General features: G+C 35.3%; 1 protein-coding gene across 1 annotated transcript; it reads right to left on the bottom strand.

The window, feature by feature from the left end:
• Window positions 1-17,745: 17,745 nt before the first annotated feature.
• Window positions 17,746-67,163, bottom strand: LOC148940031 (homeobox protein aristaless-like). The gene is made up of 6 exons (XM_089105718.1): window positions 67,048-67,163; window positions 56,187-56,360; window positions 51,511-51,679; window positions 49,750-49,962; window positions 45,875-45,920; window positions 17,746-18,638 (listed from the first exon to the last, which is right to left on the bottom strand). Exons 2-6 carry the CDS (start codon window positions 56,287-56,289, stop codon window positions 17,889-17,891), a joined length of 1,281 nt encoding a protein of 426 aa, XP_088961844.1. The 5' UTR covers window positions 56,290-56,360; window positions 67,048-67,163; the 3' UTR covers window positions 17,746-17,888.
• Between the last annotated feature and the right edge of the window lie 4,926 nt (window positions 67,164-72,089).

The following is a 72,089-nucleotide window of genomic DNA, read 5'->3' as shown; positions in this document are numbered from 1 at the left end:
TTAAGTAGTACAACATTTTCCATCTAGAGGCGCTGAGGTACGCGGGATCACTTTTGGAGAGTTTTGACTGTACTTGTTCAGTAGATGATTATACTTTGCTGTAAATAAAAACCAAAAGCCTACTACGTCATTGGCGCTTAACTGAAAACAAATTATATTACAAATATTTTCTTTTCCAGTTCTTACAGCATTGAAAACAAAAATACAAGTACAGTGAGATAAATGCTTAAACTGATAGATCTTTCAACAATTAATATCACTATGCATCAAATATTCAGTTTGATGTTGTTTATACTTTCCAAGACTGTTAGACCCATAGGCTATCGTTTTCAGTAAAGCGCCAATGACGCAGTAGGTTCTAGACTTTTACAGTGAGAGAAGGAGGCCTGATCCAAACTCTTATTTGTAGTGATTTTTGTTCGTTTCAAGCTTGATTTGCATATGCAATTTAAGTTTCACTCGTTTTAAGATTTATTTATTAATTTACATTAATGTCTATTTTATGTTTGTTTGCATTGATTGTTTATTTAATTTCTGTTCGTTTTAATTTTCATTTATGCTTCTAATAAGAAAATAATTTTTTTCGTTTTAAGCTTGATTTTCATATTTAATCTAAGTATTACTCGCTGTAAGATCTATTTATTCATTTATATTATTACTTGTTGTATGTTTTTGCTATGATTGTTTATTTAGTTTCTGTTCGTTTTGGGTTTCATTTATTCTTTAATAGTAATTTCTGGACGTTTTGAGTTTTAATTTTAACATATATTTTTATATGCTGAGCTTAAGTTTAAAATGGCCTATACTTTTCTTTGAAAAACTTATTTTTCGGAAAGTTTTTTTTTCAATTAATTTTTGTCCGTTTTTGATTGAAAAAAATTTTAAGTTTTTAAAAATTCCTTATTTCAAAATCAAACTTAAAAAAGAAAGAAATCAACTATTCATCAAAGTATTAAAACTGGTATCAAAGTAACAATATCAAAGTGAAAAATGGGTTTGTGTCAACCTCGGAGTTTTTATTATCTGATGTTTGAACTATTTTTAATAAAATTGCTATCTCAAAATTTGATGGGATGGGTTTGGGGAAAAAGGTCGTGTCGGGACTAATTAAGCTTCGGTCTCTTTTGACCCTTTAAATTGAACTAGAACTTTCTATTTTCAATCAAATGTGTCCTCTCTGAAGTTTATACGAGTATCCCTTCTATAAGAACCATATATATCCTCAGAGTATAACTTACAACGCCTGTCTCTGGGCCCTTGGGGGTTGTGTCGACCCTGGAGTTTTAATATCTGATAGTTGAACTATTTTTAACAAAATTGTCACCTCAAATTTTTATCGGATATGTTTATCCATCCGTCTGAAATGAAATAAGGTTTGGCGTGAATGTTTTTCATTGACTACTTTTTCAGTATTTTCATAACAGATTGTCATAGGTCAATGCTCTACATTTGTATTGATTCATTGATTTTAAATAACTTATTTTTTTCAAATGATTAATTAGTTATGAAATGAATTATATTACACATATTATGTTTGTACAACATGTGTCGACCCCGGAGTTTTTGTTATCTGATCCTTGATTTTTTTTTTTACAAAATGGCTACCTCAAAATTTTTTATCTGATGTATTTTGGGGGGAGAAAGGTGCGAGGGAAAGGCTAGTGGCCCTTCGATCATTTTTGACTCTTAAAAACTGAACTAGAACTTTCAATTTTCAATCAAATGAGCCCTCTCTGAAGTTTATACGAGAATTCCTTCCAAAACAGCTATATATGCCCCCCAGGTATAACTTACGATTAATTAGTATATATAATTATTATAACTAATGATTAATTAGTTATAAAACGAATTATATTACAAATATTATGTTTGTACAACATATGTCGACCCCGGAGTTTTCGCTATCTGACCTTTGAAATTTTTTTTTATCAAAATGGCTACCTCAAAATTTTTATATGATGTATTTTGTGGAAAAAGGGCGTGGGGGGGCTTGTCGCCCTTTGATCACTTTTGACTCTTAAAAGCTGGACTTGAACTTCCAATTTCCAATCAAATGAACCCTCTCTCCTGCCCTCGGGCCCTGGGGTGTTTTGTAGACAGTGGAGTTTTGTTTTTTAACCTTTCAACTATTTTTAACAAGATGATTTTTTTAACCCTTGCATATAAAGCACGACTGGGGGAAAATAATAAAAAAAAGTATTGAAGCTATATAAGATTGATTCATTCATTCATGTTTGCACCGGTTATCTTTGTGTTTGTAAGATAGCTAATTTTAATTTCTGTTCGTTCGGGGTCTAGTTTATTTTTTAACAGTAATTTCTGGTCTTTTTGACTTTTAACTATAATAGGAATTAATTTCTGTTGGTCCTGAGTTCAATATGGCTCTTTACTTTTCTTAGGAAACTTATTTTTATGCAAGGTTTTTTTAATTAACAATAAGAAAAGAATAAAACTATATGATCTTTGCTATAGACAACTTAATTACATCCCTCTGATAAATCAAACGTGATTTTTTCCCGCAACAATGAATGGATCGAAAAAATACTTTCAAACGACAGTAGTTAGGCTATTTCATTTATTGATGCAGAAAGAACATGATCGTTTTGATTAGACAATTTTTCGGATTTTTTGTGCCACAATAATTTAGCATTTACCGCAAAGTATGTATTTTGACCTTATTTTAAGTATGGCTGCAATTTCAATTATTTTAGCATTTTCAGTTTGAGAGAATTTCTGGGAGTCATTGGATAGAAAATTCTTTATCTAGTTCTTATTAGTGTATTTTGATGTGTCTTAACGTCTCTTCGAAATTTCTTAAAACTTTTAACTTTCTTCCCATACAAAACTTTACCGTATTAAAGTCTTTAGGGTAAAGGCAGCGTAGTTGGCATAAAGGAGAAAACGTTAGCGTAGACAGTAGGAGTGGGGGGAGGGTGAGGTCTTTGAAATATTAAAAAAAAATCTATCTCAAAGTTCTTATCAGATGGGTTTGAGGAAAAAAAGGCGTGGAAGGGGGGGGGGGCTAGGTACCCTCGAATTTCGGTTGACTCTTAAAAACTGAACTAGAACTTTCAATTTTTGAATCAAATGATCCCTCTTTGAAGTTGATACGAGCATCCTTTCCAAAAGACCCATATATGCCCCCAGAGCATAACATACAACGCCTTCCCCCGGGCCATGGTGGGTTGTGTCACCACCAGAATTTTTGTTATATGATCTTTGAACTATTTTTAACAAAATAGCTATCTTAAACTTTTTATTGGATGCATGTGGGAAAAAAAAGGTTGGGGGGGGGGAGCTGGTTACCCTCCAATATCTTTTGTCGCTTAAAAAGTTAACTAGAACTTTCAATTTCAAATCAAATTAGCCCACTCTGAAGTTTATACGCGCATACCTTCCATACGAACCATATATGCCCCTAGGGCATAACTTATAACCCTTGCCCCTGAAGATTGTAGGGGGAGTGCCTTGCTCAAACAAATATTCTTTAGAATTTTCAATTTTGTTGAACAAAATTGCTATATAAAAATTTTGATTGGATGTGTTTGGGGAAATGTGAGCGTCGAAGGGGTGTCAGTTGCCTTAGAACCAATTTCGACTATTAAAAAGGGAACTAGTCATTTAAATTTCTAATCAAATGAGCCCTTTCAGAAGTTTCTATGACAAAATTTTCTATACAAAACCTTATATGCCCCCAGGGCATAACTTACAACCCTTACCCTGAGGGCTGCGGGGGAGTTGTCATCCTCAAAGACCTAATTTCCAGAACTTAAAACTCCGTTTAATAAAATGACTGTCTCAAAATTTTGATTGGATGTGTTTGGGGAAAAGGTGGCCGTGAGAGGGGGGCTATTTGCCCTCAACTCACTTTCGACTTAAACTTCGGAGGAGGTTCATTTGATCGTAAATTAGAAGTACCAATGCCATTTTTAAGAGTCAAAGTGATCGGAGGGCAGACATTAACCCCCCCCCCCACGTCGGAGTTCCCCCAAATGCATCCGTTAGAAATCTTTAGATGGCGCTTTGTTGTAGTAAATCATTTCTTCAAACAAGTCCAATCAAAATCTTGAGCCATTTTCCTCCACGTAGTTGAAAGGTCTGAAAATTATGTCTTTGAGAATGACAACTCCCCCACCCCCACAGCCCTAAGTACAAGGATTATAAGTCATACCCCGAGGGCATATAAAGTTTTTACGGAAAGGATGGTCGTATAAAATTTGGAGGGGACTCGTTGGATTGGAAATCAGAAATTCCACTGCCTTTTTTAAGAATCAAAGTGATTGGAGGGTAGCATCCCCCCCCCCCCCCGCCACGTCGTATTTCCCCAAAAACATCCAATAGAAATTTTGAGACAGCCATTTGTTCAAAAATAGTCAAATGATCATATAACAAGGCCTTTGGGGTTGACAGAATACTCCTGTGTCTAGGGGCTAGAGGTGTAAGTTATGCTCCAGGGGCACATAAGGTCTTTACGGAAGGAGTGGTCTTGTGAACTTTAGAAGAGTCTCATTTGATTGGAAACGTATGGTTCTAGTTCTCTTTTAAGAGTCAAAAGTGATGGAGAGCAACTATCCCTCCCCCCCTCCCACTCCCTGACATCCTCTTTTCCCAAAACGCATTCAGCTGAAATAGTAAAATAGTCATTTTGTTACTTAGTTCAAAAATTATATAACAATGTCTATATGGTGGACACAAACCCCCAGAGCGCAGGGGCAAGGGTCGTAAGTTGTGACGTTGGGCATATAAGGTTGTTATGGAAAGGGGGTTGCATAAGCTTCGGATCGTATGGATCTCATTTGATTCGAAGTGACAAGTTTAGTGCCCTTTTTGACTGTCAACAGTGAATGGAGGGCAATCAGCCCCCCCCAAACCTATCACTTCTCAGAACAAATCTGATCAAAATTTTAAGAGAGTTATTTTGTTCAGTATTGTTGAAAGGTCCAGTAATTATGTCTTAGGCAGTGTCAACCTCCCCACAGTCCTTAAGGCAAGGGCTGTAAGCTAGGCAACTCGTTCATTGTTTACATAACCTATACTATATGTTATTGAGATTTGCATGCTTGTTTGAACTTTACTTCCCAAGAAGACGATGGGCATTCAGATGAGCCTATCGTAGAATGTTGAGCAAAGGCGGACTGGGAGCGAAAAGCTAAGGGAGCATCAGGGCTAGGCGGCCCTACCTATGACCCTCCTTATATAAGGATTTTTTTTTATCGTCTAATCAGAAAGGGCCTTAAAAAATGAGTAGAAATTCCGTACCGCGTCATTCACGCCGAAATCTCTGCCGCCAGGCGGCAAATTAGAGAGTAGACTTACAATAGGAAGAGGACAGATACCACTAATCATTTTTTTTATGTCAAATCTCCCTAGGGCTCGGTTGCACTCGGTGTTGCTCAGGTTTGCACACAAAGGGAGATCGGCGTCCTATTTTCAGCTGTACAAAATTTTCAGCTTTCGTCCTGCATCATGGAAATACGGGTCAAAGAACATTCACGGTATTTGTCCTCTTCAGAAGGATGTTTAACACCACTGAGAGTTTTTCGACTTTCCATAAGAACACAAAATATATATTTTGATTAGGTACAAAACGAAATAACTGGACTAAAAGACGAAAAAACTACTGCACTGACAAAAGCAATGTTAAAGTCTTCCAATCTCTTTTCACATCAGAGGCAACGCTATAGAAATGCCAATAGTAAAGGCCATACGGCTCCAATGTTTTATTATTATTTATTATTTTTTTTTTCGAAGAGGTACTTCTTACGGAAGGGGTCGTCGTATAGACTTCAAAGGGGGCGCATTCGATTTGAAATTGAGAGTTCTAGTGCCCTTTTTAAGGGTCAAAAGAAGGCAACAAATACCCCTCCACGCCTACCATTTCTCCAAACACATCCAATCAAAATTTTGAGATAGCCATTTTGTTCTACGTAGTTGATTTCCAGATAGAAATTATATTGTTGAGGACGACCCTCCCCCCTTCCCACAGCCCTCAGGGCAAGGGTTGGAAGTTATGCCCTGGGAGAAAATAAGGTTTCTTAGAGAAAGCTTTGTCGTAGAAACTTCAAAAAGGGCTCATTCGATTGGAAATTCAAAGGGCTATTGACCTTTTTAATAGTCGAAAGTGATTGGAGAACGACTAACCCCCCTCCCACACCCACCAGTTCCCCAAACAGGTCCAATCAAAATTCTGAGATACTCCTTTTGTTCAACGTTGTTAAAAATTCTGGAAATTAGGTCTTTGAGGATGAAAACCCCCCACAGTCCTCAGAGCAAGGGTTGTAAGTTATACCCTCGGGGCATGTAAGTTTTTATAGAAAGTATTGTCTTAGAAACTTCAAATGGGGCTCATTCGATTGGAAATTTAAATGGCTAGTGGAAATTTAAATGGCCCTTTTATAATAGTCAAAAGTGATTGGAAGGCGAATAACACCCCTTCCACCCCCACCATTACCTCAAACACCTCCAATCAAAATTTTGAGATAGCCATTTTGTTAAACGTAGTTGAAAGTTCTGGAAATTATGTCTTTGAGCAGGACACTCACCCCACAGTCTTCAGGGCAAGGGTTATAAGTTATGCCCTGGGGGAATATATGGCTCTTATGGAAGGAATGCTCGTATAAACTCCAGAGAGGGCTCATTTGATTGGAAAGTGAATGTTCTAGTTCAATTTTTAAGCATCAAGAGATATCGGAGAGTAACCGGCCCCCATGCCCTTTTTTCCCAAATACATCCGATAAAAATTTTGAGATTTCTATTTTGTTAAAAATAGTTCTAAGATCAAATAACAAAAACTCAGTGTGTCGACACACCGCCAAGGGCCCGGAGACAGGGGTTGTAAGTTATGCCCTTGGGGCATATATGTTTCTTATGGAAAGGATGCTCGTATAAACTTCAAAGAGGGCTCATTTGATTGGAAATTGAAAGTTATAGCTCACTTTTTTAAGAGTCCAAAGAGATTTGAGGGCACCTAGCTCCTCCCTAAACACACTTTTTCCTCAAACCCATCCGATAAGAACTTTGAGATAGCCATTTTCTTTAAAAATTGTACAAAGACCATATAACGAAAACTCCAGGGTTTACACAGCCCCCCCAGGGCCCGAGGGCAGGCGTTGTAAGTTATGCCCTGGGGAAACATATGGTTCTTATGGAGGGGATGCTCGTAAAAACTTCAGAGAGGGCTCATTTGATTGGAAATTGAAAGTTCTAGTTTAGTTTTTGAGACTCAAAAGAGATTGGAGGGCAACTAGCCCTCCCACGTCCTTTTCCCCAAATGCATGCGATAAAAATTTTGAGATAGCCATTAAGTTAAAAATTGTTCAAAAGTCAGATAACAAAAACTGAGGTGTCGACACCCCCCCACCCAGGGCCAGGGGGCAGGTGTTTTAAGTTATGCCCTGGGGCATATTTGGTTCTTATGAAAGGGATGCTCGTATAAACTTCAGAGAGGGCTTATTTGGTTTGAAATTGAAAGTTCGAGTTCACTTTTTAATAGTCAAAAGAGATCTGAGGGCAAGTAGCCCCCCCCACGCCTTCTTTTTCGAAACCCAGCTGATGAAAATTCTGAGATAGACCTTTTGTTAAAAATAGTTCAAAGGTCAGATAAGAAAAACTCCGGTGTCAATATAAACCCCCAGGGCCCAAGGGAAGGCGTTCTAAGTTATGCCCTAAAACCATGTATGGTTCTTATGAAAGAGATGCTCGTATAAACATCGTAGAGGGCTCATTTGATTGGAAATTGAAAGTTCTAGTTTACTTTTTAAGAGTCAAGAGATTTAAGGGCAACTAGCCCTCCCCCACGCCCTTTTATTCCCCAAACCCATCCGCTACGAATTTTGAAATAGCCATTTTTTTGAAAATTGTTCAAAAATTAGACAGCAAAAACTCGGGTGTCAACACAACCCCCCAGGGCCCGGGGGGAAGGCGTTTTAAGTGTTGTCCTGGGAGCGTATATGGTTCGTATGAAAGGGATTCTCGTATAAATTTCTGAGAGGGCTAATTTGAACGGAAATTGAATGTTCTAGTTCACATTTTAAGCGTCAAGAGATATTGGAGGGTAACCAGCCCCCCCCCCCTACGCCCTTTTTTCCGAAATACATCCGATAAAAATTTTGAGATTTCTATTTTGTTAAAAATAGTTCTAAGATCAAATAACAAAAATTTCGGGTGTCGACACAACCCCCAGGACCCGGGGGCAGGGGTTGTAAGTTATGCCCTTGGGGCATATATGTTTCTTATGGAAGGGATGCTCGTATAAACTTCAAAATTGTTCAAAGACCATATAACGAAAACTTCGGGGTTGACAGAGTCCCCCCAGGGCCCGAGGAGGATTGGAGGGCAACTTGACCCCCCCCCCCCTTCACGCCCTAAATGTGTCAGATAAAAATTTTAACATAGAAATTTTGTTAAAAATAGTTCAAAGATCATATAACAAAAACTCCTTTACGTATGGCCGTTTTGTTAGAAATAGTTCAAAGGTCAGATAAGAAAAACTCCTTTGTTGACACAATCCCCCAGGGCCCGAGAATGGCGTTGTAAGCATTGCTCTGGGGGCATATATTGTTCGTATGGAAGGTATGCTCGTATAAAGTTCGGAGAGGGCTGATTTGATTGGAAATTGAAAGTTCTGGTTCACTTTTAAAGAGTCAAAAGATATCGGAGGGCAACTAGCCCCCCCCCCTCCATGCGCTTTCTTTCTCAGACCGATCCGATAAGAACTTTGAGATAGCCATTTTTTTTGTAATAGTTCAAAGATCATACAATGAAAACTCTTGGGTTGACACAACCCCCTAGGGCCCGGAGGCAGGCGTTGTAATTAATGCTTTGGGGGCATATATAGTTCTTATGGAAGGGATGCTCGTATAAAATTCGGAGAGGGCTCGTATAATTGGAAATTGAAAGTTCTCATTCACTTTTTAGGAGTCAAAAGAGATCTGAGGGCAATCCCCCCTCTCCTCGTCCTATTTTCCTCAAACCCATCCGATAAGAACTTTGAAAGAGCCATTTTTTCCCCCACGCCCCTTTTCCCCAAAATATATCCGATAACAATTTTGAGATAGCCATTTTGTTAAAAATAGTTTAAAGGTCGGATAAAAAAACTCCAATGACACAACCACCTGGGGCAGGCGTTGCAAGTTATGCCGTGGGGGCATATATGGTTCTTATGGAAGGAATGCTCGTATAAAATTCAGAGAAGGCTGATTTGAAAGTTCTAGTTCAATTTTTAAGAGTCAAAAGAGATCGGAGGGCCCCTAGACCCCCCCCCCCCGCGCCGTTTTTCCCCAGACCCATCCGATACAAATTTTAAGATAGCCATTTTTTTAAATAGTTCAAAGGTCGGTTAACAAAAACTTCGGTGCCAACTCAACCCCCCAGGGCCCAGATTGCATTGTAAGCTATGTCCTGGGGCCGTATCTGGTTCTTATGAAAGGATGCTCGTATAAACTTCAGAGAGGGCTCATTTGAATGGAAATTAAAAGTTTTAGTTCATGTTCTCAGAGTAAAAAAAGATTAGAGGGCAAATAGCCCTTCCACCCTCCACGCCTTTGGGTTTATCAGATGGATTAACCCATCCGATAAAAATTTGAGGTGACAATTTTGTTAAAAATAGTTCAAACATCAGATATTAAAACTTCGGGGTCGAAACAACCCCCCATGGCCCAAGGACAGGCCTTGCAAGTTATACTCTGGGGTAATATATGGTTCTTATAGAAGTGATGCTCGTATAAACGTCAGAGAGGGCTCATTTGATTAAAAATAGAAAGTTCTAGTTCACTTTTAAAGAGTCAAAAGAGACCCAAGGGCAATTAGCCCCCCACCCCCTTTTTTATTGAAATCCATCCGATAAAAATTTTGAGATAGCCATTTTGTTAAAAAAAGCTAAAACATCAGATAATGAAAACTCCGAGGTTGACACAAACCCTTTTTTCACTTTGATACCAGTTTTAATACTTTGATGAACATTTGATTTTTGAAAAAGGTTTGATTTCGAAATAAGGAATTTTTAAAAACTTGAAACTTTTTGCAATCCAAAACGAACAAAAATTAATTAAAAAAAAATTTCCTAAAAATAAGTTTTTCAAATAAAATTAGGCCTAAAGGCCATTTTAAACTTATGCTAAGCAGATACAAATACCTGTTAAAATTCAAACTCAAAACGACCAGAATTACTATTAAAGAATAAATGAAACCCAAACTGAACAGAAATTAAGTAAACAATCATAGCAAAGAATATACAACAAGTAATAATATAAATGAATAAATAGATCTTTAAACGAGTAATGCTTAGATTGAATATGAAAATCAAGCATAAAACGAAAAAAAAATATTTTGCTATTGAAGTATAAATGAAACTTAAAACGAAGAGAGTTAAATAAACAACCAATGCAAACAAACATGCAATGGATATTAATGTGAATGAAAAATAAAATCTTAAAACGAGTGAAACTTAAATTGAATATGCAAATCAAGCTTCAAACAAACAAAAATCACTACAAACAAGAGTTTGGGTATCGCCTCCTTCGCTCACTGTGAAAGTCTAAAACCTACTACGTCATTGGCGCTTTACTGATAACCAATTTTATTACAAATATTTTCTTCTGTACTTAATATTGAAAATAAACATTAAAAGTATAGTAAAATTTTTTACTGATGAACTTTCAACAATTATTATCTTTATGCATCAAATATTCAGTTTAATTTATTAATTACTTTCTAAAGTTGTGCAAAACGAATATAGTTTCACTACAAACAAGAGTTTGGATACTGTCCCCTTCCTTAACTGTAAATAAAAACCAAAAGCCTACTGTGTCATTGGTGCTTAACTGAATACGCATTATGTTACTAATATTTTCTTTTCCAGTTCTTAGAGCATTGAAAATAAAAATAAAATTACAGTGAAATAAATTCTTGAACTGATGGATCTTTCAACAATTAATGTCATTATACATCAAATATTCAATTTGATGTTGTTTATACTTTCCAAGACTGCTCAAGACGCATATAGTTTTCAGTAAAGCGCCAATGACGTAGTAGGTTTTAGACTTTTACAGTGAGAGAAGGAGGCAATAACCAAACTCTTGTTTGTAGGGGTTTTTGCTCGTTTCAAGCTTGATTTGCACATTCAATTTAAGTTTCCCTCGTTTTAAGATTTATTTATTTATTTACATTAATATCTATTGTATGTTTGTTTGCATTGATTGTTTATTTAATATCCGTTCATTTTAAGTTTCATTTATACTTCAATAACAAAATATTTTTTTTTCGTTTTAAGCTTGATTTTCATATTCAACATAAGCATTACTCGCTTTAAGATCTATTTATTCATTTATATTATTACTTGTTGTATGTTTTTTGCTATGATTGTTTATTTTTTTATTTTTTGGGCTTCATTTATTCTTTAACCTTTCAAAACCCAAGTTAAAATATTAATAGTTATTTCTGGTCATTTTGAAATTGAATTTTAACAGGTATTTGTATCTGCTGAGCCTAAGTTTAAAATTGCCTTTACTTTCCTTTGAAAAACTTATTTTTCGGAAAGTTGTTTTTTGAATTAATCTTCTAAAACATCTTTAGAAAGCTTCTCCCACTCACATGACATCAAAATGAATGCTTCCAAGAGATCATCTGATACTGTAGTTCTTAATCTTGTCTTAATGAGCTTCTTTTTGCTGAAGTATCTTTCACAGTTGACTTGAAAAAAAACAATTCGTCAATGAATACTCGTAGGCCAGAAAAACTGAAGTGTAAGCTGATGATCATAGACTGAGCCTTAATAGCAGCCGATACGCGTGAATTGTGCACTTGTTGCACGAACTGCAGGAACTTGAATTTGGCACACAGCCCCTACACATTCAGCTCCATCCTCATATCCTGCACCAGGTCTATCCCAGCTATTTTTACGACCCGTGCTAATAATTTCGTCGTAAACTGAGGCGAAGCTTTTCAGCTCTGACCTCAGATCATCATGAAAAATTTTCACCGTCTTTGCAACGTTTAGAAGGGCCAACTCTGGCATTTTGCCGGGACGTACAAGGCTGGACGTTGTGGGCTGAAGGAAATATACGTCAAAAATAAGCTGTCTGTTGTCTGAAAATATTTCTTTCAGGCTGATTGCTAGTTGGTTAATTACTAACCTGAACACTTCGACCCGAAATCGCTGTTCGGGATTTTCAGGTCGAAAATCTTTTGCCGTTTCTCTCGGCATGCAGTTTTTCTTGGCAATGTGACAAGCTGGTAGCTCTGAGTTAATTTCAAGGTCCAATGAAAGGGTATCTAGAGGGCTCTGGATATTTAAAACGAACTTGGAGGCGTTTTCCTTGATGTTTTTGAAGTAAATACTCTTTAGATCCTGTCTTGCTTTATCAATCATTTTCCAGGCCTTCAAAAAGTCCAATCCTTTTGTCTGGAGATACCTTGAAATACGGCCAATGACTTCCAATACAGCAAGGAACAAGTGAGCGGTTAGGATTGTTTTTACTCAATAAGCTTACTTAGCAGCCAGTCGGCTTCAGATAAAGTTTTTGAGTCGAAAAAACTGTTGTTTTCCGTTGAGGTCAAAACTCGTCACTGCATCTAAATACAGGCAATCGTCACCGGGGATCATCCAAATAAGCGACTTCTCCTTTGCCCACCAGCGAGTTCCACTGATTTTCTGTAATCTTTCTGTAATCTTTTCAACTTTAAATGTCCCTCTTTTATGTTCTCTGCTTGTTGTCGACACAGGCCCATTCGTTTGTGTGACTCAGAAAAGAAAAATGAAATTCTATTCATAGTGCATAAGAGACTCCTCGCCTCTATTACAGTGCAACAATCAACGACTCTAAGGTTTAGAACGTGACTGTAGCACCAGATATAAACCAAACCTGGAACGTGGTTCTTAATGCGATAGCAAAGTCCATTAAACTCGCCCCTCATGTTAGTAGCACCGTCAAACGATTCCCAGGCTATGTTTTCGTAGTCCATTCTCTTCGATCTTGGCTGGAAGTTCGTTTATATCCTTGCCGCTGAAATCTTGAACAGGTACGTCAGCAAAGAGCCATTCTTGAATTTCTTTGTCTTTCACTTATATTAACATAATAGAAGCCTGGTCTATAAGCCCCACGTCCTGAGTTGTTTCCATTTGGATGCTATACCTTTTTTCACCGATTTCGTTCGTTATAGCTCTCTGCATGTGTTTCAAAATTCCCCTTATCTCTTTTTGGAACGTTATCTTAGAAAGAAAAGTAACGAGTGAGCCATAACCCCTAGCTGCGTCTCCATATTTTCCTCCCTCATCCATGTTCAATTTCCTTTTTCTGTCATCCCCTATTACTTTTTCTAGATATTCCTTAATAGGGACGTCATATTTCCAGAGCAAAAGTGTGACCTCAAGGATGTTTCCACGATTTATTCCTGGCTTTGTTAGAAGCTCAAGCCTCTTTTGGTCGCCGTGTGCTAAAAAAAGGTAATCGTTGTCTCCCCTACAGCTTCACAGTATCGAAAACACGATTCATTACATAAATGTTTTGCAAGATGTATTCGTTCTGTTTACTGGCCAAAGCTCTGTTTATTCAATGTCGCCATCCAATGTCTCGGCAGTTTTTAGCTTGAGTATATGCTCTAGTAGAGCTAACTGACCTTTTGACTTTTGATGTGCCTGGATTTTCCCATGGGCATGTCTAAAATTGGTGAACGTAAAAATAAACCGTGACTTTCCGTCAGAAAACGCGATGGTTATGCTGCAAAGAAATGATTTTACTGTCATTTCTCAAGTATAAAGAGTAATCCAGGATCGTGAGACGGAACCAGTGGTAAATTTCTGGTAGTAAATTGAAGCTAAGTGAAAGCTGGGCTTTTCTATTTGAGATGGTGTCGGCTGGAAGGGATGTAACCTCATGGAATTTAATTTCCAAGCTAGTGCCAAATTCGGTGGTAATGATTAGGAAATAGACATGCTTATTGTCAAAGGTGGTTCACCATCAGCTAGCTTCACTTCTGAGTCACCTCTTTCTGTTTCGGATACGGTGTAAATTCCTCTGCTACTGGCTCCACTGGGTCGGAAGGTGTCACAGTTTTTCACGATGTTGGCTCACCCTCTGTTGAAATTGGGTCAATGCTATGGACTACTTCGATGTGGTTAAAAAAATGAAAAATAAGCATAAAAAAACCTGGCACACAAGCAGCCGAGGTAGGGTAAAGTTCTCAAGACTTCTGCAAAATGTCGCAAGCATTGAAAAGCGAAATCTGAAAAAATGGCCGAACAAAAAAAATCTGCCTTTTTAGGCGTCGTGTGGCCAGGCCTAATCTCCCGAGACTGAAAAAAAAAAAAACGTAAAAACACAAAATTTGAACCGAGGCAACAATAACTCATAGGATCGACCCAAAAGACCTTGAATGGGCGGGGCTCTGTCAAAGCTCTGGTCACCTAAGCACCTAATCTGATCAATAATCGTGCCAATAGAAATTGTATAACGGATGCAGCCTCAATAGACTGACAGACTTTTTAATATCAAGATCTGCACATAAGTAATCAACAGTGACATTCATGCGAAAAAAATACTTAGAATTTAAGACCAACCTAGAGAATAACTTTGAATCCTAGCCCACGAGTTGAAAAAAGCAGCAAAACGTTTTACTGACCTGTCATCCGTATTAATGATAACTTTCTCTGCTTTGGGTTTTTTCTAGCCTCGGAAATTTATTTTCTTAGCTTTAGTATCAGTTTTTCCACACCTCCCTTAACTTTTCCATTAGTCATCTCGTCCATCTGCTCAGAAGTTTAAAGCTGATGAATGTGATAGCCAAAATGTTACACTTTTGTCTAAGCTAATGTCCTTTAACTTAAGAAAACGATACAACTTTATCATTTAACACTTTTCAGCAAAACACTTCGACGCTTAAGTATGTTCTGACTCTCCTACTAGCTTGTAACGGAACCGGGCACACAATGACACACGAAAATCCAGCCCCTGAGCCAAGTGACAACCTCTGGGTTTTATTTACCGGATTTCGACCCACGAACGAACCGTATTGACAACAACGTCCGTCCCTTCGTAGGGCAGCGTTTTGGTATCTACGCTAAATCTGTGCGTAGGCCTATAGAAACACAGCCGAAAAATTGACAAGAGCAATTTTTTTTTTTGAACATTATGTCGACTGCACTGTAGTACGTAAAAAAAAAAAAAACGACCGGCCCGAAGCGGCCAAAAACCGACTGGACCAGGGAGCCACTGCCCCCATCCCCCCAGCCCAGTCCGCTTCTGATGTTGAGGGGAATGCTGAATTAAATCAAAAGACGTTATATGTATCAGGATTGTCAAAAGGGCGTAACTAAGGAATAAATGTGTATATTAATCCGGAAAATTCAGGAAATGGTAAGGGAGATGATCAAAAAGGCAATGATTGCATGCTACCAATACTACTACAACTACCACCAATACTACTACCCCAATACTCCATTTACAATATTGAGGGGATATTCAAACTAAATCAAAATACGCTATCTGCATACACATTATCAAAAGAGAATTTCAGAGAATTCTTAAAGGGGGAGTTCATCTGACCAACATGCAATATGTGCACACTACTGATAGTACTACTGTTACTATACATTTACTACTACTGCGACTACAATATTCTAACTATTTGTAAGGTTAAGAGCATTGAAAGGAAAATTGTAAGAAGTATATGAACATACAGGTTATCAAAAGGACACATCAGCAATGTCATAGCAATGGCTAATTGTATTAAGTTTTAACTTCCAGGACAAAATGAGAGGGATGTTCTACTGACCAACAGTCAAAATGGTAACATTTCTGCTGCTATCAGTACTATCGCTATTACTACTAACACTATGGCTAGTAATATTAATACTATTACTCTGACAACTATTACAACTAAGCCTAAGAATATGAAGGTGAAATTTTCAAGGAATTTTGAGGGGGCAGGTGAACTGAATCATAACACGCCGTCTGTGTGCAGGTTGTCAAAAGGGTGTAACATCAATACCTTAATAACAGTTTGGTGTGTGAAGTTGAAACTAATAGGGCTTGTTGTGAGGGATGTTAAACTAACCAAAGAAAGTATTTGCATCTTAATGCTACTGCTTCTACTCATGATACTACTGCTGTTACTATTATTACTACTGTATGAATTTGTATGAATTGTTTATGTAAGTTTTTTTTCGGTAGACAGTTTCACCCTTCTGCTTATTATAGATTATACTTGTTGTTGTTTTGTTTGTGTTTTTTTTTCTTCTATTTTTTTCTGCCTTGTTAGTAGCACACCCTTGCAAGCGACGCTTTTGGTGTGCTATCGATCGATTTTGTCTCTGCTACTACTGCTGCTATTACTACTAATGCCACTAAAGCTTAGGCTAATACTATTAATTCCACTGGTACTACTACCACTGCTATTAAACCTAAGGGTATTAGGGTGAATAATTTGGGATATACAGAAACTATATGGAACTAAATTGAAACATGCTATGCCCACACAGGTTGTCAAGCGGACGTATCAGATATGCTTTAGGAACGGTACATGGTATCAAGCTGAAACTTTCAGCGTGTGTTGAAGGGTATGTTGAAGAAACCAAAGATGGTATGCGCTACTGGTACTGCTACGGTGCTATACTGCTACTAATGCTGCTACAGCTATTACTATTACTTTGAATACTACTACTACAGTTACTGCAACTAGTGACGCTAAGGGTATTAAGCTGAAACTCTTAGGGAACGTTTAGGGGGAGTTTCAATTAAACAAAAAAACTATGCATGCAGGTTTTCAAAAGGGCACATAAGCAATATCATAAATGAAACTAAGAGAGGAAACAAAATAACAAAATGAAAAATAAAATCAAAAAAGGTGAAAAAACGAGGATTTTGTCAGCCAGTGGCGGAACATGAAGAAGAAGAAATAATCAAATATTTCGACAAGGACCTCCGCCAAATCGTCCTCAGTACTAAACAAAAAAAAAAAAAAAAGAAAGAAAAGAAAAACAAACCAACGAAAATCGAACCTTTCGAAGTTTACCTCACAACAACAGAACAAAAACTTGAGTTTTTGGCTCGATACGGTCACCCTGTGTAAAAAAAAAAAAACAACAACAAGTAAACACGCATCCGTGATCTTTCTTCTGGCAAAAATACAAAATTTAACATTTTTGTAGATAGGATCTTGAAACTTCTATACAGTTGGGTTTTCTGATACGCTGAATCAAATAGTGTGATTTTCATGAAAATTCTTTGACTTTTATGAGGTGTTTGACTTTTATTGAATTGAATTCTTCTTTTTCATTTTTTCCTTTTTTCTTTATTATTGAACCAGGGTTGAAAAAACAGACTAATGTTTTATGCTTCACGCTAGAAAAAACGTAAGTTTTTCATAAATGCCCCGTTTGTAAATAGTAAACATTCTTTTTCTGTTTGCGAATATAGAAACGTAAACATAGTATTTACAAACAGAACTTTTTAACCTTTTAAAATGAAAATTTGGTTATTGAATAGTATATCCGTTCGGGATTTTCCTCCTAAAAAAAAAAATAATAAATTGTCTGTTATTCAATTATCTACTTTGAAATTACCTTCTTTTTCCACCACTCTTAAAATAAGAAGCTCCCGAATTAAGCTCCTCGGGATGTACCTGTGACCTAATAAGCTATAAGATTTTAGTCTATAGAGATCTCAAGTTTCAAAGAAAAAAAAAATGTATATAAATGTTACGTTATTCTTGTAGTTTTGCCACGTATCATGATACTTTCATCAATAAATCCTACGGTGCCATATCTTTGGAATTAGTGTTTATTTTAAAAAATCAAGACAAGTTCTAAGCTTGAACCGAAAAAAAGCTACACGGATTGCTTATAATAATTACAATGTCATCTAAAATCACAACCATTTCTTTTATATACAAAATCATTCGGCAACTTGCTTTCGTATCATTTCAAGTCGTAATTCATGCTCCCTCGCTTTTAACCGTAGAGCAGCTATGCTTGAAGATCTTCGATCGATCTCATCTGGGCTGACAGAGGGGACTGGAGATTGAGTTTCCGTCCGGTTTGGTGGAGAAGGCATCATGTTTGGAACCCCTGCAGGAATTGAAGGGGTTGTTATGCTTGAATAAGGGTTGATAGGAGTTCCTGGTAACATGTTTTGTGGAAATGGCAAACCATTCAATGTCGATAGGGTCGACATTAGTGCACGGTAATCATTTTCACTTGCCTTGCTAGGGTTTGTTGAAATATTAGCAAGAAAAGACTGGAATGATGCAGGATTTGTATACAAGCTAGTCATGAGCAAAGGATTTCGATATGCTGCAGGAATGTCTCTCAAGGCTGTTAAGCCAGGAGTAAGAAAAGGAGGTAAAAAAGTTGACGCCAAATAATTGGAAGATGTTTGAAAACCAGCACTTCCTGGAAGCCGTAAAAGAGGGGAACTCTCAACTAATTTTCTTTGAAGGAACGGGCTGACGGGTGTTTGAAGCGCAGAGAAGGGATTTCCACCAGTAAGAGAAACAGGTACATGCGGGTTTGATGCAGCGCCACTACTTGAAGGAAAAGAATTGAGTCCAAGAGGGGTACCGCTCTGATATGGATTGTAAGGATGACCTTGTGGCCCAACTTTCTCTTGCTTTCGCCACTTCGCTCGACGGTTTTGGAACCACACCTGAAATATTCAATTTATTAGACAATTTTAGCTGGGCTTTCTATACATAAATTTAATTACTTTCGTCAAAAATAAAAATATAGTATTTAGAGGGAATAGGAGGGATTTGGATTAATCACTCAAGTTCTGCTTATGTTTTTTCCAAGTCACAAGAGGTTAAATTTAGAGTGTAAAAAATTTGCTGATGTTAGAAATAAAGATAATAGATTTGGCAGTAGAGAAAATTTTCGCTGCTAAATAAATTTCAGTAGGGTTGTCGATACTTGTCGGTTAATGGAAACATACCCAATAAGTGATAGGTTAATTCTAATGAAAAATAACAAAAAAAAATAATACAATAATACTTAAGAAAAATAATTATGGAAACCCAACCTAGCTTAACCGAACACAACCCAACCCAGCCTAACCGAACCCAACCCACCGTAACCTAACCTAACCCACACCTCCACCCCTAATGTACAAATATACAGCCTGAAAAGTCCAGTGCATTCTGTCTAAGTCCAATGCATTGTATTATTCATCACTTGTCTTTGTAGCTACGAAACTGGTTTTCTGATATGTAACCTAAGCGTAATTTTTGAATGTGTTTCTAATAACCGACAAGTACCGGTTGTCTATCAATTTATTATTTTGTGAATCCGTTGGCGTTAATTTATTTCAAGGGAGGATACTTGATCAAAACAGCAAAAACCAGGGAAATTTACTGAAAAATACTTGAAAATGTTAGACTAATTTTGGAATTGCTAATTGTTGAGAGGGAGGCTAGAGCCCTTATTCTTCAACTATGTACACGTACGACTAATTTGACAATCTAGCAGCCCATCAGAACTATTTATAAGACAATACTGATTAACATAGCCAGTACTTGTTAATGAATATTGTGGAGCATGTGGGAGGTTGAATGGGAAACTTAACGTGAATAAAAGTTCGAATAGGGATAAATCCTTTCATTAGTCTGTGATAATTCACAAAAATACTGGATATTTCAGTCACATGTACAGTGACCGTCATCAGCAGAAATACTCTGTGTCTTCCGAGTGATAATGAATTATCACTGTCTAATAAGAAGAATTTATCCCTATTCGAACTTTTATTTATCATTATGGAAAGGTATTATGGTCTTTCAAATTACCTACGTAATATATGTGGGGATAATTTGGCCAAAGAAGTTTATAAATATACAAACACCCTTAAGAAACATGCAAATAATATATACCAACAGGATTTTCTTCTACAGTTTAAGATGAGAACTGTGCCACCATCTTTAAAATTCAATCTACATTTAGGCACTGTTAAGAATTATCACTGTCTGATAAAAGGATTTATCCCTATTCGAACTTTTATTTTATCGTCATGGAAAGGCAATGTGGTCTTCAAAATTACCTACATTCTAAACGTTCTTGTAGTTTGAGTCGTTATATGTTCTTAACTTCAGGAACTTAATCTGCGTTCAAGGACACAATCTGCGTTCAAGGACTGCGTTCAAGGACGCCCTCATGCTGTTATGCGTAAAAAGCAATCAGTTCAAGAGACGACTAATTCATTTTCTCTTATATTCGGTATTTTTACGAAGGACATGTATTTAAAAATTTGAAGAATACGTACAGATATATTAATAACATCTCAACTACTCTTTAAAGTATACGGCGTGATCGGATATTACAGACCAAGCCTGTCATTAAATAAATTCAAAAGCATTTTGGCGTAGCACGTTTGAGACTCCAGATTACTGTCATTGATGACACCACTGCCTTTATGTTTATGCTATAGACGCATTAGGATGCCGCAGAGGTGTGGATAACTGAAGATTCTCCTTTATCATTAAATCATGACGCGAAATTAAAAGACTTGTAATCAAATCAAAAGGAAATTCGCTTTATTGCGTAATTGCTAGTTGTGCACCGGGATATCTATAAAAGCCTCACCTTGTGGTGGTGAATGCACGCCAAAATTGGCGTGGCGAGAAAGACACGGACCTCTGTAAGCAACTTAAATTATATAGTACATAAATACAGTTAAAGTTCTATAAAGTCTGGCAAAATACACCACCAACGCCCACCAGATACTTGCTATTTTGCTTATAGCGAATCTGATAAATTTATAATAGACCTATTTCAAAACTTAAATTGAAATACTGTTCACTCTGTTTGAAAACTGCATATGCTAATGCCACAGTGGTCATTCTCTGGATGACAGACGCAAACGATTTTAACCACCAACATGGAGACTTCAGTAAAGTCACAGCAAAATTATAGGAAAGACAGTAAAATTCCGGTTTTTGGCAATACAATTTTACGGACTCGATTATGTTTATCGGCTGGGCGGATAAAAGTCCCCCTCCCATTGATATTATTCTGGCTTCTATATAGTCGATCAAATTCGAGGAAAGGTCGTCTCAGGAATAGGTAGGAAGCTAAAAAGGAAGCTAAAAAGGACGTAGATTCCTCAGGGATTTCTAGGGAGGTGGATGAGCCTAAGCTTTTAACAGGCACAGGCGACTTATAGCTATGTATCCGGAAATAAGTGTTCACATGTGTTTGTCTAGGCCAGTGGCGGATCCAGGGGGGCGAGGGCCCCGCTAACGTAGTCTAAAATAGTGTAATTTACTTAATTAACGCAATTTTGCGTTAATTTAACTTACTCCTAACGCAAATTTAACGGATCAACCTATTTTGCACCCCCCCCTAAAAGTCCTGGATCTGCCCTTGGTCTAGGCGGGGGTGTAGCTGCAGCATTTTTATTGGGGGGGGGGCAAAAGGGGTCGACATTGGGAGAGTCAAGGGGCATCGGGCATATAATATTTTTTCTTCAAAATTGTTGGGGGGGGGGGCAAATCCCCCCCAACAAACGACGCCACTGTCTAGTGCAGATAGTTTTACCAACCGTTAACATCTTCTTGGTAAAGCTTGTATCATGCCATGCAAAAGGAAAGTCGTTTTTATTTTCTCCCTCCTGCCTTGATATATATTTATATCAAGAATTATGAAATCTATATTTTTTTCTTTTGGTATAAATCTAAGCCTTTTGCGCAAATATAAATAGGATTAGGCTACTTTCAAAGGCAATGTAGGAACCAAAAGTTTTCTTTTCTATGTCTCATGGAAATCAGTTAAAACCTTTGACACAATCTTTAAATAATAAGGTATTGTTTTTGTTTTTTTTTTTTGTGTGCAGTCAATGACGCTTTTGGTTCCCCATTTACGAACTGCAGTTATACCTTTGACTGGTTCATCTATTACTTTCCTGTTCATCAATTTCAAGAGTTGTCATAATCAAATTAACTATGGATTCCTCATAATGGAATAACTACACTTGAAACTAATATTCTGTCAGTTGGTACTGTAGTAATCCGATTTATGAACTAAAGGTGAAAAGGTTTTACACCCGTCTTCTGTTCACGAACGAACGAAATAAGATTGGTGAATTAGATTTGGTAAACAATTTGTTTGTCATCAAATATGCTTTTGTTTAAAAGGTAGGCCTATGTCTAGCTCGATGATTTTAATACTATTTTCAGTAGCCTAGGGGAACTAAAATTAATTTTAGTGCATGTCTAAGAGCAACAATTTCAATAATGCCGTATATGTCCATATTTTGACTCCTAACCGAAATTGAATTTGTGGACCTAATTTGCAAATATTTAGAAATGACAATGTCCAAAGTCCAAAATGTACACTAGTCGCTGAACTCTAAGACCATATCATGGGTGAGACATAATTAAAAAGGTTATAGAATATTCTCAGCCTAAAAGAGGTGATCCAGAATGCTTCTTATGACAGCTGGCTAGATTTAGGTTTATAGTAAGAGGGAGGGAGCCATCGCCTCCCTGCCATCAAAATATCGGTTTAACAACTGGGAATGTTTGGGTAAAGGCTTTGTAGACGTGAGCTGTTTGGTTGAATGTAAGTCCTCAGCTAGATGTAAGTATTTTATTTGGCCCACCATTCAACAGAAATTAATCTTCAGGATTAAACTAATTAGGTATTAATTTTCTTAAAAGAGACAGACTGAAACACTTTAAGGGCACACTAGCTTATGTTTTTTTTTTTTACATTTTAGGAATTGAGAATTTCTGTCTGTTTTTTATTTTACATTTTAACATAGGAAGGGAAGGGGTTAATTAGTAAAAATATAAAACCAGCAAATTATATGAAAAATAATAGATAAGGGAAAAAAATAATTAAAGACGAATCGTAAAAATCTTTGGTGCTGGTGCGTTATATGGTCGCTTTTATATACAAATGAGAGACGAAACCCGCCAGACTGGTTATTTCTCAATAGCGGTCTCTTGAAATTGAATGCAAAGGATAGTTTTCATTGCGTTTACGATATTTAAACTGTTGTTTTTTTGGGTTTAGGGGGGGGGGGGGTACCTCGGTTAGGTTAGGCTAGGTTACGTATTTAATATATGGTATGTTTCACCCCCCCCCCCTAATGTCCAAATATAAAGCCCGAATTTGTTTCTAAACTATTATATGTTCATCCTATTTTATTTTATTTCATTAGCATTAACCAAATTTGACTTTTTAGGAGTGACCATATAATGCACAAGTCCCAAATCTTTAGATTCTTACGTAAAGTCATCCATGTTTGGACCAACATATGAATAAGTGAGTAAATTAGAGAGATCAAGTCGGTTCAAGATTCAAACAGGAAATGCTGAAAAGCTGTTTTGAAGAACTTGAACCTGTAATACTCTTGGATTTGGTACTTTCAGATTTAAATCTCGCTATCTAGGGCTATAATGACAGAAAGCTTAAGAAGACTAGAACACGTTCTGAAGATGAAGGATTACAGTGGGTTGATAGTAGTTGCAGTAGTAGCAGTAGTAGTAAATTTTCGCCAGTGTTTCAATAGATTAGTGAAAACAGGACCAAATCCTCATTCATGATCCATCTTACTTTCGTTTTTATTATTCCAGGGTAAACATTATACGTTCATAAAGTGTTTTTTTTTCTAATAACTAACGTCACTAACTAAATTGTTTAGTTATTCAGTTTGAACTTCACGTAATTCAAAAATTCGAGTAAGGTAAGAATTTTTTTCCGGTAAAAGGCTATCACAAGCCGGGATGGGCAAGATTCGTACTTCTGAGTCATTAAAAACATCGAAAAAACAAAAACAATCAACAAAAATTAGAAACAGAAAAAACAACAACAAACAAGTATAATAAGGTGGGGAAAAAATCAACATGTTAAAAAGGTTAAAAAAAACAAAAAAACATTAAAACTCGCAGAATTTATAGAAATATTAAACCAAATAAAACCGCAAAGACAGAATAGTCTTGTGACTAAAAAGTACAAAACATAATTTAGTAAATATAAAGTGTTCAAAATTTGTATGATAAACATTTTAAAAGTTAAAAAAAAGATTAGGGAGGGGGATGTTTAATGTTTAACACATCAGAAATATCAAGAAAAAACTTCTTTTACATCCATCCCCGGAAAATATTACCAGGGTAAAAATATAGATTTTTGGTTGAAGCAAAACAAGCAAGGAGAAGTCGAAGGGGAAAATTGATGAGGGAAAAGAGAATTTGTCCGGGGGATGTGGAGGACAGTGTTGACGAAAACGCAAGGAAATGTTTCTTCTCCTCTCCTTGGAAGAAACAACATTGACTCTCTAAAGAAATAAGGGACTTCACTCTAATTGAGGATAATTCTTAAGCAGTCTTTTAAGACTGTCTCTATTCTGTCTGAGAATTCACTGGAAATGTCAGAATGCTGAAGAGGACAGGGTGCTACCATTTCGAATAACCGTCACAAGCACTAAACGTCATTTCGTCGACAAGGAAAATTCGTCAGAACCACTAACCGTAAGAACGTCGACAGTCATAACATCGACACGTCATAACATGTGAAAATTTTTATATGTTATGACGTGTCGATGCTATGACTGTCGACGCTCTGACGGGTAGCGATTGTGACTGTCGATGAGCTGACGTGTCGATGTTATGACTGTCGATGTTGTGACGGCTATTGGTTCTGACGGATTTTTTGTCAATGTTATGACGAATTTTGTAGTGCTCCTGACGGTTAGATGTTACGACGCCTTCCAAACAGGACAAGCTTACTCGAGGATCGAGCGGACAAATCTGATTAAATTCTCAAACAATGCAATTTATAGACTGTAAAATTTTCATAGCTTTTAAGAAGAGAAGATGTGACATTTGCCCGTTTTATATGTGTCATTAACATATTGATAGAATTTTTTTTTTTAAATGGATAATAAATAAAATTGATTCATATAGTAATGAAGTCTATACTTAGCGCCGTATTTTTGTTTCTTTTATATTTGTTGCGAATAAATTCTTTGCCAAAATTAATTTTGGCAAAGAGTCCCCATATATAGCTACTATGCAGAGGAGCAAAACGGATTCATCATTCTCCAGGTCTATAGGAAAGAGGGGTGACCACTATAAAAACTATGAATGAAATTTAATCTAGTAAATAGAGGATGATAATGGTGTAAAATATGTTCAGCGTCAGGAGGAGGGGGTGGGTATCAAGCCATACTGAGCCTCGCCTTTTTCAAGATAATATAAATCGATAATCTTCCCTATTTTAATTTTAAACCCACAAAACCTAGCTTTTTTATGCTGCTACATTTAGATGTATGCTCTTGCACGATATTGATTCCCATAGTTTTGGTTTTCTTGATTTTAACCAGAAACCGCAGTAAAATAATCAACAATTGAAACATAATGGAAGTCGCTATGAGCTCATTAAAAGTAAGATTCTTTAAACATATTGTACCCTTATTTTATTAAGCTTAGTAGCTAGGCCTTCAGAGATCCAAACACACTAAGTCTGAAAAGTAGTTTTAAGCAGGGGAGCCTGAATTGATAACTGAGAGCAGCATTTATTTGAAACTTCCTATAATCAAGGAGGCACACTTGTGCCTCTATAAAGAGGCGACCCACCACAATGTTAAGCGATTTCAGGTCCTAGAGATCGCAGAGAGACGGCAGTGATCGTATTTTGTAGCCCAAGCTCAATCTAAGAAACGAGCAAAATTTCATCCTCCTCCGACTTTATCTTCACTGGGTAAACTGGGCTGGAAGTTTCGACCCTCCCACTACAGCCCCCCTTTAACGTTGTCCGATCGGGCTGAAATTTAGAGGTTAAGCTTTCCTAGGGCCCAAGAGCTTATCCTCGAAATTTCAGCTTAATCCGATCACTTTTCAAAAAACCAAATATAGCCACTTAAAATTCATTTCTCTTTTTTTTGTTATCCACGCCTACAGGCCACAGTTGGCAACTGATCCGGGTGAATGAGGACTCATTCGAAGCAGAATTCGACCTGTTAGGGCCTTTTGATATTTTCAGACCGAAAAAATTATCCCCCGAATTTACATTTACGAAAAACCTCGTTTTCCTATAAGAGCCCGCGAAAACGCGGGCTCTTTCAAACAGTTCGTGGTAACGAACTGTAAGTAAGGAGCGACCCGGCTCAATGGTAACCGAAACTCTAGAAAACGGGTTTTTGATACCAATAGATATATCAAAAGAATCAGATTTAAATGCTGATTTCAAATACATAACTTTCATCAAGTTTAGTGATACCCATCAAAAGTTAAAAGCCTGAGAACATTTGGCTGATTTTCAAAAAAATGGGAAAAGACCCCCTAAAAGTTATAGAACCTTAATGAAAATCCCACCATCATATATAGCGTATCAGAAAACCCTACTGTAGAGGTTTCAAGCTCCTCTCTGCAAAAATATGGAATTTTACATTTTTTGCCAGAAGAAAGATCAAGGATGTGTATTTATTTGTTGTTTTTTTTTCGTTTTTTTTTTCCAGGGGTAATCGTATTCATCCAGTGGTCCTAGAATATCGTGGGAGGGCTCATTTGAACGGAAATTAAAAGTTCAAGTGCCCTTTTTAAGTGACCAAAAAAAATGGAGGGCAACTAGGCCCCGTCCCACGCTCATTTTTTTATCAAAATCACCCAATAAAAATTTTAAGATAGCCATTTTGTTCAGCATGGTCTAAAATATGATAAATATGTCTTTTAGGATGACTTAATCCCCCGAAGTTCCCAGAGGGAGGGCTAAAAGTTATGAACTTTACCCAATGTTAACATCTAGTAGGCCTATTGGTTATTGGGAAGTATACAGAAGTTTTCAGGAGTTTTTTTTTGTGGTTGTGGGAGGGAGGGGGGGCGCGGGGGTTATGTTGGAGGATCTGTTCATGAAGGAAGTTTTCATGGGGGAAAGGAAATTGCCATGAAGGGGGCGCCGGACTTGCCAGCATTATTTATTGGTTATTTGGAAGTATACAACCATTTTCAGGAAGGATTTTTTCTGGAGGGGGGGGGCTAGAGGAGGGGGTCACTCTGAAGAATATTTCCGTGGAGGATTTTTCTTTGGGGTAAGGGAAATTTCTATGAAGGGGCGCCGGATTTCCAAGCATTATTTAAAAAACGATCAGAAATTAAATAAAAAAAATCAAGTTTTTTCAACTGAAATGTAAGAAGGAATATTAGAACTTAAAACGAACAGAAATTAAAACGTAAGTGAGGGGGTTCTCCCCCAAGTCAATACCTCGCTCTTTACGCTACAGTTTTTTTTTAGTGCTTTCAAAAGAGCTATCTATTCTAATTAAACGGCTTTTGTTATTCAGGGGTTTGTGAATAAAAACTTTTTTTTTAAATTTTAACTTAATGGGGGTGGTATTTAATAAGGGGAGAACCCCCTCATATACGTAATAACATATACGTAACAAAAAAAAAACAATAAAAAAACAAGCGATACGGCTCAATAGTAATCGAAACTTTTAAAAACGGAATTTTGATGTCAATAAATGTATTAAAAGAATGTGTTTATAATGCTGATTCTAAATATATAAATTTTATTAAGTTTAGTATTACTCATCAAAGGCTACGAACCTAAGAAAATTTACTCGACTTTTTAAAGAGGGGGAAATATCCCCTACAAGTTAAAGAATTTTAATGAAAATCACACCGTCAGATTCAGCGTATCAGAAAACCCTTATTACATAGGTTTCAAGCTCATATATGCAAAAATCTGCAACTCTGTATTTTTTGCCAGAAGAAAAATATACGAATATAGAAGTTAGTTACGTAAGTTAATTTGTAAAGATATCCATTTAGCAAAAGAAAAGTAAAATTTTTATGAAAATAAAAGCTGCATTAACTAAAAAACGATCAGAAATTAAATAAAAAAAAAGAAAAGTTTTTAAACTGAAAGTAAGGAGCGACATTAAAACTTAAAACGAACAGAAATTATTCCGTATATGAAAGGGGCTGTCCCCTCCTCAACTCCTCGCTCTTTACACTAAAGTTTGACTCTGTCTCACAACTTTATTTTTTAAAACAATAAAAAACTTTAGCGTAAAGAGTGAGGCGTTGAGGAGGGGACAGCCCCTTTCATATACGGAATAATTTCTGTTCATTTTAAGTTTTAATGTCGCTCCTTATTTTCAGTTTAAAAAACTTGTTTTATTAAATTTAATTCCTATAAGAGCCCGCAAGCCCGCAAGCTGTCAAATCAGCTAACAGTTAGTCAATCAATAATAAGTAATAAACTGTACAAAAACGTGCAGAAATTATTTGAAAAAAACTACGTTTTCTAAAGAGTTAAAGAGGCTGAGTTACAAGGTCGAACCTTAAAACGTACAGGGATTAGGAGGAACAGTTGGGGCTGCCGCCCCCAAACCCCCCGCTTTCACAGCCTTTAAATAAAAAAAAGAAGTTTTTTAAACTGAAAGTAAGGAGCGACATTAAATCTTAAAACGAACAGAAATTATTCCGTATATGAAAGGGGCTGTGCCCTCCTCAACGCCTCGCTCTTTACGCTAAAAGTTTGACTTTCTCACAACTCTTTTTTTTAAACAATAAAAACTTTAGCGTAAAGAGCGAGGCGTTGAGGAGGGCACAGCCCCTTTCATATACGGAATAATTTCTGTTCGTTTTAAGATTTAATGTCGCTCCTTACTTTCAGTTTAAAACACTTTTTTTTTTAATTTAAAGGCTGTGAAAGCGGGGGTTTGGGGGGCGGCAGCCCCCAACTGTGCCTTCTAATCCCTGTACGTTTTAAGGTTTGACCTTGTAACTCAGTCTCTTTAACTCTTTAGAAAACGTAGTTTTTTTCAAATATTGCTTAATACAATAGTTGAACAAGAAAGGACGGATACATCATGGTTTGCATTAGTGATTCAAAACAGAAGTGGTATTCTTTCTAATGTGCCAAAAATGGATACAAAAAGGTCAAAAGCTATATATAGCCCGATAGTATTAAAGAAGACAAGATTCAGAAAAGTAGTTTTCGATACATTCCCTCCGCAAGTTTAAGCTACTTAAACTGGGTCCTTATATTTGGCCTTAAATTTGTAGCAGTGGTAGATCCAATAGGGGAGAGGGAACCAGCCTCCCGATTCTGTAGAATCTTAATTACAGTTATACGAATCTGTTAGCCACCAAGGAGTTGGTCTCTCCCCTGCCCTATGGCCTGAATGTGCTTTAATCTTGCGTAGTTTTTTTTAGCTGTGGTTGGGCCTTTCAACTATGATGAACAAAATGGCTATCTCAAAATTTTAATCGGACGATTTTAGGGAAAAAGGGGGAGGGGTTTAATTTTTCTTCATTTTTTTTCGGTCACTTAAAAAGGGCACTAAACTTTGAATTTTCGTTTAAATATAGCGAATATTACCCTATAGCGTTGCCTCTGATTTGCATACGAATCGGTCAAGAAAATTAAATTTAAAATTCTAGCAGCCACTTCGGGTCTTTTCTATTTATGAAGTTTTCCGTGTAGGAGTTTTCTATTAATCTGAGCTATATTCCCCTATGCTTCAATTTGCTCATACTTTGTTTTAAGAAAACCAAAATGAAACAAAACAATATAATAACAGATATTGAATAACATATACATCACTTCTCAATTAAATATTTTATTCGTTTTATATTCATTTCTTTTCATTTTAATTACAGTAGAAAGGCATTTCGGTCTAAATTATTTACTTTTCTTAGTGAACCTAGACATGAAAAAATAAAGAGAAAATATTAGGGAAAGCAACTCAGTGAATTCAATTGTATTATGATTTGTCGCAAGAGGGAATTAATGAAATGGCAGTCCCTGTCTTATTTAAGGCTATCTATATACCAAGTTAGTTTTAAAATTCTAAAAAGACTAGTTTGTGCTTGTTTTGTTAATTTTATGGGAAAACCTCCTTTTACGTTGAATTAAGGCGGTTTATGTGAAACAATCTTTGATTGACATAAATCAGGGTCGAGGGCGTGGTCCACAGATATAAAAAAGAATCATCCCTAGTATTGGTATGTTAGACTAGTGTGTTTGCGCACTAACATTATACATAATTACGCATGTGTATGTATGGCAAGCATTAAAAATGTACCATCAATCTCAAATTTGAACCAACAGTAAACTGGAATTTTTTGTTTTCCTGATTTTTGGGGTAAATAAACATAATTTTTCTTACTTTCTCTAAGTTATGTATAGTTCTCATTAATGGGATGTCAGGTAGAATAAAAGCATGGTCATGTATAGATATACTAACTTTGACTACAGGTTCAGCCATTTGTCTGTTATTAAGTCTAAGAATAAACAGCCACATTTAAAATTAAGGTGGATAAACATGTTTTTTTTACCTTTCATATCAAGTTATGCATATTTTGCGCACGCTTTAGATAGAATAAAAGCGTTACATTTTATAGATACATTGACTTAGAGAATTGATTCAGGCAATTGCGCATTATCAGGCTTACAATAAGCAAGCAGTATTGTATAGACGTGTAAGCAGAAGATTTAATATCTAAAGGGAACCGCTATATTATATAGGCTGAATTGCCCCAGAGGTGTTATTTATGTCGGTAGAGTAATTTTATTCCAACTATTTGCAATTAATTACAAAACCGAGAGCCGCCAACCACATTCCAAACAAATTGTCGTTTAATATTTAAAGATAAAGTACTTGATCTAGGTGAACAAATACTTCAGAAAGTTTGAGGAGTTTGTATTTAAACTGATTTAAAGTTATTTTTATTAGCACTTTTCGGCCCTTGGCTTTGAACAGGAGTTAGCTATTTTGTTTATTTTCAATTTTTCCTTTCATCACGATTATTGTTCAGAATGCCAAATAAAGTCGATAATTTTTTAAGCAGATAATCTAGGGGCATGTTTGGCTCATTAGGAGGGAAGAGGGAGACGTCTAGCACCATATTAGGCTTATTCGAAGGGAAGAAAGAGAGGCTTATGAGCCAAATGTGGCCCTAGGCCCAGGAATCCCAACATGGGACGCAAATCCAACGTTGGGAATTATATATATATATATATATATATATATATATATATATATATATATATATATATATATATATATATATATATATATATATATATATATATATATATATATATATATATATATATATATATATATATATATATATATATATATATATATATATATATGTATAGTATAAGGGTGTATAAGATTAAAAGTACACATGTATTTACACAAGCCTGAGGCCTGGATATGTGTGCAGTTTAACCGGTACATTGGCTTACCAGGGTCGGTCACCTATTACTACGAACGGACTTTCAGTCCTACATTCACGGGTTTCTGGAAAGTGTTATGGGCTTCATTGAAAAAATACCAGTTTAAAAAAAATAAATAAATAAAAATTTATCCGTTATATTTATTATGGCAAAAAATACAAATTCCAATCAAAACTGGTCAAACGTGTTAATAAGCTGTAAGTTATAGCTATCTGATAACTCGTTCACCAGATGAAAAAATAAGTATTTAAACAAAATGTACGATGCTGCTAATTAAAGAATAGTAGGCTACACTCAGAATTGTTTGCATGAGGGTTCAGTTAAAGAGGTCTCACTTGCACGAGGGATCAGATGCATGGGGGTTCACTTGCTTGGGGTTCAGTTACACGGGGATTCAGTTACAATGGAACCCATACAAAAACAATGGGGCACACATAAAAGCCAAATGAATGACATTGTGACTTGATCTAGCTTTAACTTTCCGATGTAATCTGGATAATACTCATCTGGGGAGGTGAGAATGGAGGTAAGTATTTAGTTTAAAAACTACTAGGAGGACTTGAGTTTTGTGGGTAGGCTGACAAATGGTACTTATTCAATATCTTGGTAAACATGATACCTCATTCTTTTATTCTAACTCAACTTCTAGGAATAGGACTTCATTCCATCCGCTAAATCAGTTTATTCATCTATAAGGGTGAACAAAAAGACTATTAATTTTCCGTGTTCTTCTGATCCTGCGCCCAGTCATCCTTCTCTATTTTGCTTCTCATCATGCGCCCAATCCTCTTTCTCATTCTGGGTCAGTTGATGTCTCAGTATCCCGTAAAAAACCACGTTATTTGCTTGTGTGTATAGGAATTCACTTGTTATTTGCGTGCATGTATAGGAATTCCCATGTTATTTGCTTGCTTGTATAGGAATTTCCATGTTATTTCCTTGCATGTATAGGAATTCCCATGTTATTTTCTTGTGTGTATAGGAGTTCCCATGCTATTTGCTTGCGTGTATAGGAATTCCCTTGTTATTTGCTTGCATGTATAGGAATTCCCATGTTATTTGCTTGCGTGTATAGGAATTCCCATGTTATTTGCTTGCGTGTATAGGAATTCCCTTGGTATGTTCTTGCCTGTATAGGACGTCCCATGCTATAGTCTTGCGTGTATAGTAATTCCCAGGTTTTTTTATTGCTTGTTGATGTATTGCCTTGGTTTTTGCTTGCGTTTATTGGAATTCCGATGTTATTTGCTTGCTTGTATAGGAATTCCCTTGTTATTTGCTTGCGTGTATATAAATTTCCATTTTATTTGCTTGCGTTTATATTAATTCCCTTGTAATTTGCTTGAGAGATTATAAATTAATTTGTGATTTTAATTCGAGTATCGTTCTTACAATTTGCGTTGATGGAGTCTATATGACATACCAGGTTATTTGCTTGCATGTATAGTAATTCCAACGCTATTTCCTTATGTGTATAGGAATTCCCATGTTCTTTGCTTGAATGTATAGTAATTCACAGGTTATTTGCTTGCGCGTATAGGAATTCCCATGCTATTTGCTTGCGTGTATAGGAATTCCCATGTTATTTGCTTGCATGTATAGGAATTCCCATGTTATTTGCTTGCATGTATAGGAATTCCCATGTTATTTGCTTGCATGTATAGGAATTCCCATGTTATTTGCTTGCGTGTATAGGAATTCCCATGTTATTTTCTTGGTTTTTCTTTACTTGGTGCCCATTAAAAACGAAATTTTTGTGTTAAATAAGTAGTTCTTGTATCTTTTAAAAGAGCCTTACATGGTTTGAAAGATTCTTGTGCCTGTGACCGTGTGTTTTTTATTTTCTGGGTGCTCAATAATAACGAAATTTTTGTGTTAAATAATTAGTTATTGTATATATTAAAATATCTTAACGGAGTTTGGGGAACTCGATAGTATTATATTTTAAAAGATTTTATTAAAAGAAACTAGATTTTACGGCCAAAAACCCTTATTAGTTCAGATTTTATAGAAATGGTTTTATTTTTCGATCTGAAAATAGACTAAAGTTTCAGATTTGAACCAGAGAATTGTATTTTCCATAATTTTCTTACATCTTTGGAAATCATTAACGATAACAAACATGTTTTCGACCAGATGGGTTTTGAAATCACATTCAGCATGGCGTGCGCTATTTTTTTTATCATGAACCATTTTGAGACCAATTTGATCAACTTGGAGAAAGCTCAAATAGAATCGTTACTGATATTGATATTAGTGCGTAAACTACAAACTGAGAAAAATATCCAGAATTTTTTTTCTTATAGCCTTGACTTTGAAGACATTTCTTCATCTTAATTGGCTTTAGAAATATCGTGCAAAATAAAACTAACCAAACAGTCGTTGCTTTATCGAATTTTGAGCAAACAAAAGGATTGCAACACCTGATTGGCTTGTTTGTATGCAATTTAAAGCCAGTGAAAAGAACGAAATTTTTCAGTAAGGACACTCGATATCCTAAAAGTGTTTGATTCAAACTTTTACCTTGAGAATCGATGTTGTTAGCAGAATTTCAAAAGGATCGTTTATGAGTGCTGACGTATCTGATGAAATAATTTAAGTCGTATGATAATTTTTTTTTAATGCAATAGTTTTTCAGTAAGGACATTCGATATGCTAAAAGTGTTTGATTCAAACTTTTACCTTGAGAATCGATGTTGTTAGCAGAATTTCAAAAGGATCATTTATGAATGCTGGCCTATCTAATGAAATAATTTAGGTCTTATGATAAATTTAATTTTTTTTTTAATGCACTAGTTTTTCTGTAACTTTTATTCCGCGTGTTTTTTTTTTCTTCTTTACTTAGTGTTCATTCAAAAACCGAGGATTTCTGTTAAATAAATAATTATTGTACCTTTTAAAATAGCTTTACGAGGTTCGAGAGACTCTGTTGTTTTATTCTGTGTGATTTTTTCTTTACATGGTGATCATTCAAAAAGCGAGGATTTCTGTTAAATAAATAATTCTTGTACTTTTTAAAATAGCTTTACGGGGTTTGAGAGACTCTGTTGTCTTATTCCGTGTGATTTTTTCTTTACTTGGTGGTCATTCAAAAATTGAGGATTTCTGTTAAATAAATAATTCTTGTACCTTTTAAAATAGCTTTACGGGGTTTGAGAGACTCTGTTGTTTTATTCTGTGTGATTTTTTCTTTACTTGGTGATCATTCAAAAAGCAAGGATTTCTGTTAAATAAATAATTCTTGTACCTTTTAAAATAGCTTTGCGGGGTTTGAGAGACTCTGTTGTCCCCAGCGATCTGAAATTAAATTATAAAAAAGTCTCTTCACCTCTTGAATACACAATACCGAAATTTCATTCAACTTTCATGTAAGAAAATTATGGAAAGTACAATTCTCTACTTCAAATGTGAAACTTAAGTCCGGTTTTGGATACTCATAATGATGAGGACTATTTTTTTTCGTAAAAACATACTATTTTTGTATTTTTTAATTTCGAAATTATTCAACTTTATTTTTTTTATTTTTTTTTTTTTTTTTTTGTACGTATCTTAAAATAACAAAATATGTTTACAGCTCTAACAATCGTACTCTATGATTTCTCAGAGACACGATGAGGCTTTCCCAGTGGTACTCTTTGGCTAGTTATCGACACTACCTAGTTTATTGCATGTATTAAATCAGTATTTTTTACGCAGTGGAACGATTTACACATAAGTCATATCTTAAAAAAAAAGTGAAGATGGAGCATTTTAATAAAGTGTGTTCACATGATAATGTTATTGTAGCATTGAATGCCAACAAGGAGAAGTATTTAAACTATGAAACAAGTACAAGTGGTAACACTATTGGAAATGTATGCATGCATTGTCATGACAGTAAGGAATTAAATTTCTTTGGAATACCGAAAAGATTCTGTTGTACAAATGGTGGATATGCGAGATTGAGATCTCCAGAGATGATTGCACTCAATGAGAATGCAAACATAAAGATAATCGTTGATGATAGAGGACAACTCCTTGCTACTGTTGCAGGTAACACATTACCAACTGATACATCCAATCGTCATCTTTTAGGTATTAGCATTCAACTGAAGCTCAATAAAAGAAAGGCCTACTCTTCTACTAATATCTTAAACCATATCTTGTCTACATGCCGAAACTGTTACCTGTGTAAAAATAATGTGATAATAGACAGTGAAATTGCCAGAAAAATAAAAAGGGCATTGGCAGAAAATATCACTATGGATTATAAAGATAAATCGATGAAAAACAAAGCACCAGCAAACGTTACTGCCATTGATCAAACGGTCAATGAACCAAATAATACCAAAGATGAAAAGCATATTGAGCCTGTTGATGACACACCAGTAAAAATTGTGTATGACTCAAAATGGAATAATGATTATTCTACTGATTAGGAACTAAGAGAAGACAATAGGTACAATATCAAGAGAGAACCTGGTGAACTATTTTATGGAACATATTCAAAATGTCCAAAGTTGATCATTGATATTAATAATGTATCATAATATATTTTTGTATTAATATTCTACATAGCATTGTTTCATTAAAAATATATTATGCATTACATTGCTATGTGTTCATTCTTTTTAGAGTAAGCTAGCATATCAAACGTTTAGAATGTCTATTAAAACATCGGAGATGTAAGAAAAGGAATTTACATGCATCTATTGTCAGACACATGGGATAACATTGACAAAATCTAGGTATCAGAATGAATAAATTATTTATCAACATCCATTGTTGGATATGTCGTTATGTCATTATGAAAAAATTGTAAGTAAGTAAGTAAGTAACAAACTCTTTCTTTAACTCACCTCTTGGATACAGAATACAGAAATTTTATTCAGGAAATTATGCAAAAAAAAATTGAACAAATTCTTTATTAACATTCATTATCGATTGAAGTCGTTTCCTAGACAGACAATACAGCAATTTCACTAAATCTAAGTATAAGAGTGATTAAATTCTATATCAACATCCATTTCTCGGATACATAGGAAAAAGTTAACAAAATCTAAGTGTTAGAGTGAATAAATTTTATTTAGCAACATCTTTTGTCAGATACATCGGATAAAATTGACAGAATCTAAGTGTCAGAGTGAATAAATTTTTTTTATGAACATCCTTTGTCAGATACATCAAATAAAATTGACAAAATCTAAATTTCAGAATGAATAAATGCTTTAACAACATCCTTTATCGCATATATCGGATGAAATTGACAAAATTTAAGTATCAGAGAGACTAAATTCTATATCAACATCCTTTTCTGGGATACATAGGATAAAATATCGGTTAAAATTGACAAAATCTATGTATCAGATTGATTAACTTCTATATCAACATCCCTTTCTCAGATACATGGGAATAAAATTGACAAAATCTAAGTATTAGATTGATTAAATCCTATATCAGCATCTCTTTCTCGGCTACATGGGATAAAATTGACAAAATCTAAGTATCAGAGTGAATAAATTCATTATCAACATCCTTTGTCGGATATGTCGGATAAAATGGACAAAATCTAAGTATCAGAGTGATTAATTTCTATATCCACATCTCTTTCTCGGATACATGGGATAAAATTGACAAAATCTAAGTATCAGAGTGAATAAATGCATTATCAACATCCTCTAAATGCATAATCTAAGTACCAGAGTGAATAAATACATTATCAACACCCTTTGTCGGACTATGTCGGATAAAATTGATAAAATCTAAGTATCAGAGTGATTAAATTCTATATCAACATCCTTTTCTCGGATACAAAAGATAAAGTTGACAATATCTAAGTGTCAGAGTGAATAATTTTTTTTATCATATGAAAAAAAAATTGTAAGTAAAAAGTAAAAAACTCTTTCTTGAATTCGCCCCAGGGGCCTAGTGAGAGAGACATGCAACAGATTGATTAAATTCTATATCAACATCCTTTTCTCAGATACATGGGAATAAAATTGACAAAATCTAAGTATTAGATTGATTAAATTCTATATCAGCATCCCTTTCTCGGCTACATGGGATAAAATTGACAAAATCTAAGTATCAGAGTGAATAAATTCATTATCAACATCCTTTGTTGGATATGTCGGATAAAATGGACAAAATCTAAGTATCAGAGTGATTAATTTCTATATCCCCATCTCTTTCTCGGATACATGGGATAAAATTGACAAAATCTAAGTATCAGAGTGAATAAATGCATTATCAACATCCTTTAAATGCATAATCTAAGTACCAGAGTGAATAAATGCATTATCAACACCCTTTGTTGGACTATGTCGGATAAAATTGACAAAATCTAAGCATCAGAGTGATTAAATTCTATATCAACATCCTTTTCTCGGATACAAAAGATAAAGTTGACAATATCTAAGTGTCAGAGTGAATAATTTTTTTTTATCATATGAAAAAAAAAATTGTAAGTAAAAAGTAAAAAACTCTTTCTGGAATTCGCCCCAGGGGCCGAGTGAGAGAGACATACAAAAATCTAGGTTCATTTATTTTTTACTAAAGCAATAGCTACCATCTATTTCAATTAAGGTATAGATGGCAGCACAACTAATTTTTCATTCATCCGGGCACCTGCAGCCAACTTACAATACCACTCTTTTTTCAAATATCTGCATTTACGTTAGGTTCATTTAGGTTCCCTTAGCGTGGCCCACGCTAAGGTAACCTGGGGCGAAATTGCTGTAGTGAAATTGCTGTATTGTCTGTCTAGGAAACTAGGCCCCTGGGGCGAATTCAAGAAAGAGTTTTTTACTTTTTACTTACAATTTTTTTTTTCATATGATAAAAAAAAATTATTCACTCTGACACTTAGATATTGTCAACTTTATCTTTTGTATCCGAGAAAAGGATGTTGATATAGAATTTAATCACTCTGATACTTAGATTTTGTCAATTTTATCTGACATAGTCCGACAAAGGGTGTTGATAATGCATTTATTCACTCTGGTACTTAGATTATGCATTTAAAGGATGTTGATAATGCATTTATTCACTCTGATACTTAGATTTTGTCAATTTTATCCCATGTATCCGAGAAAGAGATGTTGATACAGAAATTAATCACTCTGATACTTAGATTTTGTCCATTTTATCCGACATATCCGACAAAGGATGTTGATAATGAATTTATTCACTCTGATACTTAGATTTTGTCAATTTTATCCCATGTAGCCGAGAAAGGGATGCTGATATAGAATTTAATCAATCTAATACTTAGATTTTGTCAATTTTATTCCCATGTATCTGAGAAAAGGATGTTGATATAGAATTTAATCAATCTGTTGCATGTCTCTCTCACTAGGCCCCTGGGGCGAATTCAAGAAAGAGTTTTTTACTTTTTACTTACAATTTTTTTTTCATATGATAAAAAAAATTATTCACTCTGACACTTAGATATTGTCAACTTTATCTTTTGTATCCGAGAAAAGGATGTTGATATAGAATTTAATCACTCTGATACTTAGATTTTGTCAATTTTATCCGACATCGTCCGACAAAGGGTGTTGATAATGCAATTATTCACTCTGGTACTTAGATTATGCATTTAGAGGATGTTGATAATGCATTTATTCACGCTGATACTTAGATTTTGTCAATTTTATCCCATGAATCCGAGAAAGAGATGTTGATATAGAAATTAATCACTCTGATACTTAGATTTTGTCCATTTTATCCGACATATCCGACAAAGGATGTTGATAATGAATTTATTCACTCCGATACTTAGATTTTGTCAATTTTATCCCATGTAGCCAAGAAAGGGATGCTGATATAGAATTTAATCAATCTAATACTTAGATTTTGTCAATTTTATTCCCATGTATCTGAGAAAAGGATGTTGATATAGAATTTAATCAATCTGATACTTAGATTTTGTCAATTTTATCCGATATTTCATCCTATGTAACCGAGAAAAGGATGCTGATATAGAATTTACTCACTCTGATACTTAGATTTTGTCAATTTTATCCGACATATCCGATAAAGGATGTTGTTAAAGCATTTATTCATTCTGAAATTTAGATTTTGTCAATTTTATTTGATGAATCTAACAAAGGATGTTGATAAAAAAAATTATTCACTCTGACCCTTAGATTCTGTCAATTTTATCCGATGTATCTGAGAAAAGATGTTGCTAAATAAAATTTATTCACTCTAACACTTAGATTTTGTTAACTTTTTCCTATGTATCCGAGAAATGGATGTTGATATATAGTTTAATTACTCTTATACTTAGATTTAGTGAAATTGCTGTATTGTCTGTCTAGGAAGCGACTTCAATAGATAATGAATGTTAATAAAGATTTTGTTCAATTTTATTTTCCATAATTTCATGAATGAAATTTCTGTATTTTGTATCCAAGAGGTGAGTTCAAGAAAGGGTTTGTTAGTTACTTACTTACTTACAATTTTTTCATAATGACATAATGACATATCCAACAATGGATGTTGATAAAGAATTTATTCATTCTGATACCTTGATTTTGTCAATGTTATCCCATGTGTCTGACAATAGATGCACGCAAATTCCTTTTCTTACATCTCTGATGTTTTAATAGACATTCTAAACGTTTGATATGCTAGCATACTCTAAAAATAATGAACACATAACAATGTAATGCATAATATATTTTTAATGAAATATTGCTATGTAGAATATTAATACAAAAATATATTATGATACATTATTAATATCAATGATCAAATTTGGACATTTTGAATCTGTTCCATAAAATAGTTCACCATGTTCTCTCTTGATATTGTAGCTATTGTCTTCTTCTAGTTCGTAATCAGTAGAATAATCATTATTCCATTGAGTCTTACACAATTTTTACTGGTGTGTCATCAACAGGCTCAATATGCTTTTCATCTTTAGTATTATTTGGTTCATTGACCGTTTGATCAATGGCAGTAACGTTTGCTGGGGCTTTGTTTTTCATCGATTCATCTTTATAATCCATAGTGATATTTTCTGCCAATGCCCTTTTTATTTTTCTGGCAATTTCACTGTCTATTATCACATTATTTTTACACAGGTAACAGTTTCCGCATGTAGACAAGATATGGTTTACGATATTAGTAGAAGAGTAGGCCTTTCTTTTATTGAGCTTCCGTTGAATGCTAATACCTAAAAGATGACGATTGGATGTATCAGTAGGTAATGTGTTACCTGCAACAGTAGCAAGGAGTTGTCCTCAATCATCAACGATTATCTTTATGTTGGCATTTTCTTTGAGCGCAATCATCTCCGGAGATCTCAATCTCGCATATCCACCATTTGTACAACGGTATCTTTTCGGTATTCCAAAGAAATTTAATTCCTTACTGTCATGACAATGCATGCATACATTTCCAATAGTGCTACCACTTGTACTTGTTTCATAGTTTAAATACTTCTCCCTGTTGGCATTCAATGCTACAATAACATTGTCATGTGAACATACTTTATTAAAATGCTCCATCTTCACTTTTTTTTAAGATATGACTTATGTGTTTATCGTTCCACTGCGTAAAAAATACTGATTTAATACATGCAATAAACTAGGTAGTGTCGATAACCGGCCAAAGAGTACCAATGGGAAAGCCGCATCGTGTCTCTGAGAAATCATAGAGTACGATTGTTAGAGCCGTAAGCATATTTTGTTATTTTAAGATACGTACAAAAAAAAATAAAAAAAAAAAAAAATAAAGTTGAATAATTTCGAAATTAAAAAAGAAAAAAATAGTATGTTTTTACGAAAAAAAATATTGAATTAGAGCCATCAGTCCTCATCATTATGAGTATCCAAAACCGGACTTAAGTTTCACATTTGAAGTAGAGAATTGTACTTTCCATAATTTTCTTACATGAAAGTCAAATGAAATTTCGGTATTGTGTATTCAAGAGGTGAAGAGACTTTTTTATAATTTAATTTCTGATCGCTGGGGACAACAGAGTCTCTCAAACCCCGTAAAGCTATTTTAAAAGGTACAAGAATTATTTATTTAACAGAAATCCTCGCTTTTTGAATGATCAACAAGTAAAGAAAAAATCACACAGAATAAAACAACAGAGTCTCTCAAACCCCGTAAAGCTATTTTAAAAGGTACAAGAAGTATTCATTTAACAGAAACCCTCGCTTTTTGAAAGATCACCAAGTAAAGAAAAAATCGCACAGAATGAAACAACAGAGTCTCTCAAACCCCCTAAAGCTATTCTAAAAGGTACAAGAATTATTTATTTAACAGAAATCATCGCTTTTTGAATGACCACCAAGTAAAGAAAAAATCACACGGAATAACACAACAGAGTCTCTCAAACCCCGTAAAGCTATTTTAAAAGGTACAAGAATTATTTATTTAACAGAAATTCTCGCTTTTTGAATGACCACCAAGTAAAGAAAAAATCACACGGAATAAAACAACAGAGTCTCTCAAACCCTGTAAAACTATTTTAAAAGGTAGAAGAATTATTTATTTAACAGAAATCCTCGCTTTTTGAATGATCACCATGTAAAGAAAAAATCGCACAGAATGAAACAACAGAGTGTCTCGAACCTCGTAAAGCTATTTTAAAAGGTACAAGAATTATTTATTTAACTGATATCCTCGGTTTTTGAATGATCACTAAGTAAAGAAGAAAAAAAAAACACGCAGAATAAAAGTTACTGAAAAACTATTGAATTAAAAAAAAAATTAAATTTATCATACGACCTAAATTATTTCATCAGATAGGCCAGCACTCATAAACGATCCTTTTGAAATTCTGCTAACAACATCGATTCTCAAGGTAAAAGTTTGAATCAAACACTTTTAGTATATCGAATGTCCTTACTTAAAAACTACTGCATTAAAAAAAAAATTATCATACGACCTAAATTATTTCATCAGATACGTCAGCACTCATAAACGATCGTTTTGAAATTCTGCTAACAACATCGATTCTCAAGGTAAAAGTTTGAATCAAACACTTTTAGGATATCGAGTGTCCTTACTGAAAAACTTCGTTCTTTTCACTGGCTTGAAATTGCATACAAACGAGCCAATCAGGTGTTGCAATCCTTTTGTTTGCTCAAAATTCGACAAAGCAACGACTGTTTGGTTAGTTTTATTTTGCATGATATTTGTAAAGCCAATTAAGATGAAGAAATGTCTTCAAAGTCAAGGCTATAAGAAAAAAAGTTCTGGATATTTTTGTCAGTTTGTAGTTTACGCACTAATATCAATATCAGTAACGATTCTATTTGAGCTTTCTCCATGTTGATCAAATTGGTCTCTAAAGGGTTCATGATAAAAAAAAAAATAGCGCAAGCCATGCTGAATGTGCTTTCAAAAACCTATCTGGTCGAAAACATGTTTGTTATCGTTAATGATTTCCAAAGATGTAAGAAAATTATGGAAAATACAATTCTCTGGTTCAAATCTGAAACTTTAGTCTATTTTCAAATCAAAAAATAAAACTATTTCTATAAAATCTGAGCTAATAAGGGTTTTAAGTCGTAAACTCTAGTTTCTTGTAAGAAAATTATGGAAAATACAATGCAACCTAGTCTCTTAAACCCCGTAAAGCTCTTTTAAAAGATACAAGAACTACTTATTTAACCCAAAAATTTCGTTTTTAATGCGCACTAAGTAAAGAAAAATCACACGGAATCAGGCAACAGAGTCTCTCAAACCCTGTAAAACTCTTTTAAAAGATACAAGAACTACTTATTTAAGACAAAAATTTCGTTTTTATTGGGCACCAAGTATAGAAAAACCAAGCAAATAACATGGGAATTCCTATACACGCAAGCAAATAACATGGGAATTCCTATACATGCAAGCAAATAACATGGGAATCCCTATTTACGCAAGCAAATAACATGGGAATTCCTATACATGCAAGCAAATAACAAGGGAATTCCTATACACGCAAGCAAATAGCATGGGAATTCCTATACGCGCAAGCAAATAACGTGGGAATTCCTATACACGCAAGCAAATAACATGGGAAGTACTGTACTAGTAAGCAAATAAAGAGTTTATTACTAGACATGTAAGAAAATTACAGTTTAAGTAATAAACCCGCAAGAGCAGCACATTGGAAGTAATCGATAAGCCATCCAATACCCTGGTCATTTAACTACATGAACTATACGAACATTGTACTTCCTATAATCGCAATAACCGACAATTGGAATTCATAAACGTGCAATCTAAGAACATTTGAAGAGCTATCATTTCAAGACAATAACCTGGGACTTCCTAGACACGCAAGCAAACACCCGGGGAATTCCTATACACGCAAGCAAATAACATGGGAATTCCTATACACGCAAGAAAATAACATCTGTAGTCATTTACTTGCAATATAAGAACTTTGTAATTCATATACAAGCAATCACATAACATGGGAATTCCTATACATGCAAGCAAATAACATGGGAATTCATATACATGCAAGCAAATAACATGGGAATTCCTATACACGCAAGCAAATAGCATGGGAATTCCTATACTCACAAGAAAATAACCTGGGAATTCCTATACATGCAAGCAAATAACATGGGAATTCCTATACACGCAAGCAAATAACATGGGAATTCCTATACACGCAAGCAAATTACAAGGGAATTCCTATACACACAAGCAAATAACATGGCTTTTTACCGGATACTGAGACGTCAACTGCCCCGAGTGAGAAGGAGGAGTGGGCGCATGATCAGAAGAAGAAGAGAGAAGGAGGAATGGGTGCATGATCAGAAGAATGTGGAGAATTAATAGTCTTTTTGTTCATCATTATAGATGAATAAACTGATTTAGCCGATGGAATGAAGTGCTATTCCTAGAAGTTAAGTTAGAATAAAAGAATGAGGTATAATGTTTACCAGGATATTGAATAAGTACCATTTTTCACCCTACCCACAAAACTCAAGTCCTCCTAGCATTTTTTAAACTAAATAATTACCTCCATTCTCCCCTCCCCAGATGTGTATTATACAGACCACATCGGAGAGGTAAAGCTAGGCCAAGTCGCAATGTCATTCATTTGGCTTTTGTGTGTGCCCCATTGTTTTTGTGTGGGTTCCATTGTAACTGAATCCCCGTGTAACTGAACCCTAAGCAAGTGAACCCCCATGCATCTGAACCCTCGTGCAAGTGAGACCTCTTTAACTGAACCCTCATGCAAACACTTCTGAGTGTAGCCTACTATTCTTTAATTAGCAGCATCGTACATTTTGTTTAAATACTTATTTTTTCATCTGGTGAACGAGTTATCAGATAGCTATAACTTACAGCTTATTAACACGTTTGACCAGTTTTTATTTGAATTTGTATTTTTTTGCCAGAAGAAATATCATGGATACTTTTTTTTTTTTTTTTTTTTAACTGGTATTTTTTTAACTATCCTACGCCGACGATATCAACGAAATGGCTGAAACACCCGAGGATCTACAAGCCGTTCTTAACGACGTCTTCGAAGCCACTAGTTCTTTTGGAATGATCATAAATGTATCAAAAACAAAGGCTATGTGCTGCTCACGAAAGCCAAAGGATACAGTTAAGCCAGACCTGAAAATTAATGGAGAGAGTATCCAGTGGGTTGACGAGTTCCCTTACCTCGGCAGTCTGATCACCAGCGACAACAGTCCATCAAAAGACATCAAAAGACGTCTCGCCCTCGCGAGTTCCAGTTTCAAGGCCCTTATGCCCATATGGCGAAGCAAGGATTTGTCTCTGCGGCTTAAGACACGACTTTTTGATACCCTGATCATCCCCATCGCAATCTACTCATGTGAAACATGGACACTGAAGGTAAATGACAACCGTCGACTTGCAGCATTTGAAACTAAGTGCCTCCGCCGCATCGGCGGGATCACTTACCTTGATAGAATCTCAAATTTCGAACTTTTCGAGCGCCTTAAAGTACAACAAACAAGTCTCATGAAGATCCAGCTCCAGCAACTTTGATGGCTCGGTCACGTACAACGGATGAGTCGGTCCCGTCTCCCACAAATCACCTTCGAAGGCCAAAGTCACGGTTCTCGTCCTCGTGGTCGTCACCCAAAAAGGTGGAAGGAAAACTTTGCACCTCACCGCCTCTCGGACCTTCTTCGCCTAGCAAAAGACCGTGAAGCATACAGAAGGCACATCCACGCCGTTACGAAGAAAGAGGCCCCAAGACGACCTTCAAGGACGGATGGGACTTAAGTAAGTAAGTATTTTTTCAATGAAGCCCATAACACTTTGCAGAAACCCGTGAATGTAGGACTGAAAGTCCGTTCGTAGTAATAGGTGACTGACCCTGGCAAGCCAATGTACCGGTTAAACTACACGCATATCCATGCCTCAGGCTTGTGTAAATACATGTGTACTTTCAATCTTATACACCCTTACTACTTATATATATATATATATATATATATATATATATATATATATATATATATATATATATATATATATATATATATATATATATATATATATGTAGATATATATACGTAGAATTTGCCAGTTTTCAGAGTTTCCTCCCTCCCTCCAAATAAACTCATGCGCAAGTGCCATTTAGACTACATAGCTCATTTCATTAAGGATAGGCCAGCTATTTTCCAAATATTTTATTCAGCTATTCTTATCCAATTATTCCTCGGTCTCTAATTAAAAGTGTTTGCCAAGTTAGAAGTATTTTCTCACCTGAATTCTTGCTTCAGTCAATCCAATTTTCATAGCTAGCTCTTCCCTAAAAAGGAAAAGTTTAAATTAATTAAAAGAACTGACTCCGTGCCCATTTCTGAAATGTTTAATTATGGTAGCTGACTAATGAATGATGGTAGGTTGAGGAAGTAAATCAATTTGCATGATTATGAATTATTTTTGTTTGACAGCCTTTTTGAAAAATGTTAAAACAAAGAAACAATAACTTAATTATGATTTTTTTTTCGCCGTTATTTTATGTATCGTAGCTTTGATCCAAGAGAATTAAATGTGGACAAAAGATAAGTGTTTCCCCCAGAGTCAGCCTTGGAAGAAAAGCTCAACACAACGGGGCATATTTAGCCCTTTTCTTGCTAAACTATTGTGGTCCTTCGATTTATCCAGTGGACAGGGCCAAGGGCGGATCCAGGATTTTTTTTCGGGGGCGGGGGGGGGGTTACTAATTTTTGACTCAGTTTTCGACTAATTTTACTGATTTTTACCTAGGTTTTACTAATTTTCGACTTATTTTCGACTCGGTCAAAAATTTTGGGGGGGGGGGGGTTCAAACCAGGTAACCCCCCCGGGATACGGCCTTGGACAGGGCTGTATTCAGGATTATTTTCGGGGGTGGGGATTAAAAAGATTTTTTCGGGAGGAGGGGGCATAATTTTTTTTAACGCATCAAAAATTTGTTTATATTCAATTTTTCACGTTTTTTGCGAGTCGGACAAACATTTCGGGGGGCTCAAACCCCTTAGCCCCCCTGGATACGGACTTGCCAGTGGGTCTTTGTCTATTCAGTGGATTTGAACAGGTAAATATACTAGAGATGACTAGGAAAACTAACTCAGACTTAAAAAAAAAGAACTCCAATATCTCTAGCGCAATACCACCTGATATAATCAAACCATTTGTGGTGAAAACCACCCTTGTCAGCAGTAAGGGTAACTCTAAAAACGGGAAAATCTAATGATATTCAATTTAAAGTTAACTACTAAAGGTTTTTAGCCTGAAAATGTCAAAGTTATTATCAATTGACTGGAGCCTACAAAAATTTGTAATACAGAAGAGACGAGCACCCTTAAAATCAAAATAAAGTTGAAATTTTTTTTCTTGGCAAGAGCAGTCACATATAAGTGTTTTTTTTCTGTTTATTTGAATCTGTTTTGTTTTTTTCTCCAAGGTGATCGCAGCATATTAGGAGAGGGCTCCATACTAGGAGAGGGTCTTGGGGCCATTTTTAAGCAGTAACTGAAGTCATACCACAGTAAGGTTTGTCTTTGAAAGTGATGTCCCACAAGTACACAAGTTTTTGCCCTATTAAACCCTGCTGACCCTATTTGAACCCTATTACAAAATCTAACAGCTTCAGAACTAAAGTAATTCCACAGCCGATAGTTCGAAGGATTCACTTGAATGGGTTAATAAACTAAACAGCGACAAAAGTTTTAACAATCCAAAAAATAATAAGATACGATAATATTTATTTTCCAAAGGCTATCACAAGTTCTAATAGAGCCGAATTCGCTTCATATGTCAAAAAAAAATAGACAAAGCAAAATGTAGAAAAAAATAATACAACAAGAAAAGAAACACCAATCAACCATGAAAATGGTCGATAATAATTTAAAAAATGGCTAGAATGGAAACAGAAAAATGGACGAAGAAGAGGTGGGGGATAAAAGAAAATCAGAGTCAAGAAGAAAAACATTGCCGAAATCGTATTAAAGGTCAAATAAATAAAATAAAAAAAAAAATTAAAATCAAGCCAAATTAGTTGTCAAAAGAAATATTTACAATTAAAGAAAGAAATTCAATTAAAGGAAAAAAAAATTAAAATTAAAGGTCAGAAAAGAAATTTAACATAAATAATTTTCAACAAAAGGGAAAATAAAGTGACAAAGATATAGAGAAAAAATGACTCATGATTATTTTGAACATACACAACAACATAAGGTACGGAGGAGATAATTTTGGTACAGAACATAGTTTAGGGATTATTTAGGTGTGCTAAAATAAAGGGGATAAAACTTTTCCGGTACATCTCAGTAACGGTATGGATAGGCGAATACGTTGGAATTGCCAAGGAAGCTAAGCGGGAGAGACGGGGTCTAATATGGTCATGCAAATCGGGGAAGATGTCCTCAGTACGGGGATTAGATATTGCGGATTTAGCAAAACGCAAACAAATTTGTACTCTCCGTTCTTTTAACGTGGTAATACCTGCGGATTTAAGGAGGAAGGAGTATGGAATTTTGCTCTCTTTGTAGATGATCCTGAGCAAATGCTTTTGGACGAATTCAATTCTGTCACTAAGCTCGCTTGAAAGATGTGAATGCCAGACCAGATGCATGCATGACAAGAGGCTGGAGACCGAGAATGCCCACTATTTGCAAAAGGCAACCGAAGACAGGGCAAGCTTAAGCCGCTTGGAGTGGACCATGAACACTTTTTAGCTAGTGGGATCAGAGACAAAGCATCCGTACATTTTATCAAAAGGGGTTGAAGACAGAGCCTACATACCGATGGCTAAAGGGAGCCAGGGGAGCAGAATAGAAACCGCTGGCCAGAGGAGATCGGGCAAAGTCTTTGCGTTGCTAACCAAAGGGGGTCCAAAACGAGACGTATACACCATGACCTAACTGCATCAGTGATGGATTGTGCCCGATTTTGACCAAAAGGGGTCAGATCTAAAGCGTATGCACTGTTTAGCGACAAGGGCTTCTGGGATAAGGAAAGTAAGTATTGTTTACCGAAAGGTGGTCAGAGGCAGTCCTTACCTGTTGTTAACCGGAGAGGGTTGAAGATAGAGGATACACTGCTGAACAAACAAAGTTTCGAGATTGGGCACAGGCACTGTTTACCAAACAAGTCGGAGAAGGAGCGCAGGCTTTGTTTATCCATAGGGTTCAGAGGCTAAGTATGTCCTTACTTAGCACAAAAGGGTGTCAAAGATTGAGCATACCCGCTACTTATTAAAGGAGCTTAGGTATAGAGCATACTCACCAGTTTTTGGTTTTTCTTTGTCTTTTTTGGCAGTTTTCTTAAATATCTTTTTTTGTTCGTGCTGAAAAAGAGAGACGATTGTCCTTTCGAAACATTTGTTTTGTTTTTTCAGTATTTTCATTTGGCTTACAAAGACCATTGTTGATCGTTTCTTCTTTATATTATGCCATTTAGGGTCGCGGGGAGGCGGGAAGGTCATCGGGAAATTGTAAGGATGGTGTAAAACTATAAGTGTGGCTATAGGAAAGCGAATAGAAATTCCTTAAGAATTTTAAGATAAATTACATGAAAAATGCTTTCTGTGAAGCACTTTAAAAGTTTAGTGCAAAGAGTGGGTGATGAGAAGGGAGAGTGGCAGACTTCCTTATTTACACGATAACTTCTGTTTTTCAGGTTTTAATGTTGCTTTTTACGTTCATTAGAAATCAAATGTGTTTCCATTTAATTTCGTTTAAAATATATATTCTGGATGATTTTCTTTTGTGAGACTGTTTTAATCTAAGCACACATAACTCATTAATATTAAAAGTCCCTCCCCTGAACGTTAAGACTAATTTTGTGGATTTCCTTGGAGCGGGCTTGAATGCGTGGGAGCTGCTTATATTTATACCAAAAGAGGGATAGATCTGAGAGAAAATTGGCAGAAAATATCTTCCAGTCTTCAAGGAATGATGAAATGGCCATCAAATCAAAAACCAATGATTTCTGGCAATTGCGTCTCATGAATTTTTGTAAGATTGTGTCCATGATACCAATACTATTTGTGACTTTCCGACTTGAAGGACTGGAAAATACGTTCATACTTTTAAGATTGATAGAATACTCAGTTATGTTGCTCAGCAAAGTATTTGCACCGGTTTAATTACCTTGTAAAGACATCAGGATAATGAGTCCTCGAAAAGGCTTTTTCGAGTTCTTCAAGTTGATAGCTTGTGAAAGTAGTTCTGTATCTTCTTTGTTTTCTCTTTTGTGGCATTTCTTCCCCGCAATCACTTCCAGCCTCGGTAACACCTTCCTGCTTGATTGAATCATTTCTGTCTTCGATTTCAAGATCAATATCATCGTCATCTGAAGCAGACCTAGAAATTTTATGACTGGTGAAAATTCATACTAATATAATTCTAAACACATAGACAAAAACCGATATAACTTTACTTAACGGAGTGTTTTGCTTCAATGCTATCATGATATAGTATCTTTCCTCCACTGTTCTAGCGTCCGATAGTTTGAGAGGCTTTTATAGAAAAATTCGTCCATGTTATCAACCTCTATTTCAATTATAAAAATAAATACTTAATTTGGGTAAATAGAAACAGAGTACAAAACTTTACTTCGTGTGGCTTCCAGCGGCGCGTGATGCTGTAAAAAAGATTTTATACAAAATATACAAATATTCTTATCTTTACATAGCTGACCATAACAAAATCTGGAAATTTAGTATAGCTGACACTATTTTATTCTCCTGCCGACTTGGTGCCAACGTCGAGAGAGCAGACACCATCCTTCTCCATTAAACCAGATCTTGACCCGTCGTGGGTGCATTTTCAGGTCTTATTCTTGCCTCGGTTAGGAAATGATGTATACTATCGGAACATCTTGCTTTTAGGCGAACGCGTGGTAGTTTCCACCCAGCAACCACAGGGTAGAAATCGTATAGGATGCGACAAGGTTTTGTCTCCTGACATTTGGAGGAGGTGGCCGTATGATCTCAGTGTACTTTGCGCAACTTGCATGGAGAAAAGTCTGCATTGTACGGGACATGATGTTGGTTTTGCTGAAGAAGTCGTACCAGAGAATCCCTGAATCCTTCGGAGTTTTTTGCTTTGGATTACATCCAGCTTCCTCAAAGTCATGGTGGTTGATGGCCAAGTTTATGTGCCATAAAGTAGGGCTGTGCCGAAATATGCATTAAATACCCACATCTTTGCAAGGCGGCTCAAAAGAGGATTGCGCCAAATGTTGTTGAGTCTCCCTATGACGGAGGTTGCCTAGGGAATTCTTGATTTGACTTCGCTCTCGACTGATCCATTGCTTGACAGAATAGAGCCGATACATTGCAGTACGTGAAATCCTTCGTGGCTGCTACTTGATTTTGGCATGCTTCGACTGTAAGAGGGGGTTTTTGATATTTTTCATCTTTCGAAACTCCCGTGTCTTTTCTATCACTTGCCGGAGAATGAATATCTATTCGCTTTTGGAATAGCCGGGCATGAATCATACTTGAGTGATTTTTCAGTTTCTCCGAAGCGTACTGAAGCACTTGTCGTGGAGACTCATTGCAAACAGTTTAGCAGAAACGGAGAACCGCATTATACCTCTGTAGTTAAAGCATTGGCTCCTGCATCCTTTCTGTTTCCATAGTGGCAGAATTATTCCATCCTGCCAATCCTTGAAAATGATTTCCGTATACCACACTATGCAGAATGTTGTTTGGAGCCACAGCAACAAGGCAGAACCCCCGCATTTCAGAAGCTTCGCAGCTATTCCACAGCAACCGGGCGTGCGGTAATTTTTCAGTCTCTTCATAGATCTGTGAAGATCTATGCACCCCGTCTACCCCATACCAAAAATACGAGTACATCCACATCCATATTGACACAGGGCTGTCTTAAGAACTTTAAACGTACTTATCATAGGTGTCACCATTTCCCATCATAGATTGTTGATAGTTTGAACTTTGACTAGCTGCAGCCTCTTCAGCATCTTTTCCTGGACTGAACGTTACCATACCTTTGGCTCCTTGTATAGACTTCACAGCTGCAGCTCCAAATCTAGAAGTGAGTTGAGGTTGAGGGCCTGAAATGAAAATATGAACTATTATTGACCTACAGCAAATAATTGAAGAATTTCAAAAGATATGTATCTTGGCTTTTTTTTATTAGGCACGTCATTAAATTGCCAAGCGGGAGCACAAATTGGTTTCAAACATATATAAAGCCACAATGGATTGAATGGTTCTTATAAGCAGCACCTTAAGATATTCACTTGGGTGGGCTGATTAAGTTGAGAAATTGTATATATGTAGAGTATTGCATAAGTGTGGACCAACATGGCTAAATGCCATCAAGTTTCTTCAGAAAAATAAGCTGAAATAGTTCCCTATTAATTATGGATTTTGATTGACTTCTCTAAAAATTTTTCAAACCCTTGGCAGGGAGGTCGTGGGTGTTCTGTACCATTTTTTGAGTAGATACAAAAAAACTTGCGACTTAAGCGGATAAATTTTTTCGAGGGAATATACCGTTGATCCTAGGTATTTTGCGGTACACTTCGCAACAGCCAATTATTGCGTTAGGATATTTTTATAGAGTGAGGGATTTTTTTCAATTATATATTGGAAAGTTTTTCCAGTTCCAAGGACACACTGCCGCGCGACAGGACATTTGCTGCGTGGCAATCATATTTCCACTTTATGAATTTAATGAACATTTTTTACGGACGATAAATTGATGGTGTTATTGCTGTGCCGGATTCCTTGTTTACTGCATAATCGAACTTCAGATTTTATCGGTTAAGATCAAAAATATTTCAAGGGAAAGGGATGAAATTAAAGCTCCAAGAATTAATTTTAGGTCTAAATCCTCCTCCTTCACTTGAAAAGTTTTTTGGATCAATTTCAACCATATGCAAGTAACCAGGGTGGAAAGATACGCCCAAATTACTTTTGTAATTCCAGTTCCAAGGACACACTGCCGCGCGACAGGACATTTGCTGCGTGGCAATCATATTTCCACTTTATGAATTTAATGAACATTTTTTACGGACGATAAATTGATGGTGTTATTGCTGTGCCGGATTCCTTGTTTACTGCATAATCGAACTTCAGATTTTATCGGTTAAGATCAAAAATATTTCAAGGGAAAGGGATGAAATTAAAGCTCCAAGAATTAATTTTAGGTCTAAATCCTCCTCCTTCACTTGAAAAGTTTTTTGGATCAATTTCAACCATATGCAAGTAACCAGGGTGGAAAGATACGCCCAAATTACTCGTCTAAAAATTTATACAGTTTTTCAGACAGTTTTCCAATTATGGAAAGATCACTCTATTTTTCTTTCAATTGAACAATGAATGGAAATAAATCGAAATCAAACTCAAACAAGCCTTTCTTGCATTATGGTAGCAGCACGTGCTGCAACCTAGCAAATAGCGAAGTTCAGCCTATTGTAACTGAAAATTTAGACACCAGTTTTGAAAAAAAGAAAACTGTCGGATGAGGAAGAGTTGCCATTCAAAGCTAATTCAGGAATGATAACTAGGATTTTGATTAGTCTTAATCGTAAAAGTTAACTGTTAAAATTAAGTTGCGTAAATTTCAAAAAATAGCTGGAAAACTTACAAAAATTTTGTTGGATAGTCATGACAACTGTACCATTGGAATCACCCTGGCTGAAAACTCCGTTTAGATGATTACAGTTCCTTATCTTGGGCCAGGGGCGTCGTTTTGGGGTGGCAAGGGGGGCATTTTCCCCTCTCAATAATGTGAAGAAAAAAAATATTATACATCCTATGCCCTTGGAATATCCAGATATGGACCCCTCCCCCCTCAATAAAAATTCTGGAGATTCACCCCTGTCTTGAGCAACAAGGAAATTAAAGTAAAGAATGGCGTTAAAACCTAAAACAAGTAGACACTACCCCAAAGAACGTAGGAACTAGGCCACTCTCCATCCCCCCAAAAATCTTCGATAAGGCCCTAGGTGTTACGTCTTTCGTCAAACTGTTACTTTGGATTCCTTAGCATTTTTGTTGACTGGAAAACAGTACAGTTTTTCATGGAAAGATTAGACAAATATAAAATTTGAACAAAAAAGAAGTTGTTTTTCAATAAAAGTAAGAGGATTATTAAAACTTAAAATGGTCAGAGATTATTCCGTACGTAAGGTTGGTGCCCCCTTCTCAGCCCCTCACTATTTGTGCTTAAGTTTTACATTGCTTTAAAAACACTTTTTTTTTCTTGTTCAACAGCTTCTGAGTTTGAGCAATAGATCCCAAGGAAATTTGACAAGAATTCCAACTTTAGCATGTCGACTAGGGGGGGGGGGGGGGTCAGGATGAGGCAACCCATTTCATATATGAAATGATTTCTGTTCGTTTCAATTTTTAATGTCGTCTTAAAATTTATATGAAAAAAGTTTGTTTTTATTTAATCTGTACACGTTTTTAATAACATACTAATAATTATCCTAAATGTGAGGAGGGATACTGCCCCCATATAGCTGACTTTAAATCAAATTTTAACTTTTACACAACAACACTTTGAGAAAAAGACTTAGTTTAGTCCATTTGCTTTTTCATAGGCAGCGCGCTAGCGCTGCCTAAGTAAAGAACGATGTGGGCACAATGTGTTTTATTTTAAATAAAGTACCTTATGTATTATATATATATATATATATATATATATATATATATATATATATATATATATATATATATATATATATATATATATATATATATATATATATATATATATATATATATATATATATATATATATATATATATATATATATATATTCTCATGAAGGAGGATCAGACTTTATTTTAAATTCATGACAAGAATAATAAACTCTGCTGTTGCATGTATTGTACCCAAAATTTAGTTTTTTAGGGTATCCGTTTCTATATGCGATCGTCGCTCTTTATTTACCGTTTGTTACTACGACCTCTCTGGTCCAAGGCTCTCTTAAATATGAAGCAGGCTACTACTACCTCCTTCAGCCCTGTTTTCGACATCCCATTGTAATATTCACATAACAATGGTTTGAGAATGATAATAATTCCAAAAAAAATGAACCCATTCAAATATTTATTGGTAAGGGTGGTCTGATACATAAAAAACTAATTATAAAGTGTCATGTCCATGGTTTTCAAGGCAAGATCTTCGAACGGATCCTTTTTATGGGGATGCTCCCCATGCACGCCAGCATGGGGTTAATGCCTCCCCGGAGAAACAAGAAGACATTAAGTAATGTGCATAAATAGAAAACTAAGAAAGGTCCCCATTTATGTTTTGATGAAAACAAATCTCCTCATACCACTTGTCCCCTCACATAAAACCTTTTCTCGACTGGTGGTGCTTATGGTACAACCCCCCACGTCTCCACTTTTTGTGCCCGTAAGCCTGTGAATGTAAATGCAACACAGAAAAATATTGTCCGCAATAACAGCGGCGATGCAACCTTACAGCACCCATAGAGGTAGACTCCAAAAATATTCGTGGGAATCAAGGGGATTAGAGACTTATTTGGAAAATATAAGAAGTTATGAAAAGATGCAAAATGTCTCTAATTTCAGGCAGACCTCAAGGCCCATTTTTGGCTGTATCTAAATAGAGGCTGAAATAATGAGTGTTATATAAGATGGCTGAAATTCAGACCACTTGTTTCAACAGATTAAAAAAAAAGAACATCCCGTTTTAAATGAAAGCAAAGAGCAGCATTAAAACTTAAAACGAACTGAAATTATTTCGTATATGTAGCGGGCTATTGCCTTCCTCAGCCTCCGAATTTTAGGCTAAGATTTTACATTTTGTCCAAATTATTTAAGAATGAGCATTCACTACAAAAGCTGTTGAATTGGAATAAGAAGAATTTTTAAAGCACAATGAAACCTTGTAGCTGGGAAGCTCCATATACAGTATTTTTGATGCTTTTAAATCAACTAACAATATTACAATTTTATGTTGATAAAAAATTGGTCCTCTTCATGGTAAAATTGTAATTGAGTGCCATAAAATGGCAGAAAACGAAACTTTCCAGCTCTTTTTTAGCTTTATCTGATACACTAAATCTAATAGTGTGACTTTCATCAAGATTACTTGTCTTTTGGGGGATCTTTACCCCAATTTTCAAAATCAGGCTAATTTTCTAAGGTTCGTAGCTTTTGATAGGTAATTTTAAATTTAACGAATTTTATATATTTGGAATCACCATAAAAATCCAATCCTTTTGATGTATATCCAAAGAATTATTATTAGAATGTCTTTTTAGAGTTTCCGTTACTACTAGCACGAGTCACTCTTTACTTAGAGTTCGTTACTACAAACTTTTTGAAAATATTTTAATTCGCTAAGCAAATCAAAATTTTCAATTTCACATAATAAATATTTTTCTATTGGCCGATACAATCTTTTATTCATCCTTTGGTTTTTGGTACGATGATATGGACAAAGCACACCAAAAATTTATATATCTGCGATTCCTGGCATAAAATGACCCATAACAAACACTAGCGTAGTTACTAGTATTTTTCTTATCCTGGCACAAATGTGTTACATTTTTTTTCTATTTTGAATATTACCTTGTCCTGATACTATTCCTATGTTTGGTTTTCCAATTATCAGGTCTTCTCCCGATTGAGTGCAACGAGTTTGACACTGGAGAATCTCCGAAGTCATTCCCATAGATGAAAATGTTTACTTCAATTCTTTTGAGTATTATGTGGAGTAAGCCACAGTGAATATTACAGATAGCCCTAAAAAATTGATCGTTAGAGTTAGTATGAATAATCGTTGGAGGTAGTTATTTATAAATGCCCGAACCAGTATAGAAAAGTACTTCAAAATAAGTGAGATTACTCCCTGAACTAATCTTAAGTTTCGCACTAGCAATTGAAATTTCATCTTCTTTATTAAATTTAATTTTAATCTCAGATTTTAAATCTAATTTTTTATTGAATTATCTTAGATTTATTTAGACTTGCAGGAGCGGGACATGCACACACACAGGAGCGGGATTAATCTGGACTTCTGCCGAGCATGCCCTCGAATTTTGCAAATCTTTTCTGCAGTTTCCAATGTTTTTTTCGAGTTTTGCCTTTTTTTTTTACCCTCCTTGCAAAATAAATGATTTCTATGTAAACTCTCGTCCTGTTGTGTGACATCATTTGAAATATATGAACCACAATCAGTGCAAACTCTACAGCATGACTATGAATGTTTATCTAAATTATTGTATAAGAAAAAAACAATATATATATATATATATATATATATATATATATATATATATATATATATATATATATATATATATATATATATATATATATATATATATATATATATATATATATATATATATATATTTTATATATATATATATATATATATATATATATTAAAAATACTAAAGCCAACATGCGATCTACAACCAAACCAATGATTCCATTTCTTATGGTTTTGACTTCGGTTTCGAACAATGTCTCGAACAACTTTGGGGGAAAAAGAGAGAGGGGGGGTCTAGATGGCCTTCAATAGTTTGGTTCACTTAAAAAGGGCACTAGAACTTTTAATTTCCTATCAAATGAGCCCTCTCCCGATCTTCTAGGATCACTGGTTTAATACAATCACCCCCAGAAAAAAGGTGAAGTGATCGTGCTTCTGGAAAAAATTCAAAATTCCACATTTTTGTAAATAGGAGCTTGAAACCTTTCTCCGATACACTGAATCTGATGGTGTGATTTTCATCTACATCACTTGATGTTTTAAGGGCGTTTCCCCCCTTTTTAAATATTGGGCAAATTTTCTCAGGCTTATAACTGTTGACGGGTAACATTAAACTTCATGAATTTTATGTATATCGAATAAATATCAAAGTTTGATTCTTTTGACATATCTATTGTTATCAAGACTCTGTTTATTAGTTTCGCTTACTATTGAGCCGCATCGCTCCTAAATTACAGGGGTGTCATTTCGGGGGCTGGGGGGCCTGGGGGAAGTTGCCCCCCAACAATTTAGAGAAAATAACTATAATATAGCCGATGTCCCTTGACTATCTGGATATGGACCTCTCTTGCCCCCCAATAAAAATGCTGGAGCTATTCCCCTGCTTGCTTACAGTTCATTACCACGAACTGTTGGCTAACTTATATTTGAAATTTAGGATATTAAGTATTAGGAAAAATGTTGAGGACAAAACTGATTTTCAATCAAATTTCTAAAGACAGTAGTCTCTTAGTATCACACATATATTTTTTTGTGTTCAGGGCACCCTATGAGTCTGGCGTTAGCCCTGCAATTATGCAAATTCAGCTGTTTTAGGTACTTCAAATTATACTTATTTTTAGGTTTTATGCTGCAACACAGCCTCTAGTAAAAACTAAATTGTAAGAAAAGGTGTTTAATATATAACCCATAATAACCGAAATGTGATAATTTTTGAAAAGCACTAACTTCAGTTATTAATCTTCTCTGAAATCACCAGCAGTTTTACTACAACTCTTTTCTCCATTAAGGCATGAGAAACAAATTTTAATCCCCTTGCACCGGTATTTAGTGACGACAAAAAGAGCCTGATCTAAAGGAGACACAAAGTGGCCACCTAGGGCTCTAAAAGTTGTTGTCGACAGAGCCAACTTTGAAAGTGATCTAGGGGGTTTGAAAAGAGATTATAGGGCAATTTTGCGCCTCATTGAATAATGAGATTTACTAGATTAGTAGTACACGTAGTTAATTGAAGATTTTTCAGTAGGTGGTAATGAAATGGTCGATTGGATTTGAAGGGGATATAGGGGATATCTACTATTAAACAGCGGTAGCCCTTATGAAGTATAATACAATAAAGACCCATATATAATCCGAAGCTAATACCAGACAGTAAACCATACAAACTTAAACATGTTCTCAACAAAAAAGGTGTCAAACCAAAATAGAGAACTGATTTTTTTTTCACTAATGATAATAAATTTCAAATAGATACAGGGATTATTGTCATTATCTTACAAATGAAAACTATTCAAGAAAATAAAGAAATTAACTCAAATAGTTTACTACAATGACCCATGGAATTGAAACATTTGGTGGGGGATTAATTGATAACAAGTTCTCATTAATTACGCCCGACAAATCTATAAGAACATCTTTAATTTTATTTTCACACGTTTTTGACAATAAATTAAAGGCAAGGTAAATCATAGTTCTAATTAAAATAAATCTCACTAGCAGGAATACCAAATGTACGTTTCACGTAAAAAAAAAATGTAAAAAAGAACATAGTTTTAAGAACTAAATAGGATGCTACTAATCATTGAAAGTTACAACACTAAAGCTGAGAGAAGAATATATATATATATATATATATATATATATATATATATATATATATATATATATATATATATATATATATATATATATATATAATAATAAAAAATATGCATGATTACAAAAAGCAGTTAAATGACAAAAATAAACCGTAAGCTAATAATGGTCAAATCCGTGAAATAATAATTGGAAAAGAAACCTCTAAAAGATAAGAAAATCAGTCAAAAATGGAATATAGGTTTGTGGATCGGACATACTTAACAAGATCAGCGTTTAAAAAAAACAGAATATTTTCAATTCTTGAAACAGTGAAACTTTAATAAAAGGGATAGTTTCAATAACAATTAGGCTACGTACCGAGGTGTCAATTCATGAAACCGTTGGGGGAGGCGAAATGAAATTTTCAAAATCTAGGGGGGACAAAATTCCCCCCCCCCCCCTCCAACTGACACCCCTGCTCGCACAAAACCTCCCAAAGACTACAAAGAAAGCAATTATTCTGCAACACCCAAGATAGTTTGTTGGGTAAGCTTGACACAAGCAACTATACTAAATTTGAGAGTAAATGAATCAATGGAATATTTATTTGCATATTTTTATGCATGTAACAAAGCCATGAACCACTTTGAAACTTCTCTCCTTCCATCTTTTTGTCGGTGGTCCTTGATAGGTAACCGCTCGTTTTTGGTGATTAATTTTTCTCCCTTTTCATTGTATCCCTATATTATTTGCTCCTTGTTTTTGGTGATTCAATATTAATTTTTTTTTTCTACACTAATCCCCTTTATTTCCGTAAGCAAAATATATCAAAGATTACACTGCCAAGTTAGGCGTTTACTTAAAAGTGTAGACCATTCATGTCATCGTCCCAGTGGCGGACCCAGAGGTGGGCACCCCCCTAGCGTAGTCTAAAGTGGTGTAATTTACTTAATTAACTCAAGTTTGTGATATTTAAACTTGCTCCTAACGCAAGTTTATAAGATCAACTTATTTTGCCCCCCCCCCTAAATTTTTTTTTCGCATCAACCTATTTTGCGCCCCCCTAAAAAAATCCTGAATCTGCCACTGCATCCTCCTTTCTGAAATAATGATTTCAAAATGAAGTGTCATCCAAACTTCTAAAATATTATTTTTTAGCAACAAAATTGTGCTATTTATGTGGCTTCACAACTCTTGCTTTCTGATTACATAATTTCATTTCCGTCGGGACAATTTATTTTTACAACCCATTGAAGAAGGATGCCGGTCACATTAGGGGCTCGGAATGTACAATCATCCAAAGACACCAGTTGGAGAAAATTCGAAGCTGGTGTACTCAGATACACATTCAATATTAGTCCAAGTCGGTCGTTGGTCAAGGATCTGCTAGTATCAAGGAGCCTTCTTTGAAGTTAAACTGTTACACTAGTTTAGCAGGCATTGCGAACTTGTTCAGTAAACTGCCGACTAGGTTTGGAAAATATTGCACTGGTTTCCGTAATGACAACAAGAGGTTTTGTAAACCCTATCCCCATAGAGGTTGGATCAGATTCAGAATTTAGAAAATACCAAAAGGGGCCTAGCCTTTAGTTCCCACTAAATTTGCTGGATCCAAAACCTGCTTCTTGTGGATGTACAGGTGACAAGAATTTAGAGAGGCTGAGATCCCTTTCTCCTTACCCACGAGGGTGTCAGTTGGTCTTTAACTTCAAAAATATATTGCTAGGACATTAACTGGCCTTTCTGAATAAGTTTGACTGAAACCTATTTTGGTAGATATCCTGATAAGTAGGATTCCAGGTCCCCAACCCAGGGCAGCTAAGGGGGATTGCGGGACTCCCCCAAAGGTGTAAGTTATTGGTACATAGAGCCGACACCATGGAATTTAGCTTATGTTTTTAGCTTAATTTAGCTTATGTGTTATGCATTTGTCGGCAAACTGGACGATTTTGTCAGCACATTCCTTATATCCCTCCTCCAAACTCGAAATACTAGCTGCATTCCTACCCACTCCCACAGCATTCATTTTTGTTCTAAACCCTCCAAAGAACTTAACTATGATAAAAACTTATACATCCGAGTCCGCCAAACCCCAACTGAAAGTTTTGAGACTCTCCCTTATGTCTTCCCCCAAAGTGGTTGAATCCACTCAAATTCCGAAAAGATAAACAAAGAAATTAACCGCTTCTAAGACATAGCAGAGATCGCTCATATCCAAGTAGTTACCAAAGTTAAATCCCTTTATATCTGATTGGTGTTTAGTCTTCTTTTCATTTAGCCTTCTTTTCATGTTCTAGTCTGGTCTCCTTTTATTCTATTTTTTTGTGCTGAATAACGAACCGTGAACTTTGGCCCGGAGTTTTTGGTGTTTCTTTATAAATTGTAGTGCCCTTGTGCTGTTCTTGATTAAAAAAAATTGTCTTATTCGCCATGATGGAAAACTACCTTCGTCTGTTGTGTCTACGTCCATCGACACGCTACCGAAAATTCACTTTTTACTTGCCACCCTCAAAGTAACACTATTAGTTCATGTCATCCGCTTAGCTTTAGACGTTAATGGTTATTTCAGTAGCTATGAAGTTTTATATGTGTCAAGAGAGCTTAAATCTACCCATATAAGACATTAAGAAAATTTGCCTGAAAAATTTCATTAGGTCGTATTCAAATTTCAAAACAAACAATCCTACATCAGCCTGGTAATTATATAGCCACCACCATCGCCAAAGTGGCGCCATTTTAACACTGGTATACCATTTACCTTACATGTTGCACTAGGCTCAGGCCAACCATTAATCTATTCTATCAGCCATACCACTTTTGTATTTGATGTTGAAAGTGTCGTTGCGAAGTCGGTTGACAGATAAAGTCATCCATGATACTAAATAGCTTCGAAATTCAAATCTGATTAGCGTTTGGTCAATCAGTTGATGTCAATTCAGTAATGGACTGAACAACCGACGCTCAAGATGTCAATTAGATTACGTTACGTTCTAATGGGTCGTTGAGATAAAGTCAACACAAGCCTGATCATAGCTAGAGTCATTGAAATAATTGGGAGAATGACATGACTCCAACCCCTATCAATTAGGCTTCCCACTTAAAAATGTTGAGCATAAAAATTGGAATATATTATGCGAGAAAAAGATGATTTTTAACTTCTACATTTTGAATCTATGCCAAGTTTTGTTTATTTAGCTAAATATACCTCCAACAAGGGGCCTCTTCACTATTGTTTTATTTTCAATTTATTTATCTTTTTATCAACAAGCTAATACTGGACAGTTTATATATTTGTACATAGACAAAAATTTCGGCCAGACCTATTTCGTAAGGGGATGGAAACCGAACTTTCAAGTCCGTATCATTCTGCGCAACGGTGTTTAGACCAATCCTCTAAATTTTACTTAGTTGTAAAAATAAAGTTTCTAATCTTCCACTTAACCATTTGTCTTCTTTTTCAATTGAATTTTTGAGAAGGAAGAAAAATCTATAAAATGACAGTTGGTAGCCGAGGAACGTTACTTGGCAATTAATGTTTCAAATGAAGCATTAATCTAGCAAAAACAAAATTAAATGTGCAACAATTAACAAGTATAATGATAAACAGAAATATGAACAGAAATACGTTGTGTGTGTACCACTTAAAGAAAAACATTATCTTTAACGAATTTTAGTTTCGGCAGCAAAAATATATCTTAATGCCACGCAAAATGAAATACCAATTTTCTGCTAATGTCTAGAAAACCTCAATAAACCCTTTCAAAAGCATAGACTAATTTAAGAACATCAGAAAAGAAATTATTATATCAGAACAGAAATAGTTTCGTAAAGGCCGAGTTAGAAAAAAATAAAGCTTGAAAAGGGAAAAAACCTATCTTCCCTGTTCTACATGGCATAATATGGTACAAGAGCGTAGAAAGTTAAAAATGTGCCATAATAAGCTGGGACCCAAAAAATAGAGGCCGCCCAGTGTGTTTTGGAATTAATTTTGGATGTAAGTTTTATTTCTGTTCAGAGAGCAGCCACATACTAGCCTTTGAATGCACATACATTATTTATTCGAAAACAGTCATACAAAATTAAATACGGAACATTGGCCGAGAAAATGTTGAGACTACTCTCTTAAAAAAGTCACTTCAAAAAAGGGAGAGAAAAAAATTGTAGCACAGGTACAATATATCATATATGGTTTTGCACATTGAGGTGGTTAGGGCACGTTGTGCGGATGAAGGATGACAGATTGCCGAAGATTGTTCTTTTCGGCCAACCATCTAGGGCTAAAAGGAAAGCAGGTCGTCCCCGTCTGGGGTGGGAGGACGTCATAAAGAAAGATTTAAAGCAAATGGAAGCTTCGTGGGCGGGTGTAAAGAGGGAGGCTTTGAAAATATTGGGACGGAGGAGGAGCATGCGTCGTTGTGTTTGCCTCAGGTGGCTTGGTGATGTGGTGAGTTTTTAGTAGTAATAGTAGTAGTTTTGCACATGGACTAGTGGGTATTGTGAAGAGTTACTTGTTTTTTAATAGAAATATTGGGTTTAGCGATTCTATATTTTTTCACAAAATGCGAATTACGAACTCAATGAGGGAAATATGTAAGGTATTGGTCAAACACAAAAAAAATACTCAGCAAAGTGCCGGCACATCTAAATTTGTTAACTTTTTCAAAACTACGTAACAAGGCCGTACTCAGGGGAGGGAGTACTCGGTTTGAACCCCTCCCCCCCCCCCCGAAAGGTTTGTCTGAATCGTAAAAACGTAACAAAAATGGATATAAACAAATTCTGTATGAGTTTTTTGAGGTTTTTTATGTACCCCTCCCCCCCCCTAAAAAATTAGTAACCCCCCTCCCCCCGAACAAAAATCCTGGATGCGCTTCTGCTACGTAATGCACGAATAATACGGCAGAGCTACAGAGCTGAACATGCTTGAAAAGTTGACCACAGTTGAAAAGATGCAAAACAAAGCCCAAGTCAACGTCCATTATCAGCCGTGACATAAATTGTCTGGTAGACTATGCCTGATTGAGGATCCAATGGAGCGACCGGGGTAAGTGGTTTTATCAACTGGCTTGAACCTACTATTTCTTAGTGAAATATGATCCTGATTCTGGTTAAAGAATCAGTTTCAGACATGAATGTGCACATTCATTTTAATCCAGGACAACCTTGCTTATGAATATTGCGGTCCTAGGTCTGAATTAAGCGTGCGGAGGCAAAAGATTTCTGATAATTCTGATAATTTATTCCAAAGGTAATTACATAAATTAGTATTTCATATACTTATGGCCTGGTCCATTATTTCTCATATTTTGAACGTTTTCTTCTATGAACTACCCAGTAAATTCATCAGATACTTACTTTAGCCAAATTCAATTTATGTTATTAACTGGCTTACGGCTGTTTTGCGCATGTAAGTCGAATCATTTCATTGAGTGATGGCAAAATGTGCTACATAGGCTATAAACTTTTATTTTTCAACGGCTACGAAAGTAATTTCTAATAATTTTATTTACATTCTTGTTGATCTTTAGTAAGAGTTGCCCTCTGCTGCCACAGACTGTGTGAGGGAGAAAGTGGAAGAGCTAAACATTTTCTTGGTGAGTAGATGCAGCAAAAACTTTTTTTTGATTTTCTTCTGAAAATCCTTCTCATTCGCGCATTTATTTCATACTTTATTAGGCTTCGAATGAAAAAAAAAAAGAATTATACCCGCTCCTCCAATGGTGTAGTATCAAACAACCTACATAGATGTGCAGTACAGTACATTTCTGAAGTACATAACAAGTATTGGTACACCGACGGGACCTAGGAAGGGCTTGAGACATTCTTAGAAAGGTATACAAGTCACTTTCCTTAATGAAAAATTCCTATAGAATAAACTAAACATTATTCCTTGTTATTCTAATTCATTGAAAATATATTTTCTACAGTTATAAGCTTGGATGTTGATTCCGTGAACCCATTTGGAGCTAGATGCTGCTTGCACAATAACAAGGAATGGTAGAGTACTTGGTTGATAAAGGGCGAATGGACCCATCATTGACAAATTTATAATCGAACTACGTTTTGAAATTCTTTTTGATTCTTCAAAGGAGGATAGTCATATCCTATGATGAGAATTCTAGGGAAGCGTTTTCTATTCGAAGTACTAAAAATGGTTAATTTTTTGAAAATTCTATAACAATAGAATTTCTGTTAGACAATCGAGGGTGAAATGATAAACTTTATTTTTAAATGTTCACCGAAGAATGAGAATCCTTTCTTGACTTTAAGCCATTCTAAATTCTAGACATCTCCTTTTGTTTGAAAAATATTTTCCTTTTTGTTGTTGTTATCCGCAAATAAGACGACACTTCTTTTTTTTATTTCTGTAAGGATGGGGGACGATTATAAGAAAAACCTTTCTTATAAATGTGGAACTTCCAGAAATAGATATACAACAGGAACACGTCGATTAAGGGAGTTTATGCTCCCTCTAGATTCTAAAGAATATCTGTTTCTGGCATTTGATTACAAAAATATCTTTTTTTTTTAATTTTATTGAAAGGATGCAAGAACCGAAATTACACCCCCCTCCTAGATTTTGAAAAATACGCCCCATACAATTTTGTGAAATGATGCCCCTGATACAGTGTAGTATAAGCCCCAATAGAAGCGTTTTGGTTTGTGCACCTTTACATAATTCTGATTTATGAGGTTTTAAGGAACTTGAAAAAATTCGTCTTAGATCTTAATAAAACTCAATATGGCTTATAATTCTACTCAAATAATTGAAGTTGTGTATCTGAAACCTAGAGTCACAGAAAAATAGAATCAACCAAAAATTACACACAGTTTTTTCCAAAGTTCAGAGATATATTACATTAAGTTAAGTCAGCTCAAAATTCAGACATTTCATCTGTCTTGTATCCAATTTTCTACGCCTTAGAAACAAGGAAGGAGTAGAAATAGGATCTTGAAAATATCTTTTCAGGGGACAATTTAGGCTTTGAGTAAGTTCCTGAAAGTCGCATTTTCTCAAATCAACTTCTTTTAAAGACGGCCAAAAGCCCATCATCTAAAACTTCACCAATACATTTCCCCTTGAAAACTTTGGTACTGTAGTTCTATTAGCTAGGCAACACGCGAGACAGGCACTCGAGAGTAGCGAAGATCAAATAGGCATTACCCGGTAATTCCTATGAGACGCTGAATAAACAATACCCCAACCCCCTAATGTGCAAGTATATAGCCGAAATCGTTTCTAAACTATTATATTTTCATCATTTTTTTTTAATTTCATTGGTATTAACGAAACTTCACTTCTCGCGTGTTGCCTAGCCAATAGAACAGTACCAAAACTTTTAATACGCTTCACCTTTTCTACAGGAAAATCACTTTCAGGTATCCTTTACCCCCCCCCCCTCTGTTCCGATGTGCTGATAATATTCTTTGAACAGTAATGTTGTAGTCAATTTATTTGTCCCGCTTGCGTTCAACAGAGTGTATTGCAAATAATTCTAATTAGTTTAATTCATTTTAGTTTTAATTTTTAAATCAATTAATTTAAATCTTAATTAAATGGGGTATTTAACATGTTTTAAATACCAAAACGAATTTCTTAGTAAAAAAAGAAAAAATTGCGCAAACCCACAGAACCTGTATTACTAACCAAAAGTATTGTTAGCTTATGCTAATCTTCTTCTTATTTGGATTACTGTGGACACGCTTTCACATAATCTCATCACCGGAATCAAATTCCGAGCCCTTTGGTGTGTTACTACAGCCGGGCTTGAACTCTGGGTCCTGTATTACCAAGGTAAGCTCAACCTACTACGCCACTACTGCACTACAGGACTTATACTAATAGATTAACGTTCTAATAGTTTTCTACAGAAAAAAACAGCTTATTAGGCTCTGATGTACGACTCTAGGAACAACTTACTGTAATAATAATTTTCACTGAGTGCTTGAACGCAAGTCAATAATTGCAATTGGCTATTGAATGCCAAAACTTACAAAAAAATCAATTATAATAAGTTTATTGATATTGGGTAAATGTCTTATACCCCTTAGCCAAAATTGAATGAGCTCGATAATTAAAACCGACTCACTTGAATGTACAGCATTTAATGAATGTGAAAAAGAAAATAAAGTCATCACCTATTGCAAATATCAAGCTGAGTTCCCTTTATCAGCTTATATTAGATTAAAACCTTTCAGCTGAAGTTATTGTCACAAAACCGATCACTTAACGTAACAAAACCGAACTGACGTTCAAGAGTTCTTCAACTTACTAAAATTTAACTAGAGTTACTAAATTGGGCGTGGTAAATTAACTTAGGAAGATTGATTGGATTAGTTTTCAGCAGTTGTAAATGGTGGATGACTCCCTGCAAAATGAGGCAAAGAGGCGGAGTCACCTTTTGAGGCGGAGTTATCAGTGGTTTCTAAGTAAAACTTTTTGTTTTCGGTAGTTACGTTTAGTTAAAAAACGATTCTAAAGTCGCTGTTAAATGAGGATATAAACGTTTCAATTTACTTCAACTTAAGTACTGAATAAATTAAGGAATTGTGGATTGATTTTGGGGAAAACCTCCATAGCTAAACACCTTGAAACGCAATAAATTTAACAGAAGTCTTTAACTAATTGTCATAGGCCGTTTACACATTTCAATACAATGAATACAACTCTAAGAGATCCTTTCTTAACTGTTCGACCTCCTTTTAATTATGCAGTAGCCTAAATGATTAGGCAGCTAAGAGAAAATGGACTTGATTAAAGGCAGGCTGATAACTCTAGCAGCTCAGAAACTCGTAAGGAATTTAGGAAAAACAGAATAAAGTAACCAAATAAAGAGGCTGGGGGGGGGGCAACAGAAAGAAATTTCCCTAAGCATTGGCACCAGGCTCGTATCCAGGATTTTGGTCAAATCCTATTTCGTATCCAGGTAGGTGGTCCGTATCCCCCCTGGATACGGCCTTGATTGGCACCTTTATTGAAATATAGAGACCCTTGGCATTTCCCTAAGGACAATTTAAAATTCATCCGTATTTTTGGGAGAACGTAGGAAATGCAAGCAGATGGACTGAAAAATACACATAAGCAGTTCCAGTATATTCTAATATATTAGATAGATAAATATATTCAAAACAATTTTTGTTGGAAGTATGGGTTGTCCAAGAACGTATCCAGGATTTTTTTTTTTTTGGGGGGGGGGTACAAAAAAAAACTAAAAAACACAGCAAAAGTTTGTTTTCATTCATTTATGTTACGTTTTGAGTCAGACAAACATTTCAGGAGGGGGGGGGTCTACCTTCCCCTGGATACGGTCTTGGGGTTGTCAATGGTTTGTTTCAAAATAGTTCACCTGTTTAAGATATTTATTCTAGTTACGAGGTTTACGACAATTTGCGAAAAGGCATTTTGTCTTAAACTTTTCACGAGATTTAAATCAGATTCTTTGTATATTAACTTGGAAAAATGTTTTCAAAAAAGTAAGTTTTTCAATGAATAATAAAGAGCCATTATTAAAACCAAAGACGAATATAATCAGTTCTATAATAATTCGAAGGAAAACGAGCAGAATTTTACACTAACAGGAGCAAGGGTACTTACACCAACGTCCTCTAAAGGTCATAACATCATTTGCGCTTTACTTTCAAGTAAAGTGCAAAGTAAAGCGCAAAACTCAAGTAAAGTGCAAAACTTTTAAGTAAGTTTTTCAATGAATAATAAAGAGCCATTATTAAAACCAAAGACGAATATAATCAGTTCTATAATAATTCGAAGGAAAACGAGCAGAATTTTACACTAACAGGAGCAAGGGTACTTACTCCAACGTCCTCTAAAGGTCATAACATCATTTGCGCTTTACTTTCAAGTAAAGCGCAAAGTAAAGCTCAAAACTCAAGTAAAGCGCAAAACTTTTAAGTAAGTTTTTCAAGTAATAATAAAGAGCCATTATTAAAACCAAAGACGAATATAATCAGTTCTATAATAATTCGAAGGAAAACGAGCAGAATTTTACACTAACAGCAGCAAGGGTACTTACACCAACGTCCTCTAAAGGTCTTAACATCATTTGCGATTTACTTTCAAGTAAAGCGCAAAGTAAAGCGCAAAACTCAAGTAAAGCGCAAAACTTTTAAGTAAGTTTTTCAATGAATAATAAAGAGCCATTATTAAAACCAAAGACGAATATAATCAGTTCTATAATAATTCGAAGGAAAACGAGCAGAATTTTACACTAACAGGAGCAAGGGTACTTACACCAACGTCCTCTAAAGGTCATAACATCATTTGCGCTTTACTTTCAAGTAAAGCGCAAAGTAAAGCGCAAAACTCAAGTAAAGTGCAAAACTTTTAAGTAAGTTTTTCAATGAATAATAAAGAGCCATTATTAAAACCAAAGACGAATATAATCAGTTCTATAATAATTCGAAGGAAAACGAGCAGAATTTTACACTAACAGCAGCAAGGGTACTTACACCAACGTCCTCTAAAGGTCATAACATCATTTGCTCTTTACTTTCAAGTAAAGCGCAAAGTAAAGCGCAAAACTCAATTAAAGTGCAAAACTTTTAAGTAAGTTTTTCAATGAATAATAAAGAGCCATTATTAAAACCAAAGACGAATATAATCAGTTCTATAATAATTCGAAGGAAAACGAGCAGAATTTTACACTAACAGCAGCAAGGGTACTTACACCAACGTCCTCTAAAGGTCATAACATCATTTGCGCTTTACTTTCAAGTAAAGCGCAAAGTAAAGCGCAAAACTCAAGTAAAGCGCAAAACTTTTAAGTAAGTTTTTCAATGAATAATAAAGAGCCATTATTAAAACCAAAGACGAATATAATCAGGTCTATAATAATTCGAAGGAAAACGAGCAGAATTTTACACTAACAGGAGCAAGGGTACTTACGCCAACGTCCTCTAAAGGTCATAACATCATTTGCGCTTTACTTTCAAGTAAAGAGCAAAGTAAAGCGCAAAACTCAAGTAAAGTGCAAAACTTTTAAGTAAGTTTTTCAATGAATAATAAAGAGCCATTATTAAAACCAAAGACGAATATAATCAGTTCTATAATAATTCGAAGGAAAACGAGCAGAATTTTACACTAACAGGAGCAAGGGTACTTACACCAACGTCCTCTAAAGGTCATAACATCATTTGCGCTTTACTGAAAATTATATATATTTTTAACTGTGTATCTCTTATAAGTTAAAAAAAATAAAATAAAATCACCGTAATAAGCAAGATGACTGGAAAGAACAAATGAACGTAGACTGTTTGTTTAATATATAATGATGGTAATTTCCTGAAATCGTTTCCTTATTATAGCTGTAAAAGATAAACTGTTTAAAATATATTTTGTTTTCAGTAAAGCACAAACGAAGCAAAGGGCTTTATATAGTTTAGGAGGTGGTTGCCCTATTTTTATTTGTATTAATTTCTTTTCACATTCAGTTTGATTTGATTATTCCTTTTAACGCCTTTTAATATCTGTCAAACAGTTCGTGGTAACGAACTGTAAGTAAGGAGTGACCCGGCTCAATAGTAACCGAAACTCTAGAAAACAAAATTTTGATACCAATGGATAAATCAAAAGAATTTAGATTTTTAGCCGGGTAAAATTTGCCTGATTTTTGAAAAAAGGAGGAAACATCCCCTAAAATTCATAGAATCTTAAGGAAAATCACGCCATCATATTCAAGGTATCAGCGAACCCTACTTTAGAGGTTTCAAGCTCTTATTTGCAAAAATGTGGAATTTTGTATTTTTTTGCCTGAAGAAAGATCACGGATGCATGTTTATTTTATTTTATTTATTTTTTGTTTCCCCATGGGTGATCCTATCGACCCAGTGGGCCCAGAAAATCGGGAGAGGGCTCATTCTAACTGAAATTAAAAGTTCTAGTGCCCTTTTTTCCACGCCACTTTTTTTTCCAAAAATCGTTCAGTCAAAATTCTGAGATAACTATTTCGTTCAGCATAGTGGAAAGGTCCAATAACTATGTATTTGGAGATAACATCACCCCCACAGCCCCTGGGGACAGGTCTTAAAGTTCTAAAATTTTGCCATTGTTAAATGTAGTATTTTTTATTGGGAAGTATGCATACATTTTCCGGGTGGGGAGGGGAGGAAGAATTTTCTGGGGGGGGATTGTGCACGGGGAGAATTTTCCATGGAGTGGGAAGTTTTCAGGGGTTGAACTTTCCAGGGGAAATTTTATACTGGGGGAATTTGCCAGAATTCGTATGCGAAATTTCTTTATCTGTCTTGCTTTCTCTTTACTGACTCAATTTTATGCGTGGAGGTATTAAAGGTAATTGTCCAGGGTAATTTTTCACCAGGATTGAATTGTCCTGGAGATATTTCCGCGGGGAGGGGCATTTTTCTGCGGAGGTGGAGCCAGATTTCCTGGCGTTATTTAACAAGCGATCAGAAATTAAATAAAAAAAACGAGTTGTTTTCAACTAAAAGTAAGGAGAAGCATTAAATCTTAAAACCAAAAGAAATTATTACTTAAATGCGGGGGGGGGGTGACCCTCCTCAATACCTTCATTTTAAGCAAAAGTTTAAGTTTTGTCCCTATTCTTTAAAAACGACCCCCGAGACACAAGGGTCGTTAAATTAGACCAATAAGTAACTTTTTTAAAAGTGCCGAACACTTTAGCGTGAAGAGTAATGTGTTGAGGAGGACAACCCCCCTCATTTACGTATCAATCTCTGTTCTTTTTAAGTTTTAATGCTGCTCCTTACTTTCAGTTGAAAAAAAAACCTTTTTTTAAAATTAATTTGCTTTAAGATTCAATTACTCATCTATAACAGAATCTTTTATGTTTATGACTAATTCTTAATTCGTTTCATCTATTTATTGACAGTAATTTTGGTTCATTAAAAGCTGAAACTTTTATAGAACTTTTCTTGTCGTCTTAGGATTTAAGATTGCTCTTTACTTTTCTTTAAAAAATATTTTGCTGGAAAACGCTTTTTGAACTAATCATGTTGGTTTTTAATTGACGAAGTTTTATTTTAGACTAATTTTAAGAATATTTGCGAATTTTTTTTTTATTATTATTATTATTAAGTGTTTTATCGTTAATCTTTCGGTCTAGAGTGATCAAAACGTTTAAAGTCAAGCAGCAGACCTGTACAAAAGTACTTTGTGTCTTAAGTGATCCAACAAAAGTTTTCAT

The sequence above is a fragment of the Artemia sp. Qi Xiang Cuo genome, chromosome 20 (genome assembly GCF_049724085.1).
Source record: "Artemia sp. Qi Xiang Cuo chromosome 20, ASM4972408v1, whole genome shotgun sequence".
NCBI lineage: Eukaryota > Metazoa > Arthropoda > Branchiopoda > Anostraca > Artemiidae > Artemia > Artemia sp. Qi Xiang Cuo.
This window is presented reverse-complemented; position numbering and strand designations above follow the sequence as displayed.

What these genes read in the sequence shown, in the direction of transcription:
- LOC148940031 (XM_089105718.1), bottom strand. Translation starts at nt 56,289, where the DNA reads ATGGGAATGACTTCGGAGATTCTCCAGTGTCAAACTCGTTGCACTCAA. An exon ending in AGGAATAGTATCAGGACAAG is followed by an intron (nt 51,680 to 56,186) that starts GTAATATTCAAA and finishes TTTTCATTTCAG; the next exon opens with GCCCTCAACCTCAACTCACT. An exon ending in AATGGTGACACCTATGATAA is followed by an intron (nt 49,963 to 51,510) that starts GTACGTTTAAAG and finishes TAAAATTTCTAG; the next exon opens with GTCTGCTTCAGATGACGATG.